General features: G+C 42.1%; 1 protein-coding gene across 2 annotated transcripts; it reads right to left on the minus strand.

Moving 5' to 3' along the window:
• Positions 1-10,033: 10,033 nt before the first annotated feature.
• Positions 10,034-45,814, minus strand: TAF1B (TATA-box binding protein associated factor, RNA polymerase I subunit B). Of its 2 annotated transcripts, XM_082215555.1 has the most exons (16): positions 45,600-45,814; positions 44,019-44,117; positions 43,498-43,585; positions 42,562-42,659; positions 41,137-41,235; positions 38,548-38,683; positions 33,784-33,937; positions 32,488-32,587; positions 20,296-20,443; positions 17,200-17,377; positions 15,634-15,680; positions 13,954-14,044; positions 13,331-13,401; positions 12,424-12,640; positions 12,168-12,273; positions 10,360-10,376 (listed from the first exon to the last, which is right to left on the minus strand). In XM_082215555.1, the coding sequence occupies exons 1-15, from the start codon at positions 45,615-45,617 to the stop codon at positions 12,189-12,191; spliced, it is 1,629 nt and encodes a 542-aa protein (XP_082071681.1). In that variant the 5' UTR covers positions 45,618-45,814; the 3' UTR covers positions 10,360-10,376; positions 12,168-12,188. The 2 variants fall into 2 exon arrangements, with proteins under 2 accessions (XP_082071680.1, XP_082071681.1); XM_082215554.1 differs by lacking the exon at positions 12,168-12,273 and having other exon boundaries at positions 10,034-10,376; positions 45,600-45,806.
• Between the last annotated feature and the right edge of the window lie 9,939 nt (positions 45,815-55,753).

The raw sequence follows: 55,753 nt of genomic DNA on the forward strand, positions 1-55,753 counted from the left end.
CCACTTGATGTAATGCTCACTTCGAACAAATCCTTGAGCCAAGTGGACATGCTAGTTAATCACAAATTCCTACCGTATGTGCACATGATGAAACAGATGTGTGTGCATTAATTGTGCATTACTGTGTTTGTTTGTTTTTTAAGTTATATCTGTGGGTGAAACAGTCTTGTGCAACGTAGCTTTTGCTCCAGCTTTCATATTCCCTGATCTTGGAAGCCAGTCATCCAATGAAGAAGTGGAAAAGCAGTTGATTCTGGACAGAGTGGCCCCTTTGGAACATCGTTTGCTACCTTCTCCTTGGCCTGACCCCAATCCATTAAGTCCAGCAGTTTTCTAACCTGTCGGGTATCTGCCTTATGATCTAGTACCAACCAATCCTCATCTTTCCAACTCATTATGAGGCGTCACCTCAAAAGCCTGCCTGGAACTTATATATGGCTATTTATGTAACTAAAATATATTTCACTCTCAGGGTTCTTAAGCAATAGCGCAGTTGAAAACAAAATTACTAGGAGTAAGTTAGCAAGGCTTTAAAAACAAACACCTTCCCTTGCTTTTAAGTCTTGCTGTATTTGAGGCTAGGATGCCAAGACCACTATGCCACGCAGGGCCAGCCCCCTATGAGACAAGGTGAAGCAATTGCCTCAGGTGGCAGGATCTGCAGGGGCAGCATATCCGGATGTGGAGCTTTATTCCCCCTTGCCTTGTTCCTGACGTAGATCTTCACTCACTCCTTCCTTGGCGGGGATGGAGGGGTGAGGACACCATTTTGTGGTTTGCCTCAGGTGTCAAAATGTCTTGAGCTGGTACTGATGCCAGGGCTAGGTGACCTGTGGCCATTCAGATATTGTTGTAATCCCAACTTTCATCTGCCCCTAAGCCAGCACAGCCTTGGGTCAGGAATCATGGGAGCTGAGGTCCAACAACATGTAGGGTGAGGCACATTTGTAAGTGCGGTACAGCCTGTTTACTCAAAAGTAAGCTCTGCCGATCAGACTAGCACTTAATCCTGTGTAGCCGTGCACACAGTCAGATACTTTCTTGGAAGCAGATCCCCATGTGATCATTTAATTAATTCATTAAAAGCATTTATAAACCCATTAAAATTTCAAAAAGATCTAAGTGGTTATACTTTCTGAAGAAAAAAACAAGGTATCACTAATTCAAACTAAAGCAATAAAGCTGCAGTATAAAACCATACAAAAACAAGAAGAAGAATAGATACCGCTGAGCCCTACTCCATATGCATTCTCGAATCCACTTCCTCCCTCCCTAGGCAGTAGTCCAGAGATCCCAATGACATAAAACAGCAGAAAAAAATAAAACAGATTTATTCCCAAGTATGCTTAAGGAAAGAGTGAACTCTGCTCTTAAAAGAGGCTGCTTTTCCCAAGGCGTAAAAAGATGAGGATGCAGTGCAGAATGGGGAATCCATATCTCTCTGGAGGTTGCTGACTACAACTCCCATCATCCCCTGCCTATTGCCCATGCTGGGAATTGGAGTCCAACAACCTCTGGGTGACCACAGGGTCCCCACTTCTGGAATAAAGTGCCTGGTCTACTGCCAAGAGGGGGAGGAAGATGATTCAAGAATGCATATGGAGTAGGACCAGGTATCTAATCCTTTATCACTTTTAAATTGCAGGATTGGGTCCAGACTCACTGTACAATGCTATACACATTTCTAATCAGAAGTCCTGTTGACTTCAACAGAGCTCAACCTTGCCCAAATCAGAGACAGGATTGGCATCTCACGTAGATCCCATTGAAATTGATGGGGAAAGTTTACCACGATGAGCTGCATCCCATTGACTTCAACATGCCCGAAGGGTGAATTTAGCTTGGATCCAACACATCAGAGCTTTTTAATTAAGACCCCCCCCCAGACAAAAGGTAATTGATGGATAGATGTAGGTGGGAGGGGACAGGGAATGTATGAAACGCATTACCTAGTCAGACATGAATTTGCTCTTGGGAAATTCACAATGATTGCTAACAACAACTCTATTTGCTTCCAGATGATTATACCAATAAACTGGTGAATGTGGGATGCACTCTGTCCTCCACACACTGGCATGGGAATAGGCCCCGTTGAGATCAGTGGGACTTTCTTTCAAATAAACATGGATAAGATCCAGTTACAAGTTTCATAATTTGGAAGGAGAAGAAGTTAATAGGCTGCTCTTTGGCAATTGCCATACACAGAATGCCTTGCTTCATAATCTTCCCCAGGAGCAGCTTGGAGCAGCTGACACATCAAACACACTTCTTATATTTTGGAGGAGGCGGTAAAAAGCATTTTGTTTATTGGCTTATAATGGATGAGACAACAGCTCCGCCTGCTTGCAGGGGCACAAGGGGCAGTGGCATAGCGTGAGGGGGCTAGAGGGGTGGTTGCCCTGGGCACAAAATTACCAGGGGCACAAAATTCTGAAAAGAAAAAATAGCACACCCTCCCCCCTCAGTTTGCGCCTTTCTCAAGAGGCAGGGAGCACATCACATGCCACCCATCCTGGTTCCATTGTGCTCTCATGCTCTTCCCCTCCCAAAGTCTCTGCTTCTTCCATCAGGTGAAAGGCACATATTTTGCTGCGCTGTTTATATTGGTTTTTTTTTTTTTAATGTTATTATTTTTCTTATTTGGCCGGTGGCTGCGATCCACATTGAATTGAATGTGGAAAGGGAGAAATGGGTGGCAGAGGCCGATTGGGAAGGTGGGTGGGCTGCAATTGCCATGCCGGTGCTGTCACAGGTTAGGGGACGCCATGCTTGTCTTGCCCTAGGCACTGGCAACCCACGCTACACCACTGGCAAGGGGAGCTCCAAGTCAAAATGTGAACTCTTCAAGAATGTGGACACTAGGTTGGTTGTGTTGGCCAGGCTGGCAGAATCTGTCTCAAAGATAGTCACTCCTGGCCATGATGTGATTTCCTGCAGCTGTGTCTTCCGGGCCACTTGAGTTGGACTCATCCACAGCTGGGAAATCATCTCTTTCGACAGCAGTTTGGGGAACGTTCAGGTGAACAGTCACCAAAAGTATTGCTGTGGAAGATCATGAAGAACCTAAGCTCTCCACTTAAGAGCTTTGGTCCTGTTTGCCTGGCAAGCTAAAGGGTGGTTTTTTGCTTTAAACCATGGCTTAGCTGCAAATATGCTTCACCCCTCTGGTGGCAGAAACAAGTTTGTTGCGTCGTATGAACCCAGATTGTGGTTTGTTTCAAACAAACTGTAAGTGGTAAGGAGAAATAAGCTGAAGTTTGGATTGTTTCTGGCATGGCATGAAACAGGCTGCTATGCAGATCTTGTCTAACCAATTTAAATGTCTGGAGAAATGATTATAGTTACAGCACTGCATTGGCTACCACATATCTCTGCATATATCTTTATTACGGACGGATGTACATTTGTCTTTCTACCTCATTTTTCTGCATGGTTTTCATTGTTGGGGGGTGGCTGTGGTTTTGTTCGCTGTTTAAAATTAGGGATTATTGTGGTGTGAAAACCAGCCCCCCTGGAAATCTCCACCCCAAAAGCACACCTGCACAAGAATGGCTGTCTTTTAGTACAGAACCATGGAGCCTGAGCTTCCACAGCTGCCATGAAACACGATTGGCAGGATTGGCAGCAACAGCAGCAGATACGTTCTATACTTACAATATTTTATTCTCTTCCTAATTATGCTACTTTATATGTGCATTTATATTCCTTTGCTGATGTTTTATTTTGAAAACTTTAAGATAATATTTCGGTATCCTGTTCATTATCTTGCTTTGAATGTATACTTGACTTCGTTCATTAATGTTTTACCCTGAATCGTTTTATTTAATGTTCTGATGTAGGCTGTAAACTCCTTTGGGATTTCCCCCCTTAAAAATATAAAGCAGCATGGAAATGAAATGATGACAGTAAAAAATGTGTATGGACACGTGAGACTTTCATGTGTAACAGACCGTCACTAGATAGATAGATAGATGATAGATAGATAGATAGATAGATAGATAGATAGATAGATAGATGCCAGGAGTGGCTAACCTTTTTGGGGCTGAGGGCTGATTCACACATGGTCAGTCTTCCAGAGGTTGCAGGCCAACATTTAAAAATGAGAGTGGCAAGAACTACAGTCCTTAGGGCAGCCTTCCAAAAGACTTTCCCATCAGCTATTCTATGCAGTTTTAAAATCACTGGGTTGTATCCAGTGCTAGTCTGACTCCAAGTACAACCGTTGAAATTAACAGAGATGACTAACTTGGGTTCATTAATGGCAATCGTTCTATTATGAATAGGGCTAGGATTTTGTACAGCCCATTATCATTTATGATTCATTATTAAATTCAAGGGGTTAAATTTAGAAGGTCAAAATTGATGCCAAAAGCCTTTTTTGTGACCTTCAATTCCTCCCTCCATGTCTTGTCCATTTAGAAAATATTCACACTCACTTTTATACTTTGCCTATGGTCACTTTTTACATGTGACCCCTGAGAGGTTAGTCATGGGTCAATGGGGCACTCAAAGGTTTAGTTAGCCCTTTTCTAAAGATTCAGGTCATTACATATGAGAGGTTGCTAAAGAAATCTCCCTGAAGCTCTCCTTTGATACTATTATCTATATCCATATCTGCTTCCCATTTCAGCTAATTACCAACTTTGATACCTATTCACTGGCCTATTTCCATGCCTCTCCATTAAAAGGGATGTAAGACCTATTCACATTTCAAATGCAGAAACGAAATCGACAGGAGCTTATCTACGCAGAGGTATTTTCCAGGTAACTTAAAGGCTGTGGGAGGAGTTGGAGAGAACCTATTTCTGGGGAGAAAGGAAATGTGATTGAATGAAGCAAGCAAGAACAAGGCAATTTTTAGACTTGCCTTCAAAAATTAAAATCCTATAATTTCGTAAGTATTCTTCTTAATTGATTTAATTATTTTTTTAAAAAATACCAAGTAAGTTGCTGCTCCTATTACTAGCATTTTGACCAGACTGATTCATCAATGACAGAGTTCACATAGTTGCTTCCAGGGAAGAAACACTCCGGCATTGCATCTAGAGTGTGATTGGGACACCAGCAACTAAGGAGCCAGTTCGAAACTGCTCTGGCATTACTGCACTTGAGAAAATCAGTTCACACCATTACACTCCTGGAACTGAAGATCTACATGCCTGTTTTAGACATATAAATGTCTAGAGTGGGACCTACAGTGACAGATTTGGCTGGCTGGTTCAAATCATTTGAAATGGGCAATGGTTCATGCAAAGTTTAGAGAAGCAGCAATCGAGGTTTCTTTTTCTTAAAAGATTGGGTAGTTAATTTATTACTTTATTCCAACTAATCAAACTGGATGACAGTTTCAAATCCTTTGATCTCGGGCACACTGAACACAACCTTTACCAATACAGCTGAAGTACATTCTTCTACTGTTTTCTTTTCTTAATTCAGCTTCCTCCCTCCAGCCTTCTCCTTTTTCAAAGTTTCCACTCACTCCTCTGGACCAACATACCGCAGTCATTCTTTCCTATCCCACCCCCTCCTTTTCTTCAAAGTGCTCTGTTCTCAGCCCACTGATTATTTTATTCCTCTTTGCATAGGCCCCTTCGCCTGCCGCACCTCTATTTCTAAGGCAAGAGTGGGGAATGTGTGGCCTTTCAGATATTGCCAGACTATGGGTATGTTCAGGTTTGTGGCTTAATACGCAGCAAGGTGGTTCTCCCCCCTCCCGACAACCCCCGTGCTTTAAGCCACATTTGGATGGTGTTGCACACATCATAGAGGGGGGTCACCCGATCTATGTGACCTCCCTTTCCCTGCAACTCCTATTCACGATGCTGTCATTTGCACATGTGCAATGGCTGTCTTGAATGTACATACCACTCATAAGCATTAAGTGAATGTGCTTAAGTTTCTTAGTTGGATTGAAACTGGCTTGGGAGGATGGAAGCATTATAACAGCAGAATTTGTCAAACTATAGGATTAATACAGGTTGTGGCTAATGCCGTGTGAATGAGGCTTCAAAAACTAGCAGAGGTTGGAGCAAGTGGTAATGTGAGCATACCCTACAACTCCCATAAACCCTAACTGTTGGCTGATGGATGTTGGAGTCCAACAACATCCAGAGACCCACAGGTGAACTATTCCTGCTCTAGAGTAACAGCAAGTCAGCTAATGGTTGGGCAGACTACTGGGATAAGAACACCTTAGGCAAAACTTTTAGTTCCTATTTATTCCTCAGCTCCTGTTCTGCATCTGATGTCCTATTCTCTGTTCATTCATCTAATGGCATCAGGTGAGCGACAGGGAGGCCTAGCTGGCCAAAGATGCCCACATGGAGCAAACTGGGTGGCCTGGCAGGCTCGATTTGCACTCACGGCCCAGTGGGGCTCCACTTAGAATAAGAGTACCATACCTAGCCAGGAAAAGTGCAACCAAAGTGACTGAAAGAAAAGAAGAAGAAGAGGAGAAGAGTTTGGATTTGATATCCTGCTTTATCACTACCCGAAGGAGTCTCAAAGTAGCTAACATTCTCCTTTCCCTTCCTCCCCCACAACAAACACTCTGTGAGGTGAGTGGGGCTGAGAGACTTCAGAGAAGTGGGACTGGCCTAAGGTCACCCAGCAGCTGCAGGTGGAGGAGCGAGGAACCGAACCCAGTTCACCAGATTACGAGTCCACCACTCTTAACCACTACACCACACTGGCACTCCATCAAAGATGGAGCAACTCCCCTGGGAAGGAAGACTACAACATATGGGGCTTTTTAATTTAGAGAAAAGGTAAGTAAGAGGTGTGAAGAAAGTTGTTCTCCTCCTACACTACTAGAACTCAAGGCCACCCAAAGAATGTTGACAGATTCAGGACAAAAGAAAGCACTTATTCACGCAGCACAAAGTTAAACTATGGAATTCCCATAAGAGGCAGTGATGAACACCAAGGCTAGGGTCAGGCTATCTATGGCTACGCTTTACACCTGGTGTTGGAGGCAGTGGGCTGTGACAGGTTGCAAGGAATCATGGGTAGGGAGAGCTCTTGTGGGCGCATCTCATTGGCCACTGTTAGATCTGGATGCTGGAAGGGCTTCAGCTTGATCCAATGGCAAATTGTTGGTGGCGGAGTTAACTCCTGTTGACCTGTCAGCACTATTCACTATTATTTCTGGTTTTAAGCCAGAACTGCAGTTGAAAGAATCTACAACCTGTTGTCCTTTGTACTAAATGCATGTACTAAACTGCAATGATATATATGCTGAGATCACCCAGAAGCGTGCTGTTAGTTGCCACCCATGTTAACAAAGGCCTGACTGGACTCTACTAGAAGTCATGAATTTTGGTTTATCAGTCCCGCATCGTGGAACACTCTTCCAGCATAGATTCAGCAAGCACCCTCGCTTTTGACTTTCTGACGCCTCTTGAAAAACCCTTTTATGCAGACAGGCTTTTTACAGCTGTTTAAACTGATTAGCCAATCATTTGAACGATTATTTGCACTGGGCTAACTTGTGCCATCAGCACAAGGATCCCTGTTTCTGCAACAGAACTCCTGCCTCTTCTTTTCAAGCCGTCCCAGAATTTTCTTCAGAGGGTTGGGGGAACTCCCAGAACAGATTTAGAGTACCAGCTGCAGAAGATGGGGATGGAGAGTTCTGTTGCACAAGCAGGAATCCTTGCATCAATGCAACAAGTTAGATGGATGCTGCATGTTGTTTTTAATGGTGGATTTATTGCTGCAGGTTGCCCTGTTGGGTTGTTTTGGCAGACTGACTTCCTGCTTTTTAGGTTTTTATCCATACTTTTGTTTTTGTCTGTCAAGGTTTTATGGCAGCATTTCTTTTTGTGGCGCTGTATGAATGCTTAACACTTTTTGGTGGATTCTTTTAAGTGGTAGCACGCCACTCACAGCACTGTAAGGTGCAATGGAAAGGTGGTTGTGTAATGTTTAAGATTAATACATTTGGCAGAAAACATTAGTTATTAGTATCATCCTTCATGGCTGTTGCTTTAGATATGTACCACAGCAGTGCAAATCAAGAATAAAATAGAATCCGAAATACCCAAAACCTAAATATTAAGGCAACCAAAATTGTTCTCTGTTTGTCTATTTCTACTAATGCGATCACATATCACTGGTTATTTAGCTCTGTGTGATACTCAGATGCAACAAAAGGCGATCCAGTATTTTCTGTAGAGCTTAGAAATCCTTGGGCTTGGGAGAATAATAAAGGAGAAAATCATCCCTTTCAAAAGAAGATCTAGTATTTTTTGTAGAGCTGAGAAGTCCTTAGGCTAAGGAGCATAATAAAAGAAAAAACATCCCTTCTTTTTTTAAAAAGGACTACAGATAAAATGCTGATTTATTTATTTTTGCTGAAGAGAAGAGGAGCTGCAACTTAAATACAAGCAGACGAGGTAGTTAAAGCTGTTGTTTTAGAGACACACACCCTACCCTTGGGATATCCAACCCCATTTGTCTGCTTGAGAAATGCAATTGCACTTCGGCATAATGGTGAGTGGACTCAAAGCATTTGTGTCCCAGGCTCAGCACAACTTCATTTCAGTAAAGATCAGGCGCTGCTATGCTTCACAAGCCTGTTAGCTATGATTACAGTGACTAAGTGCCGACTGATCCATCTAGGCTTAATGCTGTTTTAAAGGTATAGCACCTTTAAAGGTACAGCACCTAAATGTGCTAGGCATTTAGAGGAGTGTTGGCATCCGCCTTTCTCTGGAGACACTGGAAAAGTGCGTCTTCCGGGGTAAAGTCAAACCACTGGAGACTTACAGCGCCTGCTGTGGCTATAGAGACCGATATGGGAGAGACATGTTTTACTGCAGGTGGGGCAGACGAAGGTGTCCAGTTTAGCTACTGCAGTGCACCACAGCGTTTCTTCACTCTGCACAACTTAAAACATTCTGGAAGGTGGAACCTGATTGACAACTGTCAATCCTAACACGTATTATAGAGGTCAAGCAACAGCAAGGGGGAAGAGATCCAAGGGGTGAATTGCAGCTTAGATTAGTAGCAGGTGCCTAATCAATGCAGAGGTAGTATCGCTACACAAAAACTCATTTACTTGTATTATTCATTCACTCACTCAAGTCTATCACATTTTTTATTGTGAAAAAGACAAAAAACAACAGCAACCCCAAAGCGTTCTGTTTTAACCATCCAATGAAGCCAAAATGTCAACAGGAATGGTGCACTGAACCTTACTTCTTTGAAGCATTAGAGAAAAACACTGCTGATGCAGACAGGCAAAGAACTTTGGCTTTCAAAGCTGCAACTACACTTAGCTGGCTTTACGATTGGGCTGGATTAAAGGTAAGATGCTCACTGTAACAGGACTGGAGATTTACGCAATAATTTGTTTTATTCACTACTATTAGGCTACATTCCTATGCCATTACAAATCTCCAAAGAACTAAAGGAATTCCACAAAGGGGCAAGCCCAATCAATACATTTTAGCACCTGAGGTTAAAAATCAAAAAATCAAAGTGGATTCCCCTCCTATTCTAAACTGGGGTGTGGAGGGAATACAATGTTAAGCAACACAGAACTTGCCACCTGAAGAAGATGGCTCTCTGCCTCATGGAGCAGCCAACTCCACTGATAAACCAGTAAGGCACCATCAGATTGTAGGATCACAGCATTAGGAAGTAGCTAAATGGCAACTTCATTTGAAAAAAAAGAGAGGTTTATTTCAAAATATGTCAATATGTTTTTGTTATTACAATAGCGAACAAGAAGTTCAAAATGTATAAAAACACCTGAAAATTTTACAATATCACTGGGGGAAAACAGTGTTTAGTTCAGTGGATCACATTATCACCCACCCTGCAACAAACTGTAAGGTCCAATTCAGACATCGCATTCTCAATCTAATAAATGTGGTTTGCAATAAAAGCTTCCCAGTCTGGATGCAAACGAGAAACTGATTTAAAGTATTTTTGTATGAAGCAGCCCAACGCGGCATTTGTTTCTGCTCCAACAAACTGTGGTAGCTGGACTAGGAACGTGACATCTGAAGTACAAACAAGTACATCTGAAGTATGAACAAATTGCAGAGCAGCTGCGTCTGTCTTAATGTGATGGTGTCAGTAAATCTCACTTAATGAGTATGAATTTTCCGTATAGGTTATTGCACTTACTGAAGGTCTTCGCTCTCTTGAGATAAGTCTTTGGTTTTTAAAGCTTTCCACCTTTTCAAACTTTGGAGAGTATGGATTTTTTACGAAGTTCTGTATAGAAGAGTTTATGTTCAATCGCGCAGACTTCTTCATGGATGAGAGAGGGCTTCACCCGCAGGATGAAGGAGAACAGATTTAAAACAAACTGGTAGGAATGAGGAAAATTTGACTCTTTAAAGTATGCCAAATGACCACACACCCTAGAAAAGGGGGAAAAAATAGAAAACAGCCCACAAATTTATTCCAAATTACAACATCCAGAAAAACGGGTACACATCCTATCATTATTCAAGCTCTTCTTGTACCACTACAGCTAAGCATTTATAGACAGCACTTGTGATCTGCAAAGTGTTTTGTAAGTGTTTGCTCTGCTTGCTTTGTGAACAACCCTGATGAGCCTCATGATCCCTGCTTTAAAGATAGGCGACTCACTCTCAAAGAGACAGAAACTTAGGCATGGTCGTACAAAGAATTCACAAATGCGGAAGACCTTGAACCCGATTCTTACTTTTTAAAGAAACCCATTCTAAAGCCCTGTTCACACAAAGCAGTGGAATGTGTGGCGTGGGAGCTGCTCAAAATATAAACGGCAAAGGGTTTGCTACATATGGGCAAGCTGCACTCAATAACTCTTGTGCAAATTTGCTGGTTTCGCTCTTCCAACCATCATGAGCACCCAGATTTATGTAGTGGATTGCTTTACGTAAACAGCTGTGTGTGTGTGTGTGTGCACAGCAGACTCCAAGCTGTTTGGGTTTTAAGAAGCCACAGTGCTACTGTTTGTGTGCCTGAATTAGAAGTAAGGGGCTGTATCCAATGCAGCAGCAATCTGATTACACAACAGGACTTCTCCTTCCTCTCCTCTCCCCACATGACCCCAAAATTTGCTTCACAGGGCCACCCAAGCATCTGGGGGCAGACTCTTAGGGAGCATGATATTTGAGGGTGCATGATAGGCTGCAGGGAAGAAGAGAGGAGAAAGGAAGCTCAGTTGCACAAGTCTTTCCTAGATGATATTTTACGCCGTCTTATTCCATTGGAAGTCACTTTGATTCTTGCTGATAGAACGGCAGGATACAAAAGATGAAACAAACACCTATCTCCAGCTTTCTAGCCCCTGGAATATACTGGGCATCGGTTTAAGAGCAGTACCAGACTAAAACCAGTACTAAGAACTAAGTAAGGAAAACGAGCTTCTGTCAATTAGGAGAAGAAAGTTTCTCTTGACAAACGTTTCCAGAGTCCAAATGTGTCTCTCTTGGTTCTAACTTACGTGGAAAATTACAAGAGGATGTTAGAAGTATATATAATTGATCTTTTTAAGCAAAAAAGACGTTTTGGTTCTTCTTCCAAAAATGAGGTTCACAATTCTAAAATCTACTTCTGATCTCTTAACCATGGAAGATGGTTAAAAGCTTTACAGGTTGGTAGTTTTAAGTGCGTACTACAGAGGTGACCAACACCTGGGCCACTTAGAAATGCAAGAAAGAAAGGAACTAGGTAATCTTGGTTTATTACATAGCCACAGGCTACTGACTACCTTTTCATGTGGTTAGGTCTACTACCCAATAAGGTTTTTTTGTAAGTGCTAACTCTATATTGTACCCTGAACCAATCTCTCTATCTGACGTAGCCACAATCAAGAATGATAGTGGTACTGACCATAGGAAAGGCTACTCAGGATCCCATTTTAATCTGATTTAAAATAAAGGTTTGACACCGACACAACACAGCCTCAAAGCGCTAACACTGCAGAACTGGCAAAAAGCAGCACATTAAATTTTTCAGCAGCCAGAATCATTACTTGAATGCATGAATTCTGTTCTCCTTCCAGCAATAAAGTAGCATGTATGCAAATCTTTTAGGTCTCTCTCTCTCTCTCTCTCTCTCTCTCTCTCTCTCTCGTCTTCCACCTCACACTGCCTGCTGGCAGAATAACATATATTGTTCAACAAGAAATCTATCATTAAAGGATGTTGTGATTAATATACTTAAGCAAACTTTAATGCCCTCTACCATATGTTCTTGTTCATAATACTGCATCTTTCTTCCAAACTGGTGATGAATAATAACAAAAAAGGCAAAAATGTAGGATACCTGAAAGGCAGCAAAATGTAACAGATGGGCGGGATATAAATAATAAATTATTAGTATTATTATATTCAAGTCAACACATTCTACAAGTCTTCTTCTCACAAACGCTAACACATTTAGAACACATTTTCTACAGGGATGTCAAACACTTACTTCCGTTTGCACAGTGCAGTCGTACACAACCAATACTTTCTGTTCAGAGTTGTTAATGTGTCGCCTTTTGGTTGCAAAATCCCAACCAGGCTGTGCCCATGGAAACAATCTATTTCCTCAGTCCAGTTTAACTGGAAACTTGAGGGGTTCCGCTTCTCAGAAGGTTCCACAGACCCAGACAATGTTCGGAACTGCCTTTGAAGGTCCACTACCATTTCTGTACAAAGCGAAATGTAACAATGAGCCACAAAAAAATTTAAAGGCTGTTTCAGAAAGAAATAAAGGCTGGAAGACTTTTATAAAGGAAGCAAACTTCACAAGGCACACCCAAATGCTGAATATAAGTTATTCCCCAAAAACCTTAGTAATTCTGGTGATAGTAAAAAAATTATCAGAACGTAGCATCTTCTTGAAGAATTTGGGTGTCTCATGACAGGAACTTTAATGAAAGTTTAAATAATTTCCAACAGCTGTACACATCACATGGGAAGAACTGACATATGGAAAAAGAGGAGTGTGGCCTGCCGGCCTTTTCTTTCTTTCTTTCTTTCTTTCTTTCTTTCTTTCTTTCTTTCAGAAAGGAACTCTAGCATTGTCTTTGTCAGGTTCCTCTCTTTTCCCAGAGTGCACCTGTCAATCTACCGTATTTACAGCGCAGGAAGCAGAGACAGGAAGGCCTCAAGAATATTCCAAAATGCTTTCTGGGAGAATGGCTCAATATTACATATTTGAGCCGTGTAAGGCTTAATGGCAGATGGTAATTCTGTTCCTACTTCCTTGCCAAACTGAGAATCCCAGTCCCCTTTCTCCCTATGCCTCAGATGTGGCCAGGTTCTTAAGAACTGAATTCAACCTATGGGGAGGGGGGAAGAGTCATGTTTGAGGAAAGGAAGAGGGAATCACTTACGTCTTTTCTTGAGGAAAGCATATGTTTCGTGGACAAAAAACAATAGTGGCTTCTCACATCTCCATAAATGTCTGAAGATGCAAAAAAAGAAAAGGAAAAAGAAAAAGAAATATTTGGGGGTGGAGGAAAGAGAAGACAACACAACACACGGTGGATTATCGTCACAACAACCATATCCTTAACTATGATCTAAACCTGTTATAGAACAGTTGAATACAATCACCTGTTTGATTTCACCATTCACCCCAAAAATGCCAAAAGTGAAATATCTTCCATTAATACCACTGCGGCTACTTAGGGGAAATAGCAGTGTAGTGCTAAAACCCCTCCCACCAGAGCTTAATCATCTCTCCACCAAGGCTACTTTCTACAGAAGCCTTCCCCATACATTCCTCAAAATATTCCTCCCATTCCTTTTACTATAAATAAATAAATAAATGTCAGCAATGGTATCAGAAGTAAAAAGAAAAACCCACCAAAAACATTTACAAGGAGAGATTTCCTAAGACATTACAGATGGGTCTACCCACTTTAATTCGTATCTTCAGGTACTGCCCATTGCTATCATACCCTTTTAATTTCTCCAAACCAAATCAGAGACTGTCAGTCTATGAACACCACACCTGATTCTTCCTTCGTTAAATTTCTTCTGCTCCACATCCAGAGCGTTCTTTACAACTAGGTACCATTTCCGAATATCAAACACTGGACAGCCTATAGTGAAAATGAACGAATTGAGTTTTAACTTTTATTCCATCCTTCTTTCAATGAATTTAAAATCAGCGTGGCCTCGTTATTTCTGCGCAAGATAAGAGAAGACCAAGGAAGCTCCACATCAAATTCCACATACACCACGCAGGGTTCGAAACGCCCACTGTTCTAGGCACATTTTGAGACAGGGAATTTCATTAGCACGAGCGGTTCCTGAGCTCTGGGTACAGTACTGCGCCTAAGATTTCAGATTAAAACTGCAGAGCGGAAGGAAAGGGGGACCTTTTTCTGCCTCCCTGCCACTTCCAGCTACTCTCCGAAGACTGGAGAAGAGACCCTCTTAAGAATATTAGGGGGGTGGGCAGGAGACAGTGTGAAAAGTGAACATAATCTTTTAGCTGCAGTTCATTCACTTTCAACTTTGTATTCTTGTTATAAAAAAACGTGCCTGGACATTAGGCTGTTGCATCCCTAGCCTAGGTGCCATTTAGCTCTTAGCTTTCATATCTCAGTTTCTAACACTGACACCACACTATACTGACTCTCGTTAAGCTGCGATTAAAAGTATTGCATTCGTTTTTCAGCATTCTAGGACATCCAGCTTTAAGGGCATATTTGTATGAACAGATATCCAGTTCTTTTTGGATGTTCTCCAAGGGAGGAGGGATTCAAACCAAAGGATCTGCCTTACACCATCTTGTGAGACTTATTTGAGGGACTAGATCTACTGCTGATCACATCGTTACTACATAGTTGGGAATACAGCAATGATCTACCCAAGTTAACAGAAAACTAGTTAGGTTTAAAGAAGGCTAAAGCCAGCTGGGAAACGTGAGGGCAACAGGCATGAGGACAGAGAGGAACAGAGGAGAGGAAGAATGTGATCCTGCAGCCGGTCCCTGATCTCTTTAGAGCAACTGAAGGATGAGCTATCTTACATCTGCACTGGAGTTTCTGGAAACTGAGCCTTTGTCAGTTTCTATCATTTGCTATGGAACCTCTGCATCTAAAAATTAAGAGACTACAGTCATTCAGATATTGTTAGGAAGCCACATACAAATATAAAAAGCTCCTTTTTCACATGTAGATTTGGGCAGCTCTTACATACAGTGGTGCCTCGCAAGACAAAATTAATCCATTCCGCGAGTCTCTTCGCCTAGCGGTTATTTCGTCTTGCGAAGCAACCCTATTAGCGGATTAGCGGATTAGCGCTATTAGCGGTTTAGCGGCTATTAAAGGCTTAGCGGATTAGCAGCTAAAAGGCTATTAGCGGCTTAGAAAAATGGGGGGGAAAGCAAAAAAAAAAATCGGAACACTCGCAAGACGTTTTCGTCTTGCAAAGCAAGCCCATAGGGAAAATCGTCTTGCGAAGCAGCTCAAAAACGGAAAACCCTTTCGTCTAGCGGGTTTTCCGTCTTGCGAGGCATTCGTCTTGCGGGGCACCACTGTACATTCGTATGACTTACACTTTCTTTTCAATTCACATACTCTACTGAAAGAGCTTCCACGACTGTCTTGCATGTACGCTAGCATCTTAAAATATAGTTGGCAATGCAAAACTTATACTAAGCTTCTTCTAAAGTATTTGGTACCTTCTTCTTTCCTTTTGTTTCTCTCTTCGGCATAGTCTGCTAGTAACCTGAAAATATATCCAACAGATTCAGAGGGTTTTTTAAAATTGAAAACATGGTCCCCATTTTTTCAAACTATTCAAGCATATTTAAAATCTGAGCCACTCTAATGAATCCAAAGGCCTTATCTCTTAGGTTAAAAAATTAAAATTGTAAGGGCTGGTTCAAACCTTGCTCATCCCATGTGAATGGCCTCCTCCTATGTTGGAGTTCTTGGATAACTGGGGGCCATAGTGGCTAGCTCTGCAGGATATAGACCCTTACCCTCCAATTATTTCTCCAAATCCTTGGCCTCATCCCCCAGAGGGGAAGTCGGACCCCAGGGTCATGACCCCATTGGGCTTTACTTACATGGAACATCTTCATACAAGAATCTACTGTCATCTGGTGGGGGGGACGGGTTTCAACACTGACATGGACACTCATGTGATCAACACAACACAAGTGTTACAACCCTCGCTGCTTGAAACACACCCTTTTCTGCCTCCACATTACAAGGATGAGGATGATTTACTACCCTTCCTTAGCCATAGGGTTCCAAAAATTTAAAATAAGACATCAAAAACAGCTTAAAGCAAATTGGACTGGGATAAGTAACATTTGAACCACTGCTATGTCAAATAAGACCAGACCCTTTCAGAGCTGTGCTGCAGAGTTATTCTGCCTGACCAAGAGGGAAATGGCAAAACGGATTCTAGATGCTATGTGAATATACACAAATTGAATATTAAGGAAGCAATATGTTATATTTCTCTTATTCAGTGTTCCATTTGTTTATTCCAATGATTCTCAAACTTTTTTTCTCTGGGCCACACTTCCATAATTAAAGTTTACTCATCTCACACCATTTTCTTCATTGATAAGAAATACATTGGAAAACAAAAAGAAACAACTCCCAGCAGTGCTTAATTCTCACCACAGAACACAACTACTTTATCATAAGATCACAGGACAGCCAGAAAGTATAAAACAATGCAGCTACGTAAGAAGATGAATCATTCCCAAAAGATAAGCCTCTTATGTATGCACCTTATACAAACTCAATGAGAGGTGTGAGCTTGCTTTTGCCAGGTAATGTCATTTATATTAGGTCTAATTTGAGACAAACAAACTCTCATCTCCTCATCAATGCAAAGAAGCCTTTCTCTTTTCTGATCTTTCATATTGGTCAGAGTTGGAGAACAGCAGAACAACAGCCAATGCTATTCTCCAGCACTCTATTCAAACAGCGATTCTGGATCACAACCTAGGACTGTCCTCAGTACCATTTGATACTCTCATTTTGAAAAGATATCGAGCCATATTTTGCAAAATAAAAAAAACATGTTTTGATACTATACTGCACTGAAATATTTAAGCATTCCTTTGTCCTTGAATCCTCCTGCCATGCTTGCCATCCTCTCCTGCCGCACCACACCCTTTGAGAACCACTGACCTAGTCCTTAGCGGTAATAAAAATAGCAGTCTAGGATTTTTGTGGCCCTGGACTGCAAGTTTACATTTGTTATAACGGCAGCGCACACTTACCATTCATAATAGTCATCCAGCAAGAACAACATTTTCAGCACCACGACTACCACAGCTACGGCAAGAATATCGTATTTCACATTCTGAGCTGATTTATTCTCAGGACGAAGTGTCAGGAAGTCCACTTCACCAACGCCAGTTTTTTTTACCACTCTGCACGTCCACTTGTGCATATCATCTGAATTAAGAAGAGGATAAACTTCAAATGCTATGGAAGTCCAACACAAAGAACTAGAGTTGGAACAAACCTTGGAGATTTATCCAGTCCAATGGTGGGGAACCAGACCTAATAAGGCTAGCCAGGCCTCCCCATTTGGCTCGCAATACTGCTCCACCAGGTCTTGCCACGGCTGGCAAGTCTTTAAAGGTACAAAAAAATTGTTCATAATAGACGTGTGAGTGTTGCTCTATTCCTAGTAGATTAGTTGAGCATGTTTTAGTCGTTTAAGTGTACATGTGCACAATTGTGTTTGTGGGGGAAAGCTTTATTTTCAAACGAGGTCACCAGTGAGGTGTACGAACTGTTTCTGCTTATGGAAAGGAATCAACAATTTAGGCAGGTGAATGCTGGCGGTATTTCAGAGTATAGTGACAACCCCTCTGGAATCTGATGAGGCAGTTGATTCATGACATCCTTGCTAAACTGGAAAAGTAAGAAATTGTGTTCCTTGTGTCTTCAAAGACACCTGTACAGCAATGTGAAGATTGTAGCTACAGTTAAAGTGTTGTAAAAAAGAAGTACAAATGCACCTTTTCTTAAAAGAAGGAATGTTAAAATACAAGGCAACCTATCGATCTGTGGTAGCAGTACTGCTTAAACCTTATTTTTGCTGTGCGTGAAGACATGATCCAACCCAAATTTAGGACGCAGTTGGAGCATTAAGTTTCTGCTTTAATCTGTGCTGCATTAAGGACAATGGAACTTTACAGGGTTTAACTTTGATTGGATAACCTTCCTCAATCAAATCCATTTGTGCTTTGCAATTTTCAAAAGGTACATGCAGGACTGGCATTATAACATAGCAGTCCCAATTCTCTTAAACATGGTTTTAAGACTGAGTAAGTCCAGGGCTCCTACTCCGTCCCTGCTGTGTCATTTCCCTCCCTCCTTCATCAGCATCAATCATGGTATAACCAAAGCTAATACTAACAAAACAGTTCAATCCTTGGCTAAAAGCTAACCATGATTAATACCAGCAATGGGACAAACAGCACTGTGCCCTAATTAATGCTGAAATGAGCTAGGAATTTCCACTGGATAAGAGAAGGGTCATGCCACAGCCTGCTTCCTATTCTAGTTTATTTATATTCATATTTCTAGGCTGCTTTCTCACCTGTAAGCAGCTGGTTATGCAAGTATGAATATGATTACTGCAGCAGCATGCAGAGTCTAAGAATAAATTAATACTGAATATTACATCTGGAATTCTAAGAGCACTGTCAACTTTTGGTATCCAAACCAGTCTTTCCAAGATGTTCTTGAACTAAAATCTCTGACCACTGGCCATGCTAGCTAGGAATGATTGGAATTATAGACTAACAACATCTACAGACCCAAAGTTGAGAAAGTCTGGTTCGGATACTAAAAGTTGACAATGATCCAACTCTGATCCAAACCACAGCTTCCAAAAATTATGACCAAAATAAAATGTTTCAACAGGAAACATTACATATATTGTAGCGGAAACTCTGCGATATATGTCAAAGTGATTTAAGAACAATAGTCCTGTTTACTTAAGCACCTAAAAAATCCTGTTTCATTGAAAATACATAGTAAAAGGGAAAATAATAAAATCTAAAGGGAAGACATGAAATGTACAATCCTATACACATGTACAATCCTATATACAATCCTATATACCTGAGAGGAAGTCACGTTGAACATAATGAGACTTATTTCTTAGTGAACCGACATAGGTGTGTACAATTAGGAACCCAGCAATATGGAGGAACACCTTATTTTTCTTACATATGAATCTCATTTTCTCCAAAGAGTGGTTGGGTAGAATCAAATGGTCAGCTATAAGTGACTTTAATTGTTCTGTTAACATGACTCAGCAGCAAAGAGGATCACAACCTTCTTTTTCATGCTGTGTTATTAAAACTCGAGCAGATGTGTCAGGAAAACATTTAGTACTTTCCTTTAATTCTGCTGCTACCCTAGTGATTAAGTATTTGAACTCCTTCTTGTAATAAAGAGAAGATGAATGTGTGTCTATATGAAGGTACATAGAAGAGACAGTGAAGAAAGTAACATGTTTGCAGACATGATCCGTTCTTATATTTAGTCAAGTTTTATTTTCATATCCAGTGGATTCAGAAACAGGATTTCATATACCAAAAAGGTTTAGAGTGTGACTTTGTTTTAATTGTTTTAGTACAGTACCAGGGAAGAAGTTAATTGAAAGCTTAACTCAACACCCGTGAGGCAGACATTCTGTCTACTGAGCTCACAATGACCAGGTGAGGTCGGCTCGGCGAATAGATAGTCGCTTTCCCAAGTTATCTATTATGCCAGTGTTTCCCAAACTTGAGTCCCCAGTTGTTTTTTGGACTACAATTCCGATCATCCCTGACCACTGGTCCTGCTAGCTAGGGATAATGGGAGTTGTAGTCCAAAAGCAGCTGGAGACCCGAGTTTGGGAAACCCTGTCCTGTGCTTCTTCACTGAGCAGGGATCTGAACCTGTATTTCTCAGTTGCGAGTTCAGTGCTCAAGCCGCTGTCCCACACTGGCTCACTCATAAATTTTGAGCCATTGGCTTGGTTTGACAGATCTTAGAGCATCAGCCATAAGTTTCAAATATAAAGCCCTAGAAGTCCCCATGCTACTACCAACTTGAAGTCCATGAAAAACTCCGAATTTGCCATATGGAGAGAAACCCAGCCAGATGGGTGGGGTATAAATTATTATTATTATTATTATTATTATTATTATTATTATTATTATTATTAAAATCAGAATGTGCTTTTGACATTAGGACAGTAAAGGCTATTTAAAAGGACTTGATAATGTATAATTTTTGTTCGTTGGGAAAAATAGGGTGAACATTAAATTGGGTGTTACAAAACACATCCCTCCCCCACATGCCCTTACCAGGCAAGTTGGCTTCCATCAAATACTTCATGCACAGAATGTTCGGATGAAGGAAGCTGCCTTCTGCTATATCTGGAAAACAAGGTAGCTTCAGGTATACAGCAAGGGCCTGTGTCTTTTCGTGAACATCTTCATACGCAGGCCAAGACTGGAAAACAAAATCGAAAATAAGTGTCATCATTAGAACGAAAGCACATTTGCCCTCTATAAAAATCTGATCTGCTTCTTGGGGGACTCCACAAAGCACCAAGCATTATGCTGAGTTGTTCTTTTAGCCTGGAACTTTCTTCGCTCTTTTGAGAAACACCTAATGAAAACATAAATACAACAACAGGAAAAACCAAAAAGAGATCTATTATCAGTTAAGCTAGAACCTCTTTAGCCCTGTAAATACACAGCATTGCTGCTTTTAACTGCTTTGAAGAATATTTTGGGCACAAGGTCCTATTTACAACATAAGCCAAAGGATAAGGCATCCATACCACAGTTAGCTGAAAAGCAAGTTAAAGCAAACCTACCTGATCCTAAAACTTCTAGAAAGCTTTAGAAAACTTATTTCAAAGTGTACCTTTAGGTTTCTAATGCACTGATTCATATTACTTTATGAACAGAGAAGACAATAACCATTTTTCTAATATAAATGGATGAATAATATTTCATTTCAATCAAACTTATTTTCTGATAGCTTCAGGGTATGTTACAGGTTGCATTATAAAGATAGAAATGTAAACCTGGTTTGTTTGATTTTGGCCTCACTTCAATAAGAGAGAGAAAAGGGGTTTCACCCCACAGCAAACCACAAAAAAAGGAAAGAGAATTTGCAAGTGTAGAAAAGTTTGCTGAACTTAAAACATGAAAAATACTATTGGAACCTAAAACAAACACTTCAGAAATTTTGAGTTTGATCCCAACAACCACAAGCAGAGTTCTGCTCCCAAACATATAGGCTCTCGTTGCTTGGGGGGGGGGAATGTATTGCCTGGGTGCCCAGAGATGTTGGCTTGGATTGCTAGCCAGTTATTATTTGTTACCACCAACCTCCTCTTCTCCCCAATTTTCTCTGACACATGTCGGAAGGTTTGGAGGCAGAGGTAGTCTTTTGTCCCTTCAATCCGCTGTGGCCTTGAGGGAGGAGGTGGTCTTTTGTGTGCTGCTATGTTCTTTGGCGGTTCGAATCCCCACGAGGGGGTGAGCTCCCGTTGCTCGGACCCTGCTCCTGCCCACCTAGCAGTTTGAAAAGCACGTCAAAGTGCAAGCCACTCAACCGGGAAGGTAAACAGCGTTTCCGTGCGCTGCTCTGGTTCGCAAGAAGCAGCTTAGTCATGCTGGCCACATGACCCGGAATCTGTACGCCGGCTCCCTCGGCCAGTAAAGCAAGATGAGCACCGCAACCCCAGAGTCGTCCGCGACTGGACCTAATGGTCAGGGGTCCCTTTACCCTTACCTATGTTCTTCTCAACAGAGTCAAGGACACTTGCCTCTGGTGAGAACTTTTGTAGAAGTCTGCCTGTGTCCAAAAAGATCACATTAACCATCAAGTTTGCACTTACAAACAGGTGCCTATAAGTAGCACATACATGTTTCAGTCTCGATGGGATAATCTTAACACAGCTCTGTCATGATGGGAATTCTGTGAATATGTGTATTACAAAAGAAAGCATTAAGAAGGAGGGGAGAGATGTCATGGGTTTTACAGAGAAAAGTGCTTACTAATGGCGCAGCAAAAAATATTCTGCTTTCTTTCCACGCATTTAGCATTCTGAAAACAAGACATCCATTCAAAAGTTTCATTTTTTATAATGCCAATTAAACAAACAAAGAAATAAACAAACAATAAAAACATTCTCAGGTTCCCCTGGACTCCACAAATAGCACAAGGCATACACAACTCCAGCAAAAAGTTTACTCATGCATGTAAAATGTCTACAAGCTGTATTATGCTTGCAATCTTTCAGAGCAGCAAGTTTGTTTGTTTTTTTAAAAAAGCAACCTTTTTGCCTGAAGCACTTTTCCTGAAAAACAAGAAATACATGCTTTACAGGACTGTTGCACATCAGGGTTTACGTCGGTCTTCAGACATTTCAGGATAGGTAGTCTAAGCAGCATTTAATAATGAGAGCTACAAGTTTGAAGGAATATGCTTTCCTTGGTATTCCACACATAAGAAGTATAGGAATAAGGTTATAAATATCTAATAAAGAAAAATTAACCGTCAAAAATATGCCCTGTTCAGGATGTAAATAAAAACTGAGCACCCAATTATTTTAGGATTTTACTGGACATTACTGGGATTTCAAAGGCTGAATTGACATCCGGGGGGAATTTCCAAAAGGCGGTGCTTTGTCAATTTGAAAAGTTGTGTTTTTGTAAATACTGTGGTACCTCTGGTTACGAACTTAATTCATTCTGGAGGTCCATTCTTAACCTGAAACTGTTCTTAACCTGAAGCACCACTTTAGCTAATGGGGCCTCCCGCCGCCGCACGATTTCTGTTCTGTAAATAAATAAATAAATAAATAAATAGTTCAACAACTTTGGGGTTTTCCTAAAGAAAAGCCAGGGTGCCCTGGTTTATGGCAACCCCGCACTAGCTCTCTCAATCGAATAAGCTGCCAAAGTCTGCCCCCCCCCTCTAAGGACATAAGCTGAAAGAGCATTGCATTATTAGGACCAAGAAATGTGTCATCAGAACTAATAGTCTAGCTCTGCATTTTGCCAGCCTCTCTTCTACCTCCAGGAGCAATCCAGCTGCACAAGTAACTCAATATTTGGGGGTCCACCAGCAAAGCAGAACCCAGCCCAAGAAATCCCCCATGGATATTCAAGCAATACTACGCCTCCTGCATTTGCATGCCATGCGGTGCAGCAAATTTATTTGGCTGACTGTCACACCTACTCAGAAGGGCATTTCCCCTTCTCATCCGACTTGTCATCAGCCCTCCCCTTCCACCAAACCTTTTCATCCCACCATGGCATACTATTTTATAAGACCCTGTGGGTTAAACCACAGAGCCTAGGACTTGCCGATCAGAAGCCCTGCCCTGGACTCCATTTATTAGGGCTTGTCCACATTTGAGTGTTGATTCTGCTTAGCTGAATAAAGCACTACTGGGTCGCTGCCACCAGAGCTATACGTGTTGGGACACGGGTGGCGCTGTGGGTTAAACCACTGAGCCTTTGGCTTGCCGATCAGAAGGTTGGTGGTTTGAATCCCTGCGACGGGGTGAGCTCCCATTGCTCGGTCCCTGCTCCTGCCCACCTAGCAATTCGAAAGCATGTCAAAGTGCAAGTAGATAAATAGGTACCGCTCCTGCGGGAAGGTAAATGGCGTTTCCGTGCACTGCTCTGGTTCGCCAGAAGCGGCTTAGTCATGCTGGCCACATGACCCAGAAGCCAATAAAGCGAGATGAGCGCCACAACCCCAGAGTCGGCCATGACTGGACCTAATGGTCAGGGGTCCCTTTACCTTTAATCTAGATGAACATGAGGGAATTACAGCACTGGGAATGATGCTTCTACCCAAATTATTTCCTCAAACATCCATATAAACATTTTAACTACTTTGAAGAAAGAGCTATTAGTCTTGTTTTCAAAAATGTTTATTTAAAACGAAACAGATCGTTATGTTAAATGTGTCACAGCCCACGGCTTAATTTTAATTATCTGGTGATGAAAAACAATTCTAAGTGTTGGATTACAATTCTATTATTTGGACAGTGTCATGGGGGGGGGGAAATACTCCCGCAAATACAAGTACTACTGTACTGTTTCCCTTATAAAGGAATATTTTTTTCCCATACAAAAAGTAACCTAAGTATGTATTTAGCCATATAATTTAGAACAGAACTGGAACGTTCAGAAACAGGAGAGTAGCAAACTTACTCCACCCAAGGCCACTCCAATGCCTCCTCTGGCAAATCTATACTACTGAGATTTTCACTGTACTGTACATCTATTAGTGAACACCAGTATAGCACAGGAGTAGGCAGTATTATGCCCTCCAACTCCCATTTGCATTGACAGCTCAGCACAAGGTGGGGAGGGCTGTTGTTTTTTAACCTCCCTGCACTCTACTGCTTGGAAAATGTGTTGATCACACAATTCTCCCCACAACAAGTTACCTCAGGATAGGAAGAAGGATGTGCTCCTGCAAGTATTACACACACACACACACACACACACACAATAGATAAAGCTTAATTCAAGTATGTAAATAAGCAGCGGGACTCCCTGTTAGTGGAATGCCAGCAGCCTCTCTTATGAGTTAAATTTCAGGCCTCAATTATTATTTTAAGGTTAGCAGTTTAAAAAAAAGTGACAAATTTTCAGGCTTTTCTAATAACTTTGAGCTACATCTGCATCAAACTCAGTTTTATGGAGCTAAATAATCCGGAAAGCCTTTTTTAAGGAAGTAATATAACACTTCCAGAAATTTTAAAGCAATTTTTAGGGTACATGTGTGTCAAATTTCAGAGCTCTAGCTCGGTGGGAGTTACCTGGTGAATTTCAATACCCTGTCAACTTTCTATCACAAAACACCTGCAAAAATCATTTGTAAAAGTAAACATGTCGCATATGTGATTAAGAGTATCACATAATACTGGAATATTGTAGATACAGAAATTTATGATGCAACAACACCAGTGCAACTAGTTTCCAATTATGTTAGGGCAATGACAATATTGCCATTGACTGCCAAATGCAAAACTTACAGCCAAACTGGTACGTGAAATAACAATGACCTAGTGACTCAGTGTTTTCTACACTGACATTTCTAAAATACAAATCAGATTAAGATTCCTTCTTCATTATTACCCCTTAATTGTTTTGTATTTTCCTTCAGCCTGCTAGTGTTTACATCCTTTCGCCTAATTCATACATCTGTTGGAAATTTTCTTTAACAGATAGGATTGTAAGGATTAAAACTGCTACATCAGAAGTAAACCTAAGAGGCCCCCCACCTTCACAACCCCATTTAGATTAAGAAAGTGGGAACCATTTAGTTAATTTGAGAAGCAAGGGAAAGAGGTCAAATTTGCAACCACCAGGCTCAGGGTGGAGGTAATTTATTTTCACCATTGGTAGTAGCTTTTTTTAGGGCTTACAACAACAGCAACAACAACTTTATTGTGCTGTTGCCATGAGCAGTATCAGCACCACCACAGCTTGTTTCTCATTGGCCTAGCTCAGGGGTCTGCAACCTTTAAGACAAAAAGAGCCACTTGGACCCGTTTCCAAAGGGGGAAAAAACTGGGAGCCGCAAAACTCGTCATTATAAAAATAACTTTTTTCTCACTTTTTTATTATTTCTTTGTTTGACCCCTCAGAATTACTCCTCCTCATAGAAATAAACGTTAAATTAACAAGTTACCTTTGTGTGTGTGTTCTTCACTCCCCTTCAAAACAGTGACCAGCGTACATGCCCCCTTTCAATGCAGTGACCAGCGTACATGCCACTTACAATGTAGCGGGCGGGCGAGTGGGAAGGTGACATAGGGACGGTGCGTGACTAACGCACGCACCGCCCCCATGTGACGTCACAGCCAGTACAGCGCCCGCCACAGTGGGGAGTGTCGGGGCACACAATGCGCCTCCTCCCCTCGCTAGTATCCGCCCCGGAGCCGCAGCAAAGGTGTAAAAGAGCCACATGCGGCTCCGGAGCCGCGGGTTGCAGACCCCTGGCCTAGCTCCTACTGGGGAACTGGGTGCAGACGGAGGGAGAGTATAGCAGCTACCAATGGAGGCTATTGTATTTTTGTGGTGTCTGCCATTTCCACCCTTTGCAACAATGGTTTGGAACTAGTGCTGCATCCAGAGCATTGTGGGAAAGAAAATGGTGTCCAGACCACATACAGCTGTGGCAACACAATAAACTTAAAATTTAAAAAATAAAGGAAGACTAGAAGAAACTACTGCTGCTACAGCTAAATGGATAACAATGGTCAATCTGTCTATCACGAAGACAGAGCTTTTGGTGCAGAGTAATGGAAACAAGTATATTTAACACAGGGCAGAAGTTTGGGTTTTCTATCTTTCAGACAAAGAAGGGGAGCTTTATATCTGATAATTCCATTCCTCATCGGTGTGTTTTGTCCCCCAAAGAAGCAGGACAAGAAAAAGTGTGGGCAATAATGGTCTTATCACAGCACCTTCATATCTCTGAAAAGAACTGTAATATGTTCAATGGTATGTATACATTTTCCCATGTCCTGCTATTGACTCTAGTCAAACAGGTCTGGCAAATTTTTGTGGTGCTTCAGACACCTGACTGACCAACAACCGCAGTAGGTCAAGAGAAATGAGAATGCACTCCACTCCCAGAGCAACAATAGCTGTACCATACAACCTTAAACTCGAGTGGGGTATGCGAAATGATCATGTATTTCCAACTGAATTTAGTATACAGTGATTATTTGCTGGTTTTAAAAACTGGAGGGGTGTGTGGTTAGACTGATTTAAATAAATAAATAAATTACCCATGCACTTTCAAGGTTTGACTGCTGTAATGCAGTCTATGAGGCTGTCTTTAAAGACAGCTTGAATATTACCCTACACTACCTTATAAGAAGGCGTTTTATCCCTAAAAGGGAGTATATGCATTTATACAATTAATAATAATAATAATAATAATAATAATAATAATAATAATAATAATAATAATAATAATAATAATATATGCACAATGAAATGTTCAGGGAGAAAAAAGATGATAGCATAAGAATAAAAATATATTCACCACGATAAGCGCAGGCTCAGAGAGATTTTAGGACTAATTTTCTTTTCCTTTTCTGTACCTTTTCCTCCCAAAAGAAAATGTAAAGTGGCTAACAGTAGCATACCAATATGAATACAATAATATAATATGCTTATTGGCACTGGAGTGTCTTTCCTTTTTAGCATTACTGCAAACACAAATTTAATTTTTAACAGTTTTTCCACTAACTGAATTTTCAAGTTTCTCAAAAACAGTGGGGGGAATACAGAGGAGGTAAGGAATGTTTAGAAAACAGAGAGAGCAGCGATGTAAAGGGTGGACACATATCTTCTAACATCTGTGAAGCACATGCTTCTGGTGATGTAACAAACAGAGGGTGTGCCTTGGGATTACTAAAGGGCCAACAAATGGCAGGAAAAAACTAATATGTGGGTGAACCACCTACAGCTTAACTTAGAGAGCTGCCTAATATCCTGGCTTGCTCTAAGGAATAAACAATTCGTGAAGGAGATGCAACACCCAGCTATGGAGATAAGATACTGGCAGCAGATTCCCTCCGAGCCAGAAACAGCCATGTCTGGCAATACCAATGAAATTAAGCTCTCGTGGGAAAAGAAACACCAGCCGTATAGGTGGTAAGCCCAGATTTGACTGGGGGAGAAGTTAGAAAATTTGAAATTAGATTGGGGTACTTGTGCAACGTATGTTTCTCGCTGAGACTATGCCCTCCACTTGCCCTATCCACCTTCAATGTATCTTGAAGTAGCTGATGCAACCTGATCAGCATGTTGCATGAATATGGAATCACCAGTCCAATTCACACACTGTAAGAATGGCTTATCTTTCTCTCTCATGGTGTGCACACTTACACATTCACACCCCAACCACAGTCTCCACAGATCAACTCACACATCTCAGGCCATGAGCAAGGAGATCTACATAGAAAACGTGTTTAAATCATTCACACAACCATATATGAATTCTGTTCTGCTGCTAGAAGATAAGGTAAAGGTAAAGGTAAAGGGACCCCTGACCATTAGGTCCAGTCATGGCCGACTCTGGGGTTGCGGTGCTCATCTCGCTTTACTGGCCGAGGGAGCAGGCGTACAGCTTCTGGGTCATGTGGCCAGCATGACTAAGCCGCTTCTGGTGAACCAGAGCAGCGCATGGAAATGCCATTTACCTTCCCGCCGGAGCAGTACCTATTTATCTACTTGCACTTTGACGTGCTTTCGGACTGCTAGGTTGGCAGGAGCAGGGACCAAGGAACGGGAGCTCACCCCGTCACGGGGATTCAAACCGCCGACCTTCTGATCGGCAAGTCCTAGGCTCTGTGGTTTAACCCACAGCGCCACCCGCATCCCATAGGATTATTCATCACGGATTACACTTCACGGCAGAAAAGAGCGTTCACTGGATAGTCCTGTGAGGCAGATCTGCTTGAATAACACGATTAAACTGGCATATACAGGGTGAGTCTTTTAAAAGAGGCCCCATGGAAGATGTGCACTCTGTATCCACGGGGCCTCTTCTAAAGGACTCACCCTGTATATATAGGGAATCATATAAAGCCACACCTGTTGACACGCTAATTCAGCTTCTCTCTCACTCACAAATATTAAAAGATAATGGCAGAAAGCAAAATTAGTTTGAATTTGACCAACATTTCAGTAAGCCTATCTTCCTTCTCTGTTAAGCAATACTTCAGCAGGTAAGGACAAGCCAGAGTTTCTGTTACACAACAGCAGATTCCCGTGATACACCTGATTACAATAAATGTCAGAAATGAACTTCCTCCTCAGCTCTTTTTAAAGAGCCTCACCCTTGCTTATTGTCATTTCTGAAGCTGTTTCAAGAGAGAAAATAAAATGCTACTTATGTGTGGCACCTGTTAATTTCATTAACTCCAAAAAGAAAGAGAGAGATTGAATAGAAGAGGTACAGGTCCCCAAATCCTAACCAGAAAGACAAGGAAGCTGCTATTTTGGGCACGAAAGAAGGAGGGGTTTATCGAGAACTCAAAAGCTTCATCTTGTAAGTCTCAAATAGGCACGACAGGTAAAATAGGACAGAACAAAAAATATATATCCATCCTTCAAAGCTTCATTATCCTTCTGGCAAAATGAAAGCTAGATGCAGCATATTTGAGAAAAATAAACCATGATTTGAACACACACACCCCTACCTGACACAGAACATCCTGTTTGCCTGTCCATAACCACCACCTTTACTCACTTGGCTCACTAAAGCATCTCTGCCCAATTACAAGGAATAACTGGCATGAAATCAGGTTGTGTCATTGAGTCCAATGCAGGTAGGAATCCATGGAAAGGACAGGTGACAAGTGTATTTCCAGTAGACAACCCAGATACTGGCAATGTGGTCCAAAATGCTCTCCATGGCCAAGAGTGAAACAAGAACCTGCTTGGAAGCAAAGCCTTACTTCCTTGTGAACAAGGACCTAGTTACGTCACTGTGGACTGGAAGCAGGGTACTACAGGAAAGGAATATAGTTTTGAGGACTGCCTGTAAGTTCAGGAGAGAGAGGCAAAGAGGAAGGATCTCCTGAACTTCTCTCTAGAACCAAGAGCAGCAGAGAAATGAGGTCCATGGGCAATAGCGAAGTCTTTTCTTCCTCCTGAAGCCTCAGGCAACTGGTTGTAGTAGTTGGAAAGGAGAGTGTACAGCCACACACACATTTATGAACCCAGTGAATTTTGGAACTAACACAGTTAACTAACCCACAGCACTAGAGCAAAACACAGTTTTGTTCTAGGGCAACGTGTGCTTTGTGAATGACTCTACCCTAAGTCTTTTCACTCTGGTATTAAATGGCTGTCTTCAGATCTTCCATCTCCTTCCAATAGCATCACTGGAAGCTTTTCTTCAGTGAGGTGGCCGGTGCTGAATGCCACCAAGGAAGAATTTGTAATCAGAAATGAAAGGGTGAGGCACACCGAGGAGATGACTACTAATTACCATGCTGTCCCAACTTCTCCATTTCCCAAACAACACCTGGAGAATATTTAAGGAAGCAGTATCAAATGCTTTTAATCTTTCGCTGCGCAGTTTCTAGCCTACAGTTCCAGCACCTCAAGGCGTAAACACAGATGAAGGAAATCTTTTTCAAGACACAGTTTCACCAGGAACTTTAAGATGGATATGCCACATGAAGTATAGGAAACATCTGAAAAATGATTTAATAATAATAATAAAATCTTTATGCTCACAGTATTTACAAGATTCTAATACAGAAGAAAAATATTCATGGAAATTCTATGGCAGTGGACCAAACAAGGAAAGAGCTACTATCCTATGAAAATGGTAAGATTTATTACTTGTATGCAAACATTTAGAATGGATTAGAATATGCCCAGCAATCTATATACTAAGGTAGGGGTGGTCAAACCTTTGGGGCTAGTGGGCATATATAGCATTTGGAGGATGTGCTCTATGTGCCAGTCGTGAAACAGCTGCTGTGGGGGGTGGGAAGGCGTAATATGAAATAGTCACCACTTACAGAAGAGGGGGAAAAGGAACAGGAGAAAATGATGTAGGTGTTCTCCCCCATCAACAGGGAAAAGGCCCTCACACTGACAAGCACCACACTTGTGCACAGAGAAAAAGCTGGCTGTACCTCTCCTCCACTTGGAATGGATGGATGTCCAGTCCTGGTATCCAGTGAAATGTGGACATGTTTAAGGAGGTGTGCTCAATGTAGGAGCGACCAAGTCACTGCAGATGTGAGCTGACCAGGAAGAGCAAGCAGCCTCTTGTACATTGTGAATTTTTGCGGGCATATTTACTGAGACCTTTCATGGGCAACCCAGGGGATAAGGGCTGCCTCCAATATATTAAAATAACTGTATACGAATCTCACAAACTACAAGCAATTGTCACAAAGCTGAACCAAACATTTAGCTAGCTTGAACTTACCTGCAGATAGCTTGAAACAATGAACATACAGAGAGCCGCAGAATTTATAGATAAGCGCCCATCAGAATTTAGAATCCAAATGTAAATTACAAAAATAAGTACAGCAATCATTTTTACTAGGCCAAGTTATGTTGGGAGAACAGAAAGGAATATCTCCCAATAAACAAAGGATTTCCCCCCCCAGGTGGAATGTGGGGGGTGTCCCAACTCCTGCCCACAGGCTGAGCAACGCTGCCTGCCATCATAAAATACGTTTTTGCCCCAGTAAAGCCACAGAATCAGGAGCCCTGGTGGAAAGAGAAGCTGGGATTGGCTAGAGACAATTTGCTGCCTAAGGTTAAGGACAACATGGCACCCCCATTTTGCTAGCTGACAAAACTAGCAGGCGAACTTTTTGGGTTCAACTTCAAGTCTTCTCTGCGGTGGTGACTCAGTCTTGCAAGTTTGCACCTGCTCTGTATATCTCCCTAGTGAAAAAGGCACCTCTGAACATCTTAAACACACATTCTTTCTGTTCACAACTATTCACAACAATGCAACGTGGTGCTGACAAATCTGAAGTACTATGGGAACGGCAGTGCCCCAAAACACAACTAAGAAAACTAAGTAGGAGTAGTAGCATAGTAGCTATAGCAGAACAGTAGATGTATTTAAGGAGAGCTATGGTGCAGGATGGGACACGGGTGGTGCTGCGGGTTAAACCACAGAGCCTAGGACTTGCTGATCAGAAGGTCGGCGGTTCGAATCCCCGTGACAGGGTGAGCTCCCGTTGCTCGGTCCCTGCTCCTGCCAACCTAGCAGTTCAAAAGCATGTCGAAGTGCAAGTAGATAAATAGGTACCACTCAGCCGGGAAGGTAAACGGTGTTTCCGTGTGCTGCTCTGGTTCGCCAGAAGCAGCTTAGTCATGCTGGCCACATGACCCGGAAGCTGTACACCTGCTCCCATGGCCAATAAAGCGAGATGAGCGCCGCAACCCGAGAGTCGGCCACGACTGGACCTAATGGTCAGGGGTCCCTTTACCTTTATGGTGCAGGATGTAAAACAGCAGTGGGGAAACCTCTTGCTAGAAAAGAAATTTATTCCCTACTGGAGGGGGAGGACACTGTTTTAAACAAAAGTTTAAATGTAAAACCCTTCTCACTAATGGAGAAAGCCCCTCTGAATCAGCTGATCGATGCTGGCAGTATACATTCAAAGGAGGAACGTTTTGAAAAACAATATCTCCAACTTAAAATGCTCCCTATTTTACATGGCTGTAATGCAAAAGAAGAGAAAAGAAGAAGAAGAAGAAGAAGAAGAAGAAGAAGAAGAAGAAGAAGAAGCTGACTACCACAGATTAAATAAATGGTGAGAGCACTGGGGGGAATAGCAGAAAGTAATAACAGACATTAGACAATGCCTGGGAGGAACCAGTGAGCCTACATAGCATTTCCAGAAATTGTAAGATCAGTAAGAAAAATCTACTTTTAATTCATCAGAGCCACCATACGTGTATGTAATGGGTAAACATTTTCTCAGAAGGTGGATGTATGAAGGTCACCTTTACATGGAAGATCTTGCAGTCCGTCCCATATACCTTCATCTCCTCTGGGAAATCTTTATAAGCATTCAAGTAAGGGATGTGGCCATCCATTACCAGCCTAAATGAAAGGAGTAGAAGTAAAATCAAGATGTACATACTGATTTTAGTTCAAAACGCATGACAAGACACAGATACAAAGCTAAAACGTAACAGTTGAGTGAAATCACGAATAAATATTACATTTAAAATATATTTAATTAATGAGAGCAAAAGTAGAAACCCATCCATATTGCACTGTTAAACAGTGGTGTGCAATTATTGGAAGTCTATGCAGAAATATCAATCCGTGCAAAAAGAAGGGGATGCTTGGAAGAAACAGCCCTTTGGTTAACTCTGACAACTGCAGACTTCTATTCTTCTAGTCAATTAGTAAAGAGGAATTTTGAAAAGCCTACACTTTCCAAGCTAAAAAAAGCAGTTTTTAGATCTTCATAAATTGATCAGCTTGTAAAAACACGAGGAAGGGCTGGGAGGGGGCAGATGAGAAGGGTGCATGTTGTGAACGTCAAGCCAAGCCAAAGTCCACAACTAGGCTTGTAATGCCTAAGAAATTGCAAAATTGGGGGAGTTAATTTTTGATCTCCCACTTTGAAAAAAATTATTTGCCACTGCTTGTTAGGACTTGAAAATCACAGAACGTAGCCAGCCACAACTTTGAAAGCCATGTTACCAGCCAAGTGCAGATGGCCTCTGTGAGGGAAAAGTTTGTTTTGCTGGGCAGGTTTGGGTCACCGAGTGTTTTCTTTTTCCCTGCCAGCAAACAGTTAGCGAACGGCAGCTTCTGATTGGCCGGGGTTCCAGGAGAGGGAGTTGAAAAGGAGAGGTTTTTGGAGAGATGGTTTTTAGGCTGGGAGATAGGGATTGAGAGGAGAGAGAGTTGGTTCTGGGTAGAAACATCCACTCTGGGGAATGTATCAAAAGCTAGAGAAAGAAGTCTCTGAGCTTAGTGTGAAGGACAGTGTGTGGTGTCCTGTGATGATAATAGGCCAGGAATTAACTGGGAGGCTGAGCCAGGAGAAGTAGAAACTGGAAAGATGGTCTACTTAGGACAAGGGACGTGAGTTCCGGTTCCTCTTTTTCTAGGAAAGTAGGACTGTAAAAAAGCAATTCTTCTTATTCACAACTGACCTAGAAAAGTGATAAAACTATTTATTTAATCATATTCCATTCTACCTATATACAAAAAGATATAGTTAAAGGCAGAATGCAAAGTAGGCTTTAAAAACAAAATACTTTATTAGATATTGTTCTCACCTTAAGAGATGTGATAACGTAATTGATTCCCTCAACCAGAGCAATGCCAAGTAGCAGAAAGCCAGGGTCATCGGCATTGACATTCTAATCTCTCCTTTCTTCATTTTCTGTAAATATGAACCAGCATCCACTGATCCAGACCAGAAAGATTTTCCTGTGGAAATAATTCACGGTAAAAGTAAGCTAACCCAAACTACAGAGTATACTGGATCAATACACAAAGGAGGTTGTACCTGACCAAGTCATATCCAAAATAAACCCACTGAACTCAACGGACTTTAGTTGTTACTAACCTATTCATTAACTTCAATGGGTCTACACTGAGCTTGACATGGATGGTTGGGTACAACTCATTGATAAAAAGGAACTGAAAACCTATCATAACATACAGTCATACCTCTGGTTACAGACACTTCAGGTTGCGTTTTTTCAGGTTACGGACTGCCGAAACCCGGAAGTACTGGAACAGGTTACTTCTGGGTTTTGGTGGTCGTGCATGAGCAGAAGCGCCAAATCGCAAACCCGTGTGTGCACAGACGAAGGTTGCGAACACTGCGGGTTGCGAATGTGCATCCCACACAGATCATGTTCGCAACCCGAGTGTCCACTGTACTTTGTTCCAAGACTAAGTGGCTGCTCAGTTAGCTTGCTAACATTCTGCCACAAGCAGAGAACAGACATATACAATGCTCAAGCAACTCAGCCAAACTATGCAATGCAGGCGAAGCGTTTTAATTCTCCTTAAATCCTATGCAAGTGAAAACTTAATAGTGTGTCTGGATTCGGGGGGGGGGGTTGTTTTCAAATCTTAATAGCAAGTCTCATCTCACATCAATAAATGCATTTTCCTAACTAAACAGATGGGAAATGGAGAATGAAAGAATAAAGACAGCTGCCGAAACCACAAATTAGAGCTTGGCTCAAAAGGTGTGTGCGAGCACATCGGCAGATTACACCTCTACAAAAGATTTCCCTTCTCAGCATAGCCAGGAGGATAGCAAGGGAAATGACGTAATCTTTAAAGCTTTAAAACAAATTATTACGTGCAAAGGCAGCTTCACTTAAAGTACAACTGTTCTATACAAGTAAACCTTGTTCTTGGCTAAAAATAAAGCAGAAAAGTGGATCATCTAGAAAGAACTGACACAAGCTTTCTTACAAAGAGGAAAACCTCAAAAAAAGATCACTTCACACCAATGTGTGCAGAAGTGATACAGGAAAATTCAGCCAATGAAATACAGCAAGCCTGCAACTTATGCAGGGGTTACGTTCCAGGGATCGTGCCTAAAAGCCAAAATTGTGTATAGCCAAAACCCATTGGGTTCAATGGCTGTCCCCTTTTCACCCATTTTTATTTTAAAAAATTGCTACACACATGAAGCTGAATTCACACAAGTTAAATGCATGTAAATTGCAGGCTTGCTAAATGACAATTTAATGACGAGAAAAGGGAAGAGAAAAAAACTTTAATTGCTTCTGCCTTTTGGAGACAAAGCGTAAAAAGATTGTAAATCAGCAGTTATCATTTCCAGAGACTCAGATTTTATACTGCTAATAGGGCAGGTGGGGGCCAGTATTCTACATGCAGCTTACACACAGAATCATAGAACTGTAGCATTGGAAGGGGCCATTAGGGCCATCTAGTCCAACCCCCCGCAATGCAGGAATCTTTCACCCAGCGTAGGGTTCGAACCCACAACCCTGAAATTAAGAATCTTGTGCTCTGCCAACTGAGCTATCCCAGCTCTATACACCCACGTATCTTTATACAGCTTGGGACGATGAATCATTCTCATAATGCCGTATAAACTCCTTATGAAAACAAAAAGGAATATCTAAACAGCAAAGAAACACGTAACAAGTTAGGTTGCATAATAAGAAAAAAGTAAAAGACTGCAAAGTTCAAAAATTCATGAAGGTGTTTTATAACAAAACATAAAAATCAAATAGTCTCTAGTAACCACTTTAAGACAAATGAACGTGAAGTACCATATATGCTTATTTGCAAAGCAATTGGAAGATGTAACTCCAAAATAAAATACCAAAGTGGGAAAAACAGAGGTGAAGAAAGCATTCATAGTATTATTTCTAAGCCCTTTTGAAAATTATTATATGAGCACAAGGAGGTACATGGGATAATATCGTCCCCCCTTTTATTTTCAAAACAACCCTACAAGGTAGGTTGGGCTAAGAAATGTTAAAAGGCCAAAGGCGATCCAGTGAGCTTTAAGGCTAACTAGGGAATCCACAATTTTAATCCAACACTCTTAATAAGAAAGCCATGCTAGCTTTCTATTTTTGCAGAGCTTACTCAACCCCAAATATAAATAATAACAACAACATTCATAACAATAATAGAATCACATTAGTGGCAGCCTGTTCACATAAATAACTTGCAATTAAGGTTTTAGAGAAAAATCACATGAAGCCATGTTACAATCCCAACAGTGTTTTTGTGTGCGCTCGTTTCCCCTCAAATCTAGCACTAACGATTATATACTATTCACATTTCCTATAAGACAGTACAGACAGTGATTTGTTAAAATTACTAATAACAGCAGCTCCACCGCACTGAGTATCATTTTGCCTTTACTGACTCTGAACAAAGCGAATGAAAATAGTTACTAAGAAAACACCCTCTACTGCATGGCTTCTAAAAGCTTAGAAGGAAACACAAGAGCTGCTTTGAATGTCTATTGTGTATATGTGAGTCACAGTACAAAAAGCATGAACCTCGGGTAATCCTTTCAGTCATCAGTTTCGCCTTTTTCATGTATAGACTGTGTCTCAAGAGCACTGATGATAGAAACTCTACTGCTTATTCCATATTCAGTCTGATTTACAATAATCCTTGTGTTCTATTCGTAGCCATCCTGTTAACACAGCAGCTTTGCATTTTATTTGCTCTGGATTATGCAGGGCATATTAGGCAGTCAGCATTAAACCTAACTCAACATACAATTTAAGACATGTCATAACAGCCTACGAATTTAATAGGCTTCCCAAACAAAGTCTATATACTGCACCAAATGGAGGGTTTCAACCAGCCAGCTTGGAGAACAATGACCTGGCAGTCAGTAGATATAAACATCTAAAAACCCCAAGCATCACATAATGCCTAATTGTTACAGAAACAGATTTTAAGCTCCCATTTGTCAGCCGCTAAGCAATAGGGTGAAAATATGCCATTCCTGAGTTTGAGGAATCCTTTTTGATTCCCGTCCCATTACTACTCACCTACAAAAAATTATTTTACAACATAGATACTCTTAAAATAATGTCTTAAAAGCACACTCTACAAGCAGGCAAGATCACACAATGCTGGGACGTTGCTAGGATTTGCAAGATAGAACACTTTCCGTGCTTGTCACCTCATCAATTTCCATTTGTGAATCCTACAGATTAGCTATAAATGACCAAGCTAAATAACGATAAAAGCACAGCAAACCAGTCTTCTTTAAAGGGCACATATTTTCACTCGGTCCACACACAAAAAAGTGTACATTATGCTCCCAGATGTCACCATAACCAAAAAATGCCACTCTAAAATTTCCCCCAGTTCTTACAGAACCAACCCCCTCATCTGAACTGTACAAAATATTCAGCCTTTGTACTGCTTTTCCATATGCCTTGCAACCACTTACCGTAGTCCACTTAAACAAGATTCCCCTTACTCTTGAAAATTTAACTTTACAAATCTGGACATGCTGTTGAGGACACATAGCACTACAACACTTTCAGACTTTTCACCGAGGCTGAGGCTGGAATTTCTTAATTGCTATGATTAAAATACAAACATTCTAAGTGTGCTACATACAGAAGACTAGCAAACTGCGTGGGAATTACCGTATTTTTCGCCCTATAGGACGCACGTTTCCCCCTCCAAAAATGAAGGGGAAATGTGTGTGCGTCCTATGGGGCGAATGCAGGCTTTCACTGAAGCCTTGAGAGCTAGAGGCGTCGGTGTGCACTCCGCAAGCCTTGGGAGCCCGGCGGGAACTCCGCAAGACTTGCAAGGCTTGCGGATAGCAGCCTGTTCTGGGGGCTGGGGTCGGGGAAAGCTTGGGCTTCCCCGCCCCCAGCCCCGCAAGCAAGCTCCAGGAGTGATGGTGAGGTTGAGCACAACCTTGCCTTCGCTCCCGGACCCCCAGCCCCTAGGCTAAAAACGAAGCCAGGACAGCTAGCGGGATCCATCCCGCTCGCTGTCATGGCTTCTTTACTCTTTGGGGCATTTTTTTTCTTTAATTTTTTTTCTTTATCCCCCCCCCAAAAAAAAGTGCGTCCTATGGGCCGGTGCGCCCTATAGGGCGAAAAATACGGTAGGTTCCAGGGATGGTGTGTAAATCCAAAATTGTGTATAGCCAGAATAACCCTGAAGACGGCATGTGGATCAGGCGCTCTCTGGAAGGCTTCCTGCAAGATCTTGGAGAACCCCATAAGACCTCATGAAGGCCTCCAGAGCCTACACGAGATCTTCCCAGAGCCCAGCAAGCAGGTTTGAGAGATTAAAAGGTCTTCCTTCACTGCAAAAGCCTGGCGTGGAAAGAGCTTTGAAGCTCTCCAGCTTGGATGCATCTAATTTGTGCCATTGCATCTGGCTGGCAGCCCAGAGCATAAAGCTGTGGTCATGGAAATTAAATGCACGCAAGTTGCTAGTCCACTGCATGTTAGTCATTAAGATACAGCTTTTAAGCACACCAGAGTAGCCAGAGGATAAAATGTTTTCATTTCCAAGCTAACTGTTCAAGGTGCGTTTAGTCTTACCTGATACATTGCTAGTAGAAGAAAAACCTCCCATGCTAGATTCGGATACCACATCTGTATCACTTGCAGAGGAAGCCAAGCCAAGAATTCTAGTAATTTCTAGCTCCCTGTCGACGTCAGTATCCGAGTCACATGTCTGGTTTCAAAATAAAACAGTGGTGTAAGACTCCCGACGGCACAGCTCTAAACCATGGCACTGTTACATTTTCAAAAGGAATTCCCTCTTCCTTAAAACAGTTTTATCAGGAAAATATTCTGCTGTAGTCAGTAATGATCACCAGGTTTCAATAAAACAGATAAATATTATGTGGTTATAAGTTAGCTTTCAAAGTAAAACGGCAATCTTTAAATACATGTAACAGTGTAAATATTTTAAAAATTATGTATATTGCATACAGACAAACTACACTGGGTGGAGGCAGAAATACCTTTTTAAAACTCGTGACTTGCGGGGATTGTGTGTAAAGCCAGAATCGTGTATAGTCAGAACAATCCTGGAACAGACCTTGTGTGAGCATCTCTGGAAGCTGCCACGCCAAATGGGTCTTCTCACCTCCTCACGCAAAGAGGAGAACTCCAGGCTTTCCATCTTACTTACCAGGCTCTGGGAAACTTTCTCACGGGCTCAGGGAGGCTCTTGCAATATCTCAGATAGCCCCACAAGAGCCTCCCGGAGCCTGGTAACCAAGGCTAAAAACTTAAAAGCTCTTTCCACGCCAAGGAAACCCAGTGCAGAAGAAGCTTTTAAGCTCTCCGCCTTCTGTGCATTTAATTTGTCCAATCGCAGCTGCCCGCCACATACAGCTACAATAGCACAAGTGAAATGTGCACAAGTTGCATGCTGACTGTACTAGCAAATAATCTAGTTACAGATAGGTAGCCGTGTTGGTCTGCCATAGTCAAAATAAAAAAATTCCTTCCAGTAGCACCTTAAAGACCAACTAAGTTAGTTCTTGGTATGAGCTTTCGTGTGCATGCACACTTCTTCAGATACACTGAAACAGAAGTTGCCAGATCCTTCTATATAGTGAGAAGGTGGGGAGGGGTATTACTCAGAAAGGTGGTGGGAATGGGAGATTGGCAGATAGCTGAGATGAGCAAATGATCTGTTACACAAGTCATTCCTAGCAAGTCTTGCTCATACCAATAGATCCAAAACCAATCAATGTAAGCCATCTCCACAGTTTTCTTGAAACATTAAGCCCATGTGGTATTCACAAAGATAAGCAATATGCCTATAAGTATATGCTTAAGTCACTGGCCTGATTCAGATAATATTTTTGCCCCAAGTTACAGGAGGTGGCAACAGGCCTCAGGATCACATATGCCTTCTTCCACTGTCATTGAGATGGATCTGATAATAAATTTACCCTTAAAAGAGCTGTCAACCTGGGCCAATTCTAGGTAAAAAGATGGGTTTGAGAATTGTTATCTCTGTTTTATATAATTATAAAATGAAATAATAAAAAAGCTTTACAAAAAAGGGAGGGTTGAGAACAATCTGGTTTCAGATCAAAAAAGCACCGTGGTGGATCATATCTTACTTTCCATGTGGAAGACAGCATGCACACAATCCCATAGCCCACTCACACTCCCTGTAATGGGTGTGAAAACACAATCCAAACAAAGCCACTAAGTATAATTTATTTTGTATCTTTGCTCGTATTTTCAGCATGTCTTCTGAAAACATAGCATATTTGGTTCCACCTGCTGGCTTTAATGGCCCTCTCAATAAAAGTTTTTTTTAAAAAAAACTGAACTTCTTACTAGCTTTACATTCACATTCAATAGCAAAATATTTACAACCAATGGCAATCTGAAGTAAAGATTTTTCAATGCTAAATAACAGTGGGATCACTGTTAGGATAAGATAAACTTATTGTTATTCTTTTCACCAGAGGATTAAGGTATGTTTTATCTGTCTTCATCCATGTGTCAGTGAAGAGCAAGACGTATCTAGAAAAGCAGTGTGTTAAGGCAGAGGTTTTTAAGTCCACGGCTCCCTTGACCAACTACATTCTTTCTGTGCCCCCCCCATGGGGCTCAGGAATCCAGTTACATCACCCCTTGCCTGCAGAGCGGGCAACCTCTCACCCTTTTGCAAACACTCTCCCTTGTGGAGTGTTCCTTCAGCCTCCTCCTCTCCTCTCCTCTCCCCTCTCCTTGGGAGTCCTCCACACTCCCTGGTCTCTGAGCTGCCGCCCCCACCCCAAAGAGAGGTGCCTCCCTGAGGCACCATTTGCCTGTGGCACTCATGGCCAGGGCTGCTGCAATAAAAGCTGTGCAAGCCTTTGGGATGCAGAGACACAAGAGAGCATCAGAGGAGGGAGGAAAGGAAGGAGGGACAAAGGCCAGTGTTGCCCACCACACCGCTGCCCATCACTCAAGGCACCCCAGGGTGCCACGGCACGCTGGTTGAAAATCACTGTGTTAAGGGATTGTGGCTCCCAGCTGAACAAGGTCCTCATAAAGGGTTTTGAGCACTGCCATAATGTAGGTTTTTAGTTCTAAGATAGGTTGCCTAAATGCTCTTGGACCACGTGGGCATGGAAAATATAGCTAATCACCCCTTCCTAACTTTGCACTTACCGTCGAGATATCGCGCGCAACTTCACGACGGGGCTTGTCACAATAAGCCTGGGGGCTCTTCTGAAGGTAGATTCTCCAGAACTTCCACAAAACGTCATCCTGATAAGAACAAAAAAAGTTATTCACCCCCCACGTTTGTATATGTTTATGTGCATGCAAAACATGTGGGCCTGTGTCCCTGCTCACTTTGCTGCTAACCAAGCCCCCACATTAACCCCCTAGAGCTGCACCTTCCCACCCCATGCAACTAATAAGCTCCCTTTTCAGTTTCCCAATCTCATTTCTGAAGCCACTTCTCTCTTCTATTCTGCAGCCCTATTTTGCAGCCGTTTTCATGCCTATGTCCATGCCTACTCCTTCCCTGCTTTTTTTTGCAATCCTCCCCTTGCACACAGACCACCCCTATGGTAACCTCCGGCACCTTCCTCCTCCCCCCACACATTGCAGCTCCTAAGCAGCCTTTTCACCCTCCACACTACAGTGGTACCTCTGGTTACATACGCTTCAGATTACATACGCTCCAGGTTACAGACTCCGCTAACCCAGAAATTGTGCTTCAGGTTAAGAACTTTGCTTCAGGGTGAGAACAGAAATGGTGCTCGGGCGGCGCAGCGGCAGTGAGAGGCCCCATTAGCTAAAGTGGTGCTTCAGGTTAAGAACAGTTTCAGGTTAAGTACGGACCTCCGGAACGAATTAAGTACTTAACCTGAGGTACCACTGTATTATGATGGCGCTACTTCTTCCTATTTTGCTGCCCCCTTTGTACACCTGCTTTCATCCTAACCCTCCTTCCCGTGGCTCCTTTTGCAAATCCCATTTGCACCTTCATCACTTTTTTCTCCCTCCTCCTTCCTTTTCTCAGATCCCACCTCTACTTCCATGCCGCCTCCTCCTGGGAAACAAGTGCATTTTCATTAAGCAGCACATAGATTATAATGCACAATGGTTCTAAGCTGCATAACTGCCCATTGAATTTCATAATTCACTGCCAGGCATTCCCTGGAATGGCTGCAATCACACTAACTCTAAGTCACAGTTTACAATGGTGAGCCACAATGAATCTTGGGCCTGCACACCTACCCTGTCCCCTTCTGGAATAGCTTTAAGGAGATCAATAGCTTCTATTTCCGCTTCAACTTTAACCACAGTTTAGCATGCTGCTGGTGCTGCCTGAACCCTCAGCTATGGCTAATCTGAACTATAGTTTGTTGAAACAAGGATGCTTCGTAACTCATAATTTGAAGTTGTTTGGTTTCAACATACCATAGATTAACCAGATTGTCATGGTTTGGACATCACAATAAAGTTCTGTACAGTATTCCTCCTCGTGGCTGTGCCAGAGGCTCACTGTGGTTTATCTTAACACTAAGCCATAATTTAGCATTTTGTGAGATGGGAACACTGCAGCAAGTAGGCCAAATGTACCTTGAACTGTGAAGAAACTCCTAAAGCCTGCAGTGCGTCGGCTTGCTTCGAGAGAATGAACTGAAAGCCTTCACAAATATACCATTCCCAGCTGCTTTCTAAAAGAAAAATGAGTGTTATGACTAATAGCTTGTTAATAGCCAAAATTATACCAATAAGGCATTTTAGGCTATGATCCTAAACACACTTACTAGGGAGTAAGATTTGATCATTGAACTTTTGATGTACTATTAACAGTCTGTCCCCATCTACAGTCTAGCTGTAATATTTTGTGCCAGCTGTGTGTCAGCATTTTATTGATCAAATATTGTACACTAGAAAGTGCTAACAGTCGACTTAAAAGTGATATTTGTGCTGTAATCTATCTGGAAGCAATATTGGGAGAACCTATTTATATCCAAAAGCTATGGAGAAGTCATAGCTGATTTGCACATTTTGCCAGACCGAAGTGTTAAGAAACTGATATAGGAAAGCTAGGAGCTAAACGGCACCTTAAACCTAGGTCATGGATACAACAATAGAATGTCTATGCACTTTTTTATAACAAGAATACAAAGCTGAAAATGAACAAACTGCAGCTAAAATATTATGTTCATTTTTCACATGGTCTAGTCCTTCCCCTGTCCATGCTCTAATTTTCTTAAGAGGGTCTCTTCTCCAGTCTTCACAGAGTAGCTGGAAGTGGGGAAGCAGAAAAAAGGTCCACTCTGCAGTTTTAATCTGAAATCTCAGATAGAGTACTGTGCCCAGAGCTCAGAAATTGCTCCCGCTAATGAAATTCCCTGTCACACAATGTGCCTAGAACAATGGGAGTTTTGAATACTGCCAGACAGCATTTTTTATGCTTATACATTTATGAAGATATTAGGCCAGAGATTGGGGAATATAAATGTTTCATGTTTTTTACAGCACATTTTCTTTTTTTGGCCAACATACCAAGTTTTTTCTTCTTTTTTAAGCCTCTAGAGATGGACTGTGCCCTGGCATTTGTAGTAGCATCACCAGTAATAACTTCTCTAGTCCTCTGCAAGACAGTTTTGAAAACATATAAGGTTAACAAAAAAACCACAAAAAAATCCAGAAGCCTTCTAGTCCTTTTAAACATGTATCGCAATGGAACAACAGAGATCATTTTGGGTGAGCAGGCTTCTATCTGCAAAGCTACCATGGATGTAGACTTATAAGAATCCACAACACTATCACAATGCTCTTCTGAATTCCTGGACTACATGGATAAATTTTTGGATGACAGTGTGCATCCACTTCCAGAGCCACTATGTGATTAGTTGCAGATAATGAAAACTGAACCAAGGCCACAATATTTATTACAGGACAATATTTATTACAGGTCTCACAGCAGGTGAATATATTTAATTTTTAATGAAGGTTTACACTTAAAAACTGAAGGGAATTTGGAAGTGGAAAAAAAGAAGTGAGACTGAGAATTGCTTACTTACTTCTATAACATTGTGGCATGATCTGCAGTAAAATTTTCCTTCTTCAGTAAGTCCCCAGTTGATGTCAGAACACTGTACACAAGGTTCATTGTAGTCTCTCTATTTCAAAAAAAGGAAAAAATTGAATGTAAATAGCAGCAGTCTGTTCTTTCCAAGAGTCCTTTCATGGCCATAACATTTATTTCAATATACCACAGTAAAGTATCTTATCCATCGAAGAATAACAGATTGCATCTTCTTAAATATTATTTACAGCTCAACCCTATGTATGTTTACTTGCTCCACTGTGTTCATTAGTCTGAGCAAATGTGCAGAAGACGGTACACAGTAACCCAGGTTGCAATCCTATGCACATTTAAAACTCAAGTGAATGCAGTGGGCCCTACTTCCATGTAAGTGTGACTCGGTTTGTGCTGTTGAGACACCTGATTTAACTTCAACAAATAGGACTTCTTGAGCTAAACACTTCTGTTGCACGACCTACCCCTTTACTCAATATAAAAAAGGTAAAGGACCCTGGGATGGTTAAGTCCAGTCAAAGGCGACTATGAGGTTGCGGCGCTCATCTTGCTTTTCAGGCCACGGGAGCCAGCGTTTGTCCACAGACAGCTTTCCAGATCATGTGGCCAGCGTGACTAAACTGCTTCTGGCACGATGGAAACCAGAGTGCATGGAAATGCCGTTTACCTTCCCACCGCAGCGGTACCTATTTATCTACTCGCACTGGTGTGCTCTCGAACTGCTAGGTTGGCAGAAGCTCAATAGAAGAGTGTATACAACAACAGCACTACGCTGGGAACCTTAACGCCTGAATAAATACAGTATTGCATCCTTCAAAGAAATGGCTGTGTATCTCCCCCAACCAGGGCCAGATTTAGGTTTGATGAGGCCCTAAGCTACTGAAGGTAATTATATGTCCAGCTGTCCTTTGTCAGCGACAAATTGTCGCTGTTTTTTGTGTTGTGTTGAATATATGCTATATGGTAATTTATGGGCACCCTATATATAGAAATGAGCAAACCAGTGATATTTTTTGGGAGCAGGCAAGCAGGCGGGGCCCATTACTTACATCATAGGAGCCTACACAACACGAAACACTGTTGCTGTATGTAGGTTTTATTTTATTTGTTTTTTTATCTTATATTTTGGAAATGTACATCCAAGAGTTTTTTTCTTTAATTTTTTTTTTGGGGCCCCCCAAGTGAGTGGGGCCCTAAACTATAGCTTGTTTAGATTAAACGTAAATCCGGCACCGCCCCCAACCCACATCCTCCAGACCCTCTTTTGGTTTTTTTAACAGCTGCACGGAAGGCGTTGTTCAACAGAGGAAGCTTTCCCCAGTCTGGTGCAGGAGGAGATGGCAGCTTAACCTGTTGAACTGTGCAGCCTGCTGGGAAAGAAGTGGGAACCCTAAACCACTCCCACTTGACCCAAAGGGCTTATTGCTACGCTCGTGTCCTGTCTGCATCCCTCGTGATACTCAAGCCCAGGGCTTCCTGCCTGCCCCACATCCCAACCCTCTATCCTTCTCAGGGGCAGCTGAAGGGACCCTTCCCCTTCCTCTTTGCGCCCCAACCTCACCGCGTCCTCTTCCTCCATGGCGCGCGGAGCGATCACCGCCACTGCGCCGTAGTAGCAACCATCCTGCCGCCGCCGAGCTCACCGAAACAGCAGCCGGCCGGGAAACGAAGCCTCCATCCTTTTCGTTCCGGGGATGCCGCTTGCGCACATTTCCCCCTTCCTCTGCTCTAGCAAGGGAAAAGCAAAGCAAAAAAGCAGCAAATAGGCTCGAAATGCACGGCGACGGGGGTCCTGTTTCCTCTCCTCCCACCACCCCTTCTCTTTTTTGCTAAAAGGAAATCCCTGAGCGAAATTCAGACAGTGTGTGTGTTTTGCTTTACGCATGGACTCCGTCCCTGAATCTGCTTCCTCCATGCGCCTATAATAAGTGAAGGGAGCTGCAGCCTCTGAGCGCGTGCAGACTGCCTTTGCTCTGGAGCCCGTGCCTGATTGTAGCCTCGCTTAAAGGTAAAGGGACCCCTCACCATTAGGTCCAGTCGTGACCAACTCTGGGGTTGCGGCACTCATCTCGCTTTATTGGCCGAGGGAGCCGGCGTACAGCTTCCGGCATGACGAAGCTGCTTCTGGCGAACCAGAGCAGCACACGGAAACACCGTTTACCTTCCCGCCGGAGTGGTACCTATTTATCTACTTGCACTTTGAGGTGCTTTTGAACTGCTAGGTTGGCAGGAGCAGGGACCGAGCAACGGGAGCTCACCCCATCGTGGGGATTCGAACCGCCGACCTTCTGATCGGCAAGTCCTAGGCTCTGTGGTTTAACCCACAGCGCCACCCGCGTCCCTTACCCAGACCTAATTCTTTTAAATTAAGTGCGTAAACAACACAGGTTTGCACGATGCTGACTGAGCCTGCTTTCGCAGAAGGACTCAGAAGGGCTTTCTTGAGAAGAAGCCCAGCACCACCAGCTAGTTATGAAAAAGGGCCACGGTTTCCACAGCAGACTCTATCTTGTAGGCTTTAGCCTGTATTTCTGGGTGATTGTTAGGAAATTTAACACAGGGACATCAGTTCCCCGTGCGGAGGCGACAGCATCTGGTCCGCGTTAGACTTGGCAAGTTTTCTCAAGGGTGCCGCTTTGTGCTTTTAGATGGAGAAAGAAGACCCCTCAGACCAAAGTATTCACTGGCGGCGATTGGTGTTAAAAACTTTTCTTAAGAGAAGTATACTACAAACAACACAAAAGCTTTGCTATATATAAGACTGTATGTAAATCCCATATCCACTTCACTTCTCTGTCTTGGATTTCACTGTAAGTGTTTGAAGAATGGGTTTTTCACGTTCACAAGAGTGAACAGAAACAAATGCTTTAAGCCACTTACCTGTATTTACTAATACTAAACAAAGTAATATCGTTTTATAGTAAATATGTTAGTTTATAGTGAAGGTACTTTAATTGCATTCCTGGGGTAATTCTAAAAATAATAAACCATCAAAGTAGTATTAAAGCGTTAATCTAGCCTTTGTCAGGCATGGTGGCTTAAAACACAAGTTTCTAATTCTTATTTCAATAAACATTAGCAGGCGTAAACCTACTACCTGTGTGTTAACCTTTTAAAAAATACTACAAAGCTCGTATTTTTTAAAATACAATTCTTAAGCACTGAACAATTCAATAATAAAGCAAATATGTGTACAATTGTTCTTTCATATACAAGGTTTTTAATATCATTTACAATATATGAAGAAAAAAACAAAACACTGGTCAAAAGATTGGCTGTTTGTAGTGTTCTTTTTAACAAATTTGTTGCAATAACATGACATATTATATTACAAAGTATACACGTGGCATTATCCAATGAACCACTGCTTAAATACATATGTTAATTAATTTAAATGTGTGAACTTTTTTTTTAAAAAAAGGCTAGAATTAAGACTGAACGAAACAATAGCAGTTTGCACGGAACAGTTTTCAGAGGATGCTGTACCTTGCAAGAACAAAAGTGTTTTTCACACTATAAAGATGGGGAAGAAAAAGAATTAAACTTTTCCCTGAAGATGCCAAATAAATCCATAATTTTTGGGGAGCTATGGCAGAATGTTTGGGCAGATCAGTAGTCCCCACATTCATGTTTTTGACTCAGATGTGAGCCAGCAGGAATACTAGAGAGTTCTTGCAAGAGATTTATCATCTCTTCTGACAGACATCCATATACTTAGCCATGCAGAATGTACTGTCTATGCTAGACTCACTCTCATTACTGTCATTAGCACAAACAGGGACAGCTCAAGAGTATTTTGTTTTGTTTTGCTGCCATAAGTGGAGCAAAGTGATTACCGTCCCACACAAACTAAGCATGTGACCCACACCCTCCTTTCCTGTGGCATTGCGATGGATTCTGGGCTGCACTTGGGAGTCCATGTTGAAAGCAAACCAAAATGTACTCATTTTGAGTTCATGGCGCACACCTCCATTGTCTCCTGAGAACTCAATGAGTTCATATACTAATTGGAGCATGATAGGCATTATGTTGCCACTGGTGGTTCCCAGGTCTGCCTGTATGCTTCAGCCACCAGATCAGAGGACCGACAAAGGCTGAAGTGCATCTGATGATCCCTTAAACAAAACCCATTCACACTGCTCTGATAAAGGAGTCTTCTTGCTAGCCACACAAGTGCCAAGTGTTCAGAAATCAGAAGGGATTAGAGCTTTAGAGGCAGGTCGTAAATACTAATCTGTAAATGGAGCACATTTCTTGTTTCTTGTTTCTTTAATGTGGTTGCCATCCTGCTGGTTGGTTTGGGGAGAAGGAGGACTATGGTGCAGCAATCGCTCAGCAGTCCTGCAGGAAGGCAAAGATGACCAATGTGCTGCTTTAACTGCACATATAAAACAAATGCCTCTGAAATGTTTCCATAAATGGAACCAAGTCACTCTAATTAATAACTGTGGTCTTTAGAGGGCATGTTGAGTGAGTATACAACTTGCACCGTATGCTTCAGGTATTTTTCCCCCCACATAATATTGAAAAACTGCATTTTCCTAGTTCACATTTTGTCAACACATTACAAGCAGTGTCATGGGGAGAGCATGTGATCGACCAAGCCAACAGGCCGACAGACAGCTAGCCCAAGCCACGCACTCCAGCAAGTATTGTATGCATGCACCTATTGCTCTTTTGAGTGGTTTGAGTGGGCAGTGAACAGGTCCCAGGTAGGGTGATGAATGAATGGCGGCAAGATGTATGTTCCCTTACCTAGACTCTCCAGGTCAGCCTGCTGCCCTCAGGCATGGCAAAGAATGCTGTCCCGTTGCCAGCACTGAAATTAAACTCAAGTGCCGATCTAGTCGGCTTCTGTGACCACAGCAGTCTTTGATGGGAGATAAAAGTAATCATTGTTAATGGGTTGTAGCCAGTGTTGCAGAGTAGAGTCTACTCAGCGTAGACTCATTGAAATTAATGGACAGGATCAGCTTAGATACATCAATTTCAATGGGCCAACTCTCAGCAGCACTGTCTAGGCTCCCATTTACTTTGCATCCACAAGCCATATCTGTCTGGATGTTCCTTTGGAAATACTGCGTTTTGATGTGTTTCCAAAACCAGCTTTGATCCAAATTGAGAAAAAGAACAACTTAGCTGTGTTTTAAACTCTTCCTATCTCTCTTTTTTGGTAACATCTGTTATTTTTTCACTTACTTGCTTCATATGTTGTCAGTAAAAATGTGGAAGTCATGATTATCGTCAGTACCCCTCACAGCTAGAATGAAATGTTCTCCTTCTGCTTTATTAATATTGCCCAAATGCCAGATTTTATTTATTCTTTTTTTTTGTGGGGATTGGCCTGTTTGTCCTATATCTAGAATGTAGAAGGTTATTGTTAGAAGATGCACAAGTGAATGAACCACTGATGTTGTGGCTGACAATATTAGATCCTATAATAGTGTTGCCAGATAAGATGTGCCATATCTTCTTTAGGAACACTATTACAAGACCTATAGGTGCCACAAAATTATTCCTTGTTTTCAATAGCTGTCGTTTCTCAAGGCCAAAGGGGGGCAACAAACCCTTTAGCTGCCCATAAAACTCTGTTAACTTTGCAGAATACAAGACAGTGTGCCTAACAAATGTTTTCAAAAAGATTTACAATACTGTATAAAAAAACACTTGGAAACAGCATATCTACTGGGGCATGTTGCCACTGATCTTAAAGGAATTTCAGAGGAAAACTGCAGCCCGAAACACCTGAACTACAACTTATCAAGAAGTCAAACACCATTGATTTGGGCCTGAATAGAGACAGTGGTTTCCTTTCCCACTGCCAATGTTAATTAACTCAGCATTGCCAATCTGATTGTTTTTATTGCATATCACCGCTTTTGTAAAGAGTCACTGTGCTTACTTACATACATTCTAGCTCTGACTGAATTACTACTATCTGTGCATCTCGCATTTCAATTCCCTCTGATCTCACTCCTTAAAACTGCCTGCACCCCTTAAAACCATGTGTATAAATACCTGCAACTGAGGATTACCCTTCACGTCTCTGATGAAGTGGACTTTAATCCATGAAAGCTTTTGGCATAATAAAATGTTTGAGTGTTTCAGGTGTCGCAAGACTTTGTTATTTTTGCTGCAACAAGCACAACTACCCCTCTGGAAATTTGTCAGCTAATTAAGGTTGAGTTAGAATTCCCAAAGGATGAGATCACAGCAAACTTGGTAAAGAACAGGACAGGCTATTGCCTTGTTTTAGTGATGGTTTCTGAGCTTCAATGATAGACAGTGCAGTCCTCTACATCTCCATTCTGAACTAAGGCCACTGAGTTCAATGGTTTTTACTTCTGAGACTGCCATTACTCCTATAGAATTACATCCTTCATGTGCTTTGAGAAGTGTGAGTAGAGTCTTACAGATATGTAAAAGCACTTTTACAATTCACCATGAATTAAAAACTACTTACATTAATTTATAAATTAAGCCTCAGCTAGATGAAAATATCTCTGCCTAAGGTTTCATTCTGTGTTGTTTTAAAATCAAAACCTAGATTCTGCTGTACTGGTTTAAAAAATGTTTTAGTTGTTATTAAGGATGTTTGTAAATTGCCTTGGAACATATATAGAATTATAGAGTTATAGAGTTGTCATGGATCCCAGCTTCTTACTCAAGGTGATTTGCAATCAACATTTTAAAATAAAATCAGCACAAATAATATCAAACCATGAACAAAACATGCCCAGACTCAACCACAAACAAAATACCAGACTAAGGTCCTGCTTATAGCCTTCCCATAGGCATTTGGTTGGCCACTGTGCAAACAAGATATTAGATTCAATGGGTGTTTGGTTTGATCCAGCAATGCACTTGTGGTGTTCTTAACAAGCAAGACCAAACCAGAAATGACCAAAGTACAAGAGCTCATTGATGAAAAGCTTGCACTATATCTTTCAGTAAATGGTTGCCATGGGAAGTCATGGGAACCACCTAGTATGTGCCATCACTCATGAGTTATGTATTTTTGTAGCCAGTGTTAATCAATTGGATTTCGTGGGGTCATTTGTCTCCACCAATCTTCCACTGACAGCCATCCAGCTGGAAGATAGTAGTCAAGATGGAACTAACCACAGAATCAGATACCATTGCCTATCAGTATTCCTTAAATAATACGTTTGTTAAGGGTGTTGCTTGCTGTTAAGAGTTGTAAATTCCCAGCACTTTGGAACTTTGATTGGACATGAAAAACTCAACATGCTAAATCAAAAGGTGTCCTTTAGGATGGATGATAAGGACTATCAATGGCTCCTAGTCAAGATGTCTGTATACTATCTCCTGCATCAGAGGCAATATGCTTCTGAATATCAGTCGCTCAGAGGTGGGGGGACAGCAGGAGAGGACTACTCCTGGTTAGCTTTCCATCTAGTTGACCATGTGTCAGGAATGAGCCAGCTCCAAATGGAACTTTACAGCCATTTGGCACAGGCTGAGCAGAGGCCAGAGCTGCCAGCATCGAATCCCTCTGACCTTGGATGGCCGGTTGCCAAGGGAACAGCTGAGAGTGGGCTGGAACACAGCCAAAGCTCTCAGGAAGCTCAAACAGGCGTGAAGAGACACAGAGACAGTCTTTCGGAACAGGAAGAGGTTGGAGCTGATCCAATAAGTCCGAAGAGTTGGCGAATGGGAGGGCTGCTGGACAAGAAGCAAAACAAGAGACGTAAGGGGCGAAGGTTCAATATCTTCTGTAGGAACCGGAAGCAGTCTTCAGAAGGGTCATCTTGAGTGAGAAGGTCATCAGCTTTGTTAGAGCTGTCCGGAGCTATCTGTCTGTTTTTGCAATAAATCCTCCTTTTTAATTACCTGCGCTTACAGTGTTATTAAGCTGGGAACCTGGACTCCTGACACCATGGTAGGAAATAGGAACCTGATCTAGATAAGCCTTTCATCTGATCTAACAAGGACTCTTCTTACATTCATTTGTCAGATGAAGATGGTAATATATTATGCTATTTTTTCTAGAAAAAGAGGTGCTGGAACTCACCTTGAACACCTCCCTTATTCTCTTAGAATGGCAATGGCGCCCACTTGAGAGGTGCCGGAACTGAGTTCCGACGAGTTCCAGCTGGAAAAAAAGCCCTGATGATATATTTATTCATTTATACCCCACCTTTCCCTGATAGGCACTCAAGGCGGCTTACAGACAAAAATAAGAGTGACTAAAAAATAGAAAACATAGCGCATTGGAACAAAAAAGTCTTCACCTGCCAGTAGAAGGCCAACAAGGAGGGAGCCAGTTTGGCTTATCTAGGGAGGGGATTCCAAAATCTGGGAGCAGCCACTGAGAAGGCCCTTTCCTGTGTCCCTACCAAGCATGCCTGTGAGGGTGGCAGGACTGACGGAAGGGCGTCCCCAGAGATCTCAAAACCCAGGCAGATTCTTAGGAGTGAATGAGGTCTTTCAGATAGCTTGGATCTAAGCGGCAGGTGCTTTTGCCAGTTCTGTGTAGCAGGGAGGGGAGAGGCCTTTCCTCAGTGCTCCAGAGGAACCACGTTCCTCAAAATCCGCTACTGATCATCCTTCTGACTCTGCACAAAACTGCTCGTTACATCCTTATTAAATCTGTGCCCATGAAGCCAGCTTTTGAAAAGCAGCAATGCCGAGGAGGATAATTGCTTAATGACAGATAATGCTTCTTGCAACACTTGTGGTTGCTTTAATACATGGGAAAAGGCAGCTGATCTGGGGATGCAAGAGAAAGAGGCTCAAGATAATTAGGCGCTTGCAACTTACACCAAATAGAAAGATCTCATCTCATTGCAATAGGTGTGGGATGAAGGCACGAACACCCTTTAATGGGAACTTAGGTGCATTAGTTAATTGTAGGTAGGCACTGCTGTGCCTTCAACTTCTCAATGATTGCAGTGGTCTAATGAGCTGAGGAGGGGAGGTATCCGTGGGTCTGTGATGTGTTATAATCTATATGGGCTATACCTTTGTGCCCACCTTCCCTTTTCCACGTTTAAATTTGTGGCAAGCAGTGTGTTCTAAGCACAGAGGTAAGGGATGGGAGAATCCAGCAGTTTTTACTGTCTCAGTTTCTCTCTTTTTCTAATCTCCACATTTCTGAAGGAATTTGAAAATTCTTCAGCAAATTTGTCCTAGTAAACACATTTTTGCATGCAGCTGTGAATAACGTACACATTTTTGCAAGCCGTTTCTCCTAATCATTTTCTCTTATATATTCATTTTTAAGCACACTTTCCCCTAATATATACACATTTTGGCGACTGTATCACAAAATATGAATCAGTGGAATTTTGAAGGCTATGCTTTGGTTTGTTTATTGTTTTTCAGTGTTTTAAAATTTGTTTGTTTTGGTAGATTCGGCTTTAAATGTACTGTATTTTTTGGTGTATAAGACTAGATTTTCCCCCTAAAAAATAATGTCAAATTTTTGGGGGCGTCTAATACACGGATACATCTCCCCTCATTTTCTTAAACCTGAGTCCGCAAAAATTGGGGGCACCTTATACATGGGAAAATACGGCAAACTAAAATTTCTTCCCTATCCAGAGTTAAACTGGGCTTACTCCAAGATAAGTCTGCATAGGATTAACCATTTTTCTGCTGTCCACAGCAATTCTAAAAACAAAAAAAACCAGCGGTTCCCTTCCTAAAAATGCAATAGGAAAGCAATACAAATTCCTGCCAGAGGCATCTCATCGCTTTCTGTATCTCCTGAGCTCCACACTGTACACGGCAGCATCCGTCATCCAAGAAGGCTGCACACAAAGTGAAGCACAGAGTGCGACCAGTAAATGAGCACAGATACTACTTTGCTGCAAGTAATATTTAGAAAGACACTTGGTGTGCTTGGAGCTACATAGAAGCTGTTTGCTGGAGTAGTACCCGCTTTGGGGTTGCTTGGTTTTAGGCGCCAGCTGAAAACCTGCCTCTCGCATCAGGCCTTTTTAATATAGAGCAGGATCCTCAATCCTGGCTGGAAGCCCAATGAGGCAATCTAAGCTTCTCTATTTAGCATCCAAGGGGGATTTTGAAAAATCGCCAAAATGTCTGGGTTTTTGCCAACGGAACGAGAAAGTGTGTGGCAACCCTAGGTTGTGTGTGTGTGTGTGTGTGTGTGTGTGTGTGTGTGTGTGTGTAGGAACTAGCCCACTGTACAAAAAAATTAAAAGTGTTGCTCTGCTCACTTTTACCTTAGCCACCACACTCATGTAGCCCCCGGAGGAGGTTAGCCAGAAGCTAATGTAGCCCTTGCAGTGAAAAAGTTTCCCCAAGAAGATAAAGTCCCTACCAGAGAAGAATGGCAGATTTAAGTTGATGGATTGTGCCGAAATGGCAAAAATCATAAAAGTTGAAGGAGGAAATGACTAACAATAGGACCCACAAAGGGGAAGAGGGGAATCTTGCCTTGATGTTGTATGTTGGATATGCAGTTGTAAAACTTTAATCTGAAAACCATTTTTTTTTAAAAAAATATTTTTTTAAAGAAAAGAAAAGAAAAAGTTTCCTCATCCCTGCTGTAGAGCGGACTGCAGAAAATGGTTAGGTGTGTTCTATCTAATGCATTGCCGATTTATGTTTCCTCCTTTTTATTACCGTTTGTTTAATGCGTTTGTCGCTAACTCTTGGGGTCCTAGGATTGTGGGTGGGGCAAACGTTTTTAACATGAAGTCAATAAAGACTAAAAGAGACAACAACATGCAAATGGTGAACACGGGGCGTGCTGGGTTGGAAGATTTAGGACAGAGAAAAGAAAGCACTTCTTCACACGACACGTGGTCAAACTATGGAACTCGCTTCCCCCAGAAGGCAGATTAGACAGATTCATGGAGGAAGAGGCTCTCAGTGGCTAGCAGCCATGATGGCTACGCTCTGCCTCCATAGTTGGAGGCTGCAATGATTCCTAATGCTAGTTGCTGGAAACCACAGGAGGGGAGACAGCGCTTGCGCGCATGTTATGCTCCCTGGTTTCCCACAGGCAGGGCTTTCCCCCATCTTTATAGAACTCATGTCCGGCAACTCTCAAGTGGACGCCATGGCCATTCTAAGAGAATGAGGGAGGGGTTCCTGGTGAGTTCCGGCACCTCTTTTTTTCTAGAAAAAACAGCACTCCTCACAGGCATCTGGTTGGCCACTGTGAGAACAGGATGGATGATTCAGCAGGCTCATCTGATGTTCTCATGTATTATATTATATTGGGATGCTGGTGGCGCTGTGGGTTAAACCACAGAGCCTAGGACTTGCCGATCAGAAGGTCGCGGTTCGAATCCCCGCGATGGGGTGAGCTCCTGTTGTTCAGTCCCTGCTCCTGCCAACCAAGCAGTTCGAAAGCACATCAAAGTGCAAGTAGATAAATAGGTGAGAGAGAAGCTGAATTGGTGTGTCAATGGGTGTGGCTTTATATGATTCCCTATATATACAGGGTGATTCCTTTAGAAGAGGCCCCGTGGATACAGAGTTCACATGTTCCATGGGGCCTCTTTTAAAAGACTCACCCTGTATATACCAGTTTAATCGTGTTATTCAAGCAGATCTGCAGATCTGCCTCACAGGACTATCTTTTCTGCCGTGAAGTGTAATCCGTGATGAATAATCCTATGGGATGTGGGTGGCGCTGTGGGTTAAACCACAGAGCCTAGGACTTGCTGATCAGAAGGTCGGCGGTTTGAATCCCCGTGACGGGGTGAGCTCCCGTTC

The sequence above is a fragment of the Podarcis vaucheri genome, assembly GCF_965113315.1.
Source record: "Podarcis vaucheri genome assembly, chromosome: 3".
In the NCBI taxonomy this organism is placed as follows: Eukaryota; Metazoa; Chordata; class Lepidosauria; order Squamata; family Lacertidae; genus Podarcis; species Podarcis vaucheri.

Bases quoted from the DNA above. Each gene is read 5' to 3' on its own strand.
- TAF1B (XM_082215554.1), bottom strand. The intron at 38,684-41,136 runs GTAAGTGCAAAG...TTTTGAAACCAG, and splicing joins TTGCGCGCGATATCTCGACG to ACATGTGACTCGGATACTGA. The intron at 33,938-38,547 runs GTAAGACTAAAC...TTATTTCCACAG, and splicing joins TTCTACTAGCAATGTATCAG to GAAAATCTTTCTGGTCTGGA.